The sequence below is a fragment of the Rosa rugosa genome, chromosome 6 (assembly GCF_958449725.1).
Source record: "Rosa rugosa chromosome 6, drRosRugo1.1, whole genome shotgun sequence".
Lineage (NCBI taxonomy): Eukaryota > Viridiplantae > Streptophyta > Magnoliopsida > Rosales > Rosaceae > Rosa > Rosa rugosa.
This window is the reverse complement of record NC_084825.1, coordinates 46,590,546-46,647,220: the sequence shown is the minus strand read 5'-3', so window position 1 is coordinate 46,647,220 and position 56,675 is coordinate 46,590,546. Positions and strand designations below refer to the sequence as shown.

At 45.1% G+C, this 56,675-nt stretch overlaps 3 protein-coding genes, 2 long non-coding RNA genes and 1 pseudogene across 10 annotated transcripts; 3 read left to right on the top strand and 3 right to left on the bottom strand.

Annotated features, from left to right (window-relative positions):
* Positions 1 to 9,733: 9,733 nt before the first annotated feature.
* On the bottom strand, positions 9,734 to 11,506 carry LOC133718890 (UDP-glycosyltransferase 76F1-like; annotated as a pseudogene).
* A 443-nt stretch (positions 11,507 to 11,949) lies between these two features.
* LOC133718272 (uncharacterized) lies at positions 11,950 to 14,232 on the top strand. 6 transcript variants are annotated; one of them, XR_009850206.1, is made up of 5 exons: positions 11,950 to 12,124; positions 12,975 to 13,111; positions 13,367 to 13,433; positions 13,514 to 13,658; positions 14,032 to 14,232. It is a non-coding gene; the product is annotated as an uncharacterized LOC133718272 (long non-coding RNA). The 6 variants fall into 6 exon arrangements; XR_009850205.1 differs by having other exon boundaries at positions 11,951 to 12,124; positions 12,975 to 13,067; positions 13,537 to 13,658; XR_009850203.1 differs by having other exon boundaries at positions 11,951 to 12,124; positions 12,975 to 13,067.
* An 11,504-nt stretch (positions 14,233 to 25,736) lies between these two features.
* LOC133716883 (UDP-glycosyltransferase 76C1-like) lies at positions 25,737 to 40,293 on the bottom strand. Its single transcript, XM_062143527.1, has 2 exons — positions 40,004 to 40,293; positions 25,737 to 26,262 (listed from the first exon to the last, which is right to left on the bottom strand). The coding sequence occupies exons 1-2, from the start codon at positions 40,291 to 40,293 to the stop codon at positions 25,737 to 25,739; spliced, it is 816 nt and encodes a 271-aa protein (XP_061999511.1).
* A 3,700-nt stretch (positions 40,294 to 43,993) lies between these two features.
* On the bottom strand, positions 43,994 to 45,057 carry LOC133716882 (UDP-glycosyltransferase 76F1-like). Its single transcript, XM_062143526.1, has 2 exons — positions 44,521 to 45,057; positions 43,994 to 44,391 (listed from the first exon to the last, which is right to left on the bottom strand). Exons 1-2 carry the CDS (start codon positions 45,011 to 45,013, stop codon positions 43,994 to 43,996), a joined length of 891 nt encoding a protein of 296 aa, XP_061999510.1. The 5' UTR covers positions 45,014 to 45,057.
* A 3,451-nt stretch (positions 45,058 to 48,508) lies between these two features.
* LOC133713616 (uncharacterized) lies at positions 48,509 to 51,272 on the top strand. Its single transcript, XR_009848153.1, has 3 exons — positions 48,509 to 48,887; positions 49,353 to 49,413; positions 50,459 to 51,272. It is a non-coding gene; the product is annotated as an uncharacterized LOC133713616 (long non-coding RNA).
* Positions 51,273 to 55,279: 4,007 nt separating this feature from the next.
* On the top strand, positions 55,280 to 56,051 carry LOC133713758 (17.8 kDa class I heat shock protein-like). The gene has a single exon (XM_062139788.1). The coding sequence runs from the start codon at positions 55,372 to 55,374 to the stop codon at positions 55,846 to 55,848; it is 477 nt and encodes a 158-aa protein (XP_061995772.1). The 5' UTR covers positions 55,280 to 55,371; the 3' UTR covers positions 55,849 to 56,051.
* Positions 56,052 to 56,675: the final 624 nt, after the last annotated feature.

Below are 56,675 nucleotides of genomic sequence, written 5' to 3'. Positions count from 1 at the left end.
AACAATAAATTGAAGAAGTGAAAGTGGGGTGAGACAAATGGTGAAGTAAAATGAGTTTATATAGAATTTTTTTTTTTTTTTGCCTAAACATAACCGTTGCATTTTTGAAAAAATAAAATAAAAAAATTCATTACAAAGCCGTTGTAAAACGGCAATTTTGTCAGTAAAGTTTTTTTTTTTTTTTTTTTTTTGTCAGTAAAGTTCAAAATCTTGCGTTTCTAAAAAAAAACATTTAAAACAAATTTATATATAATTGAATGAATTAAATTTTGGCCATTAGATTGAATTATACATTCAATCCTAACCCTTGGTTGCAAAGAAAAGTAGCCGTTGGTTTTTAAAATTGAGGGGCCCCACTCTCTTCTCATCCCATGTGCAATTGTATGCCGACAGTATGTATTAGAAATCCCATGTGGGTGGGACCCATCACATTTGGGTCCAAATTTTTTTAAGTCCTCCACTGGACCAGATTTGGTCTAACTTTTGAGTCTCCGACATATATGGGTCCAATACATTCCGATCCATTGCAGCCATAATCCATTACTTTTGTACTCAAAATTTGGTTTTGGACCCAAATTTGTGTCTCCACTGCAGATGCTCTTACAACACCATTTGTTTGAAGAAAAAAAGAACAAAGATTTGAACTTTACAAACTCATAAAGCTCTATTCTCATCTGGGTTTTATATAAAATGGAGATGGGTCTTATTGGATTTCTGGGACACTGCTTGTACATCTCCTTCATATGCTGAACTCATCTTCTTCCTACCTCATGTAAACCCATAAACAATTTTTCAGAATCTAGAAGAACCCTTCCCTGCAATCTACATCATGTCTCCTATTCTTCCTCCTCAATCTCTCATTGATGAGAGCCCTCTCCAGCTGCTCCACCCTCTGCGACAACGACCCCAGCAGCCGGATTTGTTTTTCCGGTGAACCAGCTCGGTCACCAGACCCACCATCCTCTCATTCTCCTCCACCATCTTCTCTAGTAGCTCCTCTTTCTTCTTGCTCTACGTTGAATCAGAGTTGAACCCAACTTTAAAACCGGCCAATGAGTAAACCCAATGACTTGCTCAAGAACTTGGCTTTGTCTGGGTTTTGGGAAATAGAAGTGATTGACATGGAAATCTTCTCAGGTTGTTTTCCTTTAACCACTTTGGTGGTGTTTTGGGTTGAAATTTTCTATGGGTGTTGTTAGAATCACAAAGCTTGGGGACGGGCTCATGTGGTTGTGGTTGTGGTGGTGGTGATGGTGGCTGATGGATGATGACTTTCCAAATATTTCTCCGCCGCCTCCTATCGAAGCCAGCCACTCCCGCCTCTCGAGCGACTCTACTGGAGTGCTGTTACGGTGATGGTGATGGTGGCTGATGGATGATTGCTCACTGACTCTGCAGGAGTGCTGTTGTGCTGCTGCGACGCCTTGAAATTGCTGGTGCCCGACCACGACTTGAACCTTCCCGCCACCGTCGCCTGAGCCCTTTCACTTTGGCATTCCCCCTTTAAAAAAAAAAAAAATTTCTTTTTTTATTATATGAGAAAAAAAAAAGGGTAAATTGGTCATTTAATGATCAAAATATGCCAGTTGTTAGTTTTTGAAACGGAGCTAACGGCACCGGGTACCGATCTTCGATCGGGATCGAAACCTCAGGTACCGTTATGATATTTTCTGAACGTGAGGTACTGAAGTTTAGAATGGGAAAAATATCAGGTACTGTACGGACGATTTTCCCTTACATGTACGTATTTATTATGAAGAAGGACCAAACCGTAGCACTAAATATAGCCTATAAATTTTTTATTTGTTCCGTCTCTCATAGTTTAATTTATGGTATTCCCAAAAATGTACTTGAGCTACCTACACTAAAGTTCAGATATCGCAATCAAGCTAAACAAACCTAGGCACGAACTAATTTTGTAACGAAAATCAAACCAAGACTTGAAGACGAAAAAAGAAGAAAAGAGAATTGAGATTGCAATGTGTACCTTCTAGACACACTAGCAAAGCAACGCACCAAAACAGACCCCTAGCCTCTTTTCTACTCTTATCAATAATCAAAACACACCTCCAAATAATCCAACATATTCTCGCTCTCCGGATCGATTAAGCCATCAGTCTTCACTCTGTAAAGTAGGAGGCGCAGAGTCTCTGTTTTTGGTTTATGCCGACTGTGTTTTGTGTTTAGGAGGGTTAAAAAGACCTAGAAGCAAACGGCGCCGTGTTATGGAAAAAAGAAGAAAAAAAAAATAGTCAAAACGACGTCGTTTTGACAGGGAAAAAAAAAATCTCGCGTCTTCTTCTTTCTCGTGCTCCGGCCTGATGCGCCGCCTCTGCAAAAAGCAGATGCTTCGTCTCCTGGGCTGCCGCTTTTCCAGCGGCACGTCCGAGTTTGGACTCATGAGGATTTTCCTGGTCGCCTCACACGGGAGCGCGCCCGGGGCTCGCCCCGGTGACACTTTTGAAAACACTAGTGAGTAGTGATGATGAGACTAAATCTATTCTAACATATGTGAGCTATCAAAACTTTCTAAGTTTGCTTGAGATAAATGATGAAAACATGACATATAAATGCACCTCAAAATGGTAGACCAGAGACAAATGATGTGGAGATAAAAGATGAGAATGCAGAGACAAGCCCAGCCTTGGGAAATTCAAGGCTCGGGGTAAAGAATAAAATTGGGCCGTTTATAAAAAAAAAAATTAAAAATGTTTCATATTGATGAAGAAAATATGATACAACCGCCGGGGGGGGGGGGGGGGGGGGGACATAAAACCAATACCCCGAAAAGTAAAGATTACATCGCTTTATATCAATCAAATCTCATCTAAAATGACTTCTTCTTGCATTTTTAGATGCAAAGTCATCAATTATGTGCACCTTTGTTTCTTCCATATTTTCTGTTTGATCATTTTCATGTTCGCCTATATCTTCAACTCCTTCGGTTACCTCATTTTCATTTTCACTTATATCTTCAACTCTTTCAGTTACCTCATTTTCGTTCTCACCTATATCTTGAACTTCTTCAATTACCTCATTTTCACCTTGATTTTCCGAAGAAACATATCTTTTCTTAAAAAACTTATCTAAAGAACCTCTTTGGGAGCTTTAATTTTCTTGCTGTTTTTTTTTTTCTTTTTCTTTTTTCACTACCAAAAGCATATTTCTTAGGAAACATTACTCTAATAAAAAACAAAAGGACAAATATCAATCGAACAATAGAACCTGCATATGAGAAATCTAATACGCTGTCTACGCAAACCTCCCTCCTTGAGTCCTTGAGTCTTTGTTCACAGTTTCACACCAATGACACCATAATGTTGTGATTGTTGTCCTCTACATAACATGAATAAGATAAAATCAGTAAAATATTACCAAGGAAACATGTCAAATGATTCGCAATTTCGCATAAAGCACAACAATTAACAATGGCAAGACTAAGTAAAGTGTGAAACTACCTAATTCTGCTATTTCTAATGTCTGCAATTTTGATGTATGTTCTACACTGCACAAAGAACTAGATTTCAGGATTTGTAGACCACCTAATCCAAAAATCCAAAATCCTAATTGGACGACGAGAACTGAACAACGCCCATGATTTGTGACCAAGCAAAACAACGAGATTAAGAGGTTGAGAGACGGAGATTGAGAGAAAGTCAGAGAGAGACGATGAAAAATTTAGAGGAATTGCTAGCCTATTTATAGACAGATTTTGGAGAAGATGAATTGTCTTCTCCATAAATTGGTAACGGGTATATTGCTCGATTTGCTCCATGATTAATGAGACTTGGGAGTTGTGAATTGAGAGGAATAAGAGAAAAATTAGAAGATGAAGAATCTGTCGAAGAGAAAGAGACTAAGAGAGATGCGCGACTTTAGAGATTTAGGTTTTTTTTTTCTCCATCTACTGCCTCAAAATTTGGGCCTTGGGCCATCCCCCTACCTGCCCTGGGCCAAGGCCGGGCCTGTGCAGAGAGTTCATCAGATTTTGATTTAACTTTGGTTTGTTCATCAGTTGATGGATGTTGTACCCCAATTGTATGTATCTTCTTCAATTCCCTTTCAACTTTGGTTTGTTCTTTCTATTTTAAGCTATCGAACCCATGAGCAGACATGCACACAAACATGTGGATGCATAAATACGTACATATGGGCTTCAGGAATTTGGAAGTTTGGGGAAGATGTAGCATTTTGATCTCAGTAGCTAGGTAATGAGAACCACGACTGCATGCAGTATTTTCTTGTTAGGTTAGGAAATCAATGGAGCATCAACTCAGTATCACTAACCAAGTAATCATACCATACTGGTTTTATGGCTTGTACTGTCTGTTTAGGACCAAAAACCTAGAACTCTTTTTTTTTTCTTTTTCTTCATCTCAAAAGAACAAGGGAATTGTATTCTTCGTTAGCGTGTATGGGTTTTGCTGGGTGTATGAGTTTTGCTGGATTTAATTAAAGAAAAGGGTATTATAGGAAAACTTGCAGGGTGTAGCTAGGAATTTTATAAGTTTGCTGGGTGTAAAAAATGAGAATTTCTATTGGGACCTCCAAATCTGCTCACTTGACCTCACTCTATTATGAATTATTAAATGACATATATAACCTACTATAAAATGACTATTAAGGACAATAATTATACCAAAAAAATATTATATTGTTTTAGAGAATCAGAAATAGAGAGAAAATCGCTGTGTATTCTCATTGATAATAGGGGCCTCTTTATATACAGGATTACAATACATAGAGTCTAAATCATACAAGGAAAGATAATCTCTAGATTCTTCTAATTAAACCCTATTACCACTAGGTCAAGTAACCTAGAGTTTGGGCTAAACACAAATTAGGGTTTTACTTGAACACTCCCCCTTGTGTTGCCCAAACGCGGTGCTTCTCTCGTTGCCTCGTTAAAAACCTTGCCGAGTAACAAAAACCCAGTGGGACAAAAATAACCTCGGTCGAAGGAGAAAAAGAGCACAACACACCCTTCACGTTTCGAGACCATACATGTAGACATCTCCCCCTGATGTCTGCATCTCCCCCTGATGACTACGGTCATGGGAGTTCGGGTAACTTCCGCAAACGATGCTACCAACATGTCTCTCGAAAGTGGAATTTGGGCAATGACTTAGTGAGCAAGTCTGCCACACTGTCCTCAGATCGAACCTAGTTCACTTTGATCTCGAGGAGAGTCTGTTGTTGCTGATTATGCTTGGTGTTGTCGCTTTTGATGTAGCTTTGCCTCATTTGTTCAAAACAAGCAGCATTATCCTAAATGCTTGTAGGCTCATCTGTGGTACACTTCAAACCACAATTATTCGAACATGCGTAATTATGGATCCAATCCATATACATTCACGAACCACTTTGTGAAGAGCATTAATCTCTGCATTGTTCGAAGATATAGCGACTAGGGTCTGTTCTGTAGACCTCCAAGATATCACGGTCTTTATCCATGGTTAACACTTAACCAGTTTGTGAAGGAACTTTGTGTAGGTCAGAGAGATACCCAACATCAGCAAAACCTTCCAAAACACTTATTGTTTTGGGATGGGGATAGAGGATGCAGGCCAGCGTTGGCGGCGTTCCTGGTGTGTGATGGGTCCGAATCCATCATCTTTCTGTAGGGATAAAGCATGCCCATATCAATCGTACATCTCCAGTATCGAAAGATATCTTTTACACCAATCTAATGGCATTGTGTTGGCGCAGAGCTATACCTCAGCTAACAAGTTCACAATATATGAGATGTCCGGTCTTGTGCATGGAGCTAAGTACAATAATGCGCCTATTGTACTTAACTAGGGCATTTCTGCCCCTAGCGCATCTTCGTCATCATCCTTCGAACGAAGAGGATCCTTTTCAGGATCAAGACTACGGACGATCATGGGGGTTCTTGAAGGCTTGACCTTGTCAAAACGCCTAAGCATCTCTCAACACGATGCTCAAGTTCCAAACTGAGATATAATCGTGTTCTCCCAAAATCCTTCATCTCAAAATCGGATTTCAAGTGTTCAGCGGTTTCCCTTAACTCTTTAAGGGCTTCTAATGAAGATCATGTCCAACATGAACCGCGTTAGAATCCGAAACTTGTTATGGAAACGCGTGGGCACATCCCAAGTCAAGTGGCTCTAGTCACTTTAGTGAGCGTTTCAACCTTATTGTAAACGCGTTCCCTGGTCTAGAGCCACTTGACTTGGGTAAAATGAAGTCCACCATGAACCTTCATGTATCTAGATCCCATTGAGATACGAAGTGACCACTTTTCTAAGCTGCATGATCAGTTATTCGGAAACTACCAAATTAACAGGGTAGTGGAGTGTAATGACATCCATTACGAGAGAATATGTCTCATCGTAGTCAATTCCAGGGCGTTTTGTGAGAAGCCTTGCGCCATAAGGCGAGATTACCATCTCTTTTTCTCATCACGCTTTCTAACGAAGACCCATTAGTCAATAGGTTTTATGTTAGGAGGTGTTGGCATCACTGGCTCAAAAACCTTCATCTTCGTTTAGAGAATCCAACTTAACCTGGATCGCATCTTTCCATTTAGGCCAAATTTCTCTACGTTGGCATTCATTCATCAACGGAGCATGCTTCGATATCATCAGACTCAACAAACTCATGCGCAACGAAATGCGCAACTACATCATCAATTATGATGGAGTTTCTATCCCACATCTCATGTACACTAGTGTAAGTTTCATAGAGCTCTATATTCTCAGGAATAGGTTCTGACGTTGAGACGTCCCCCAACGATAACCATAACACGGAAGATACTCATGAGACGGATTTTGAGTGTCGATGATCGAAGGATTGGTTTGTGCCAAGGTATCCTTCGAACCCACGGGCCTCCCACGCATCCTAGCTGGGGCCATGGCCTGTAACGCCAGAGTGCCACTCTCTTTGGCGTTGGCGCCATGCCTACCTCCGTGTAGGGTGGCGCTACGTCATCTCGTAGGGACGTCCTTCCTTGCAGGCATGTTTGCAGCATATTTGTGTGATCTCGTCACTTTAATAGGGATCGAGATGAGACATAGTGGGGACAAACCACGACAATTCCTGTCATTCCTGTTGAACATTCGTGTTCTTATCTCCCCCGAATGACGGGAAGACTGTCTCATCAAAGTGACATCCGCAAATCCAGTGGTAAGGAGATCGCCTTGCAAGGGCATTAAGTGGCGGACGATTGTTGGAGTCTCAAATCCAACTGAGTTGCCCATTCGTCTGTAAGGACCTATCATAGTGTGTTGTGGCGGCTCAATTGGCACATAAATGGCTCACTCAAATGTGCGTAAGTACAAAATACTTGTACCCAGTCACTAGCTGTAACGCAGAGATACATTGAGTGGCGGTAGGTCGTAGACGAATTAGCATAGCTGCATGCGATATTGCATCACCTCAAGCGGATATAAGGAGAGTGGTACGCATTACCAATGTCCAGACTATCATCGTAGTCGTTTCTGCGAGACCATTTGGGTGTGTACAGGGGAATGTGATGTCCAACATCAGTCCCATTGCAATAACCACCGAAAGTCTTCGATGTAAACTCTCTAGTATTGTCAAATCTAATTGACTGTATAAGATGATCCGAGGAGTGAGCCCGTTGTCATATGATATGTGCTAGGAGTGTAGTATAAGCAGCATTTACAGGTGGACAATGGCACCACACGTGACCAGCTTGTTTGCGTGTCAACCAACATCATGAGATATTTAAACGTCCGCAAGTTGGTTGAATCAGTCCACAGAATCCCCACGGATTCGATGTAAGAACAGAATGAGTATTTTCATATCCTTTGCGTAAGACGGTCTCAGTCCTAATTTCCCGAAGGAACAGGCTTTGCAAAATGAGCGAGAGGCCTTAAAAGCAACCAATGAGGATTTTGGTTGGGCCTGAGCGTCTGTAGCGCTATTAGAAGCAAAATGTGTGACTACATCTCCCATCATGGCGTTGGAGCCATGGAAATTAGCATGTATGGTGTCATGGCCACTAGGAGGAACAACCATGGCGTTATGCTCATGGTTGGCGCCATTTATGGCGTCATCAGATTCTTGCTTCATTTGGCTCAAAAGGATGGATGTCTGTGTGAAGTCTTCAGTAGACAGATCATCATGTCATGACTAGGATGATCTATCCTGTCGTGACAAAGTCAATATGTGTCTAAATCCAAGAGATCTTCTCTCATAACTTTATTGGATTTAATAGCTCGAATAGTGACATAGAGTCCACTAGAGAGACACATAAACTTCTCTAAGATGCGCCTTTGTTTGCAATCGTTAGAGGTATTGCAAAGGAACTCATCTCCGTTCTCTACATGCGTTTTCGTATGACAATTTGCCCTAATAGCGTAGAGAGTTTCTGTGACAGTAATCAAGGTGTCATTTGGCAATGGGAACTTGGGCTATTCCCTGTCCTTGAATTAATATTGATAGCCCAGCCATCGTAGTCACAAAGTAATATGCTCAGAATCAAAATTGAGTCATAATGAAAAGAACTAGGAATTTTATTCATAAGCCAACGGAGTACATCATTATCTCTTAACCATTAGGAGAATCTAATCCAAATGCTAGTTAATGCAAAACAAAGGTAGTCGTTTGACTTCTTTCGGTAACTCCAAAGTAAGTATGACCAGGTGAGTAGACAGATGTCGGTGGAGCAAAGCTCGCTTAAGTATCACTTATCTCAAAACCTTCCTAGACATCATACTCATTTTGGATGAACTTATGTGAAGAGAAACGAAACCAATGGCATTTACTACAAAGTATATGGCAATTGCCTACATCTCTTGGAAAAATAAAGACTTAAACAGAATTGGCGATCTATTGATCCCAGCCAGATTTGTAGTCTTCAACCCTTTGCTCTAGATCATCTTCTTGATCTTCTTGTTCCATATAGTAAGCTTCTCTTGCTTCACAATATGCTTTGTAGGCGGTGACAATTTCTTCACTAGCTCTACAAATGTGTGCCCAATGATCAGACACTCCACATCGAGAACATACATCTCTTTGCTCAAACTCCATTGATTGAGGCGCTTTAAATGCGTCATTTAGATGGCTTTTAGTGTTGGTGGCGCCACCAACATGGCCAGAGGCGTTGCCTCCCTCTCTCTTTCCACGTTGACCTCTTTGGTTCCATGTTCGCCTATTTTGGCGATTACCTTCCCAAGTAGAGCAATTATATGGACTAGGACATCCAGAAGTATCCCTAAGATTAGGGTTTCGCTCTTGGCGCCTTCTTTTAGGGGCGCGACTATAATTGGATTCCAGAACATGCTCTGTTCTTACGGATCTCGAATTATAGTTCTTCACAAGGATGTTGTCATGCTTTTCAGCGACATTCATAGCTCTAATAAGCTCATGAAACCTTGTGATCCGTCCTGCAGTAACATCGATTCGATAGTTCTTTGCAACCATCAAAGCAGAGACGGGGAAGGTAGAGAGAGTCCTCTCAATCAACATCGCATCTGTGATATCTTTTCCACAGAATTCCATTAAGGATTTAATGCGAAGTGCTTCCGAATTTTTAATTAAAACTCGCAAGCGCACGAATCGTTGTTAGTATAGTACAGATGTACTAGGTCACAAGGTTACTAGTATAGTACATATCTGCATTTAATAATTCATAATAGAATAGTGAGCAGATTTGGAGGTCCCAATAGAAACACTCATTTAGAAATACCCTAATACAAGATAACAGTCATATTTCATTTTGTAAATGATGTCCCGCACACACATTTCTAATCAATCACTGGCTTTCAATCAAGTTTTATAAACAAATGATTCTAATGATAAAATGTGATTAACCAAGTCATTCAAAGATTGGCATGAAGAGCCGCCTTGTCTCGGGCAAAGATTTGCCTCATCCTTTAGCTTTGACAGCCTCTCTCTCATCTGTTCCCCTTCTGTCTCCACCATTAGTTTTCTAATTGTTTTTTCAATGTCGCCTCTCTCAACCCCATGTTGTAACTGCAACCCGACCTTCCAAACATCACTTACATATCTTGCATTCATCATTTGATCAGAAGAACATGGCATACAAATCATAGGAACCCCCTCGCAGATACTCTCCAATGTAGAATTCCAGCCATTGTGAGTCCAAAACACACCAACTGCTTGATGGGCAAGCACTTCTTTTTGAGGTGCCCATTTAACAATGTGTCCCCTACCATTCAAGGTCTCAAGAAACCCACTAGGTAATGGTTCAAGCCAATCTGACCCATGGACTAATCTGGGTCGAACCACCCACAAGAAGGGTTGCTTGCTCTTGGCTAGTCCCCAGGCTATCTCCAAAAACTGAGCTTTGTTTATTGTGGCAATGCTTCCAAAACTAACATAGATAACAGATTTTGGTGCTTGAGTGTTTAGCCATGAAATGCAACTCCGGTCTTGTGATAATAAGCTACTTGTAGAAGTGGTTGCTGGGACACACTTGTGAAATGGGCCTATTGGGAAAATTGGAATGTGAAATTCCTCGCGAAGTGTGGCCAGGGCATGTTGCTCAAGGTCTTCATAAGTATTAATAATAAACCCATATGAGGCCTTGGTTTCATACGTAAGGTTGTGTACTAGTTTAAAAAATCTCTCTGGGTCAGAACTGTTGATCATCGGAAGATCTTTAACTCTGAGAGGTGAAAATTCTGTCACCGCCGGCTCTTTCAGTCGAGAATCTGTTGCCAAACAGAAATTAGGCAAATAAAAGTGCTGTCAAATGTGCTGCATTGAAAATAGCTAATACACAAGCTCAAGCTGCAAGTAATAACATGAAATGATATGTAGCTCATGTGATGAAGAGAGCAACAACTCAAATGCAAGATTATGTGATTTTGTTACTAGTGGTAGTGTAGCTCATGAAATAGTTATATTGTGGTGAGAAAAAAGTTTGGCTGGGAAGTCCGCTATCTTGGCTTGTTCCTCATATCCAATATGATGTCACAGAACCAAAATGAAGTTTTCTGCATGGTGATTAATCTCATATCCAATAAAGTGTAAATTTTAAATCTGCATTTGTCTTTTAGAAAGAAACTAACTGTACCTTGTTTTGGAACGTAACCCTTTTTCTGCAAGAGTGGAAATGCAGATATAAGAGCAGTGAAAGAGGCACTACCGGTCCTTAACAGAATGGTTGGGATCTTGAGGCTCTCTGCCACAGATTGAGTGAAATCAAAGACAGGGTCAGAGATCAAGCAAGCAACAGGCTCTTTTGAGACATCAGATACCAAGGTAGCCAAGCATTCCCTGAAAGGTTCACAACACTTTGTGTTAAGGTGAGAAAGAAGGAGGAGGAGATCCTTTTCAGCAGCCTCGCTCTCAGATAAGTTATCTGAGATCGAGTGGTAGGTAAAGTGAGGATGGGTTGAAGGGTTTAGAGAGTTGAAGTTGGTGTGAATGATGGTTATGGAGAAGCCTTTGAAGTACAGATGTTGGCCAGCTCAAGCATGGGGTTCATATGGCCTTGCAAGGGCAGTGGGAAGAGTATCAATCTCCGGCCTTTCCTCTGCTCCATTACAATTTCAGAGGGACGTTGGTACTCTGTTTGCTTGAGGCTTTAGCCTTTAGGTCTCTTTGGTTTCTTTAATCTCACCGTCCCCGTAGCCTATATATATATGATGATATTGTATTGCATCGTATTTAATTTGCAGCTCTGTTAGGTTAGGCAGCTGCACAGTATACATCTTATCAGTGATCTACAGGCAACCCTAGTTACCCAGCAACCTTTCTGATGAAACTCTTACTGATGGTTACGTGCAGTTACGTACTAATTAACGGTGAAGAACAGAAGAATTCTGATCTCTATTAATAAAGCGAAGAGGGTGTTACTGTTCATCTTTGGGGAAACTTTCGAACTTCCCAAATTGCCCATGGTGTGGGTGAGGTGGCAGACAACAAGGAGGGTTAGGAACGTAAATGCAGAAAGAATGGTGAGGTGGAAGATCATGGAGAGAGCAAGAGAAGAGACGGACGCCTGGCTTCTGCCGACACCGAGAAAAAAATGAGAGAGAAGAGAACAAGGAAGAAAGCAAGAAAACAGAAGAAAAGAAAAGAAAAGAAGAAGAAGAGGGAGACGGGAAGTCAGCACAGGTGCATGATGGTCGATTTGAACAGAAATCGAGTAAACTGATCATTCCAGGTAATCTACCATGGCTTCTAATTTATTTCATTTATTCTTTGTCAGTCTCTCAGCCTCTCCACTATCTGGGATCAGTTTATATCCATAAAAAAAAAAAAAAAAACAATCTCAGATAAAGCAGTATAAATCACCGGCCGTTTTGATTTTTTCCTGTTGAAGAACCAATCCAAGTAGTCAGATTCCAGTAAATTTGAGATCTAATTTCTTACTAATTAAGGTTGTTTCAAGAAGTTCCCAGCTTTTGTTCATTCTGTTTATTGGGTTGCTGAATTTCGAGTTTGCTATGATTCAGTCTATAAGGTACAAGCAAGGATGTGGTTAATTTAGTTTAGAATTGGAATTGCATGTTGCATTAGTTTTAGTTGCTTTTGCTATTGACTTCGTGTAAATAACAGCGACATTTAGATCATTATTAGATTTATCCTTAAGCTTGAAGTGATTTTTGGCTCTCTGTATTGTTGTTTTTAACTTTTCCTTTGGGTATATCTCTATTTTGCTATTAGTGGCTGTTAACTCAATTCTTTTATTTGATCCGGGTTTATTGTTGGACCATTAGGTGCCTTTTTTGTTTGCCTGTTTAATAATATGAATCAGCTTATGCATAAAACAAGGACCTTTTGTTTTTGTTCATATTTTTGGTTTACAGCTTTTTGATTAATCATGTTTCTGACCTTCTTCTTAAAGTTCCTGCAAATTAAACCGTCCTTTTTCCCTATCAGTTTTCATTTTGTTCTGTTGCGGTTATAATGCAATTTAAAGTGAAGATTTTAACCTACTTTATATTTGGTAACTTTTTATTTCTTCTGAAATTTTAGATTCTGATGCTGTAGAAGCTTTCACCTTTGTGTAGAATCGGCAACAAGATGGAGCTATTAGGACAAAAGTAAGCTCTTGGTTAGATGATACCCACAATTGTGCATTCGACCAACTGCGAGTTGTCAAAGTAAGCGACTTTTCCGGCATGAAAGCTGAACTAGCACTCATCAGGTTTCTGCTTTTAAATTCAGTTGTGCTTGAGAAGATGTTTGCTGATGATTGGTTTGGTACCTTACTTGATGCAAAAACTTCTCTGTTACATGAACTTTTTTGACAATTTAATATTGAGATCTCTTCTATTGTCCAAAATCATGACCAGTTTTTTACTTGATGTTTTAGAAGGGTAGGTAGGATGCACAAGTGAACGCAGAAAAAAATGAAACCTTGGATGAGTTTTTGTTAAATTAGTTTATCTTCTATTTGCAGAAACAACGATGCAGACATTCAAGATTATGACATGAAAGTCAGTTGGTAATATACTATGTTAATTAGGGTACTGCTATCACAAAGAATTGAATTTTGCTTCCTCATCTCCTATAATTTTAAAGCATCTGTTTGAGCTGCTTAGTGCAGTGTTATTTCTTTGATATTGACAGGTGATGTCTTCTGTGGAGTTGGTCCAATAGCTATCTCTGCAGCATAGATTGTAGGACGAGTTTATGCTGCTAAATATCTGCAAGGAAATAGTGGTCTCAACAACCTCGATAGGAAGATTAAGGTATGAAAGCAATTATTGCAGCAACATATAATCACAATGCTTTTTCCTATTTTTGATTTAGAGAGGAATCAGGGGAATTGAGAAGTAGAAAACTTATAACACCTTTATCTAACCAAAATGGATTACAAAGGCTAAAGTAAAAACGTAACACACTATTAATTATGGCAGTGCTTTTGAATTGAATTATAAATATGTTTTATTGCACATTCCCATGAAATAGGTTCAGTTTATCATTTCCTCATGTTCTTGATAACTGATATTTACCTCTTTACTGTTTCATTACAACAGCATCTATTTGAGAAATTATTTGATAAGTTTAACCAGAGTAATATTGGCCGACTTTTGCCTTACTAATTTGCAATGATCTCTTCAGGTACATGCAAGATTATCTTCCCTGTCAGTGCTTCTACTCCTGCTGAATTGTAAATGAAAGAATATCTCCATTTGTAAATGAAAGATCAGTTTGTGTTTTCACTTCCATTTGTAATATCTTCTGTATATACAATAAAATCCTTTTTCATTTACAAGATTTGTTACAATATAAAATAATCATAATAAATCAAACATAAATTAATCGCCGCACTTCCGCACGCGCTTGCGCGCGTGCAGGAAGGCTAGTGATATGAAGTAGAAGATGGACCATAATTTATTATGCATATAATGCAAAACAACCACATACGGGGTCGGTTCAGAGCCATCAGTTTTGCAGTACAGGCATTCACTGCTACAAGTATGAGTCATAGCCACGTATAACATGTGACAAAATTGGGCCAAAAGCCACATATGTGTGTCCAAGACCCATGGTCACACTACAACCACGTTTGTTGGGTCTGTGACTTGTAGGCCTGTTGCTTTCCCTAGAAATTAAGGCCACATTTACTGATGGGCCAATGTGGGATTCTGACAATTGTAGGCCATCTTTTATATACCCAGGAAACTAATGTGTCCAGCTCTTTTTTGATTTTTTTTTTTTTTTTTTTTTGAGAAGAACACAGCTCTTTTTTTATTTTAATCATACCATTAGTTAAAATGGTGGGTCCCCTTATTTTAATTGCCATCTTTTTTGTCATATAAACGATTCCTTTCTAGACACGAACCTTGATTGTCCGTGACTTTCACCTTCAAAAATTTAAAAAAAAAATTTATTTACTGCATCTTTAATTACAGAAATATAAATGCTTCTTTTCAAATTTATATATTTCTAAATCATTTCCATTACAATCAGCTAGCTGCCTTATATTCATTCCATTTTAATGGAAATAAAATTACTGGACTAATATATTGAATCCATCAGTTAACTGATGATATAAACTAGTTAATCAGGTTTTGTATATGGTACAAATGATATTGAGTTTCTAGATTTGAATTTCATAACCTCCTAGCTACCGTTGATGAAGTTAAAAAGAAAATGCAGATGCTCAACATGATTATGCAGAAGGTTAGATTGGAATCAACCTTGATCTATTAGAGGAGCCTAAAACATATCCGAAATAAAGCAGTGAACTAAATGATAAATTTGTAGAAAAGCAATCACCAGCTTTAGTCACTTTAAAATAAAGCAGAAAATTTATAAACATCAAAGAAAGTCTTCAAATTGAGGACAATTTGATGTAATGTAATCGAAAAACAGGTATCCCAAATCGTTAACTAGAAAGTAATCTTCATGAAGTCTTCATTTTAGTGGTCCACATTAGAAGTTTTCCCTATAAAGCAGTCATCCAAGGACAATTTTAAGAAATCCCAAACAAAAAAAAGTAATATTAATATTAATACTCTAGAAACAATTGTTTTTAGATCTGTGAGTACAACAACTTATTCCAAACTTCTTAGTCCTCACCTAACCGATCTAAATGAAAAGACGACCTAGCAGGACGCTCTGCTAGGGTTTGTGGTGCGGCGGCCCTTCTGGTTCGTCGTGACCTATACCTACTCCATTCATGGAGAAAATTTCAGGCTTTTGCCTCTTCATCTTCGTCTTCGTTGTATTCGGAGGCAGTGCGTCTGTTGAGCAGAGTTTGGGCGCTGCTGGGGCTGTGTCGGTGGGCCACGTTACTATTGGTACACCATCAGGGAAGCAGCCCTGGTGGTCTCAGGGGTTTAGGGCGAGGTCTCGCTGCAGATGCGATGGTGATTGGTACTTGGCCAGATCGATGGTTGAAGGATAAGGGCGGTGGGAACCCGGTTTCGTCTTCTGCCGGTGGGTTTGGTTCTTCATCTACTTTGGAGGGGATCGGTGGTATCTCTCTACAATACCTGGACTACGACGTTATCAGGACGGGGCTGAAGAACGTCGGATCCTGGTGCGAGGTGAGGGGATTGGGTTCTGGTGGCGATGGTCGAGAGGTGGTGTCGGCTTGTTGGGACTTCGATGGCGGCAATTTGTTGGTCGGCGATGGCTATAGCAGTTTGGCAGTCTCCTCCATTGCAGGTCTACGGACGTGTCCCACAGCGCTGCTGTCCAAATCGTTGGCATCAAGATCCGGATCTGGGATCCAGGTGGGCTTGGCAAATGGAGCCGGATTTGGGATCCGGGTGAAGTTTGGTTTTGGCCTACGGCCCACAATCTTTGTTGGGCTTTTTATGATTCGCTAGAATGGATTGGGGCTCCTGTGATTTACTGGTATTGGATCCAGGACCCAGTTCTATGGTATTTGTTCGTGAAAGATCGTCTGCCAACATGGCCATGTTCTGACACCCTTGGCCGGCTTCGATCTTTAGGTGGGAGAGTGCCTTCATTCCAATGCCAAGTTGATTGTTGTCAATTTGTGCATTGGAGTTCGATGGGTAGTCAAACCACCGACTACTCAATTCACTACACGGCTGCAATCCGTAGTGTAAAATCAGCGGTGCGTCTCGACGTTGCTGCTCTTGCGTTATTAAGTTCTTATATTTCATATGTACTTTTCTTTTCGTACTGTTTTATTCCCTTCTTGATGTCTTTTGGCATCGTATCGTTGTAATCTTTCAATTTCAATAAATGGCTTACCTCATTCGATTCAAAAAACAACTTATTCCAGGAAAAATAGTGTGAAACCTATTAATTGTAATGAGCAGTATCAGAATCATAGATTATCCAAAAAACTATATCCAGATCTTTGTAAATAACAAATTTATGAGCATATGCAGTAATAGGAGGGCCAAAACCGATTGCTATAAACTCATAAAAATTAGATCTTGAAAAATATTGAGAATCTACTAAATATCCACCAAATTCTAAATTCTACAAATTCAATTTTATTCAGGTTTAATTATTTGTTCAATTGAATTTTCATCTCAAATAGCAGTGAAATAAGATTAAATAACAATAATTCCATAAAATAAAATCAATAAATAAAAAAACAAATATTACTAGACCTGAGACTTTTCAACCAAAAAATACTGAAAGTGTTCAAGTAAAACCCTAATTTGTGTTTGGCCCAAACTCTAGGTTACTTGACCTAGTGGTAATATGGTTTAATTAGAAGAATCTAGAGATTATCTTTCCTTGTATGATTCAGACTCTATGCATTGTAATCCTCTATATAAAGAGGCCCCTATTATCAATGAGAATACACAGTGATTTCCTCTCAATTCCAGTTTCTCTAAAACACGTTATCAGCACGAAGCCCTAACCCTGAAATAAATAGCCAAACCCTGATTCAATAAGCTAAAAACCTTGAATCCGAATACAAAACCTTGAAGCCTTTTCTGCCTCCACCTCACACCTTGAAGAACTCAATTCCAGGAGTCCAGAACCGGCGGCGGTACCCCAAGAACCGGCCGGAAACCTACCGAACCGGCCACCGGAAGCTTCATACAACCCGCAGCAAATATTCCACCGGTTCACCATCTTATGGACCTCCAATTTCCACAAAATTTTGTCTACAGAAGTCCCTAGATCTGCGGATTCAGGAACCGGAAGAAATCTTACAAGAACCGGCCTAAAAAGATGTGAACCGGCCACCTGAGCGTCAGAACTCTTGAACCGGCAGAAACAGAAAAGAAAAGAAAAAGAAAAGAAGAAGAAAGAACAAGCCCAGCCCAGAAGGAAGAAGTCAAAGCCCAGAGAAAAGGTCAAAGCCCAACCCACTGCCAGAAGCCCACTGACATCAGTGCCACATCATCAGCCACGTCAGCGCAACACGTCATCACAAAGGGCCACGTCATCGCGACACGTCAGCACCGGTAGCAACAGTCAACCTTCGGTCAATTCTCGGTCAACGATGGTCAACGACGGTCAACCTTCCGGTCAACGACTTTCCGGCGACTTCCGGCCATTTTCCGACCACTTTTTCCGGCCAAAATTTCCGGCGACCTATTTCAAGGTATTTTTTACTAAACGTTCCCGTTTTTTAGAGTTTTTAAATTCAATTTCTCTTCTTTTTCGGGGACTTGCAACCTCCCTTCTTCTACCCTCCTTTCTTTATTATAGGGGAGACCAAATTAAGCCGAACTGTGGGGGTTCGTGCTCACTCCAAGCTTGGAGTTTGTAGAGCCCTCCAAACTTGGAGTTTGTTGATATGAAACGATCGACCGCAAACATCATTGTTTCGATCTAATCCAACCCCTCTTGGAATCGAATTTCTTGGAAGCGACTACGCTCAGAAATTTTATATGTTTTCGTGGTAGCCTTTTACGCTCCGAAACTAACCCTAATGTCTTGTTCTCTTTCAGGATGAGTAACCTGAACAAATTGGACTTTGCTCCATTGGGAACAACTGGCTCTGAATATCACAGGTGGGTTCGTGATATCCGCCAGCATCTCAAGGCCAATGGAATTCTGGATACGATTCTCGAGCCTTGCCAGGACGTGCATATGTTGAGTAAGCTCAAGCTTTGGAAGCAAATAGAGCAGCCTTAGAGGCAAATAAGGCGAAAGCCATCATCCTAATGACTCGTCATAAGGATGATTCGCTCCAGTACGAGTGTATGAATGAAGAAGACCCCAGAAGGCTGTGGGTCTCACTCGAAGAAAGATTTGGCAACGTCCGTGACTCCCTGCTTCCTGACCTAGAAGTGAGATGGCATAGCCTCCCCTTCTGTGATTTCAAGTCAGTTTTTGACTACAACTCGGAAGCACTTCGCATTAAAGCCTTAATGGAATTCTGTGGTAAAGAGATCACAAATGTGATGTTGATTGAGAAGACTCTCCCTACCTTCCCCGTCTCTGCATTGATGGTTGCTAAGAACTATCGAATTGATGTTACTGCAGGACGGATCACAAGGTTTCATGAGCTCATTGGAGCTATGAATGTCGCTGAAAATCATGACAACATCCTTGTGAAGAACTATAATTCGAGATCCGTGGAAATAGAGCATATTCCGGAATCCAATTATAGTCACGCCCCTAAGAGAAGGCGCCAAGAGCAAACCCTAACCTTAGGGATACTTCTGGATGTTCTGGTCCATATAATCGCTCTACTTGGGAAGGTAACCGCCAATATAGGCGAACACGGAACCGAAGAGGTCAACGTGGAAAGAGAGAGGGAGGCAACGCCTCTGGCCATGTTGGTGGCGCCACCAACACTAAGAGCCATCTAAATGACGCTTTCAAAGCACCTCAATCAATGGAGTTTGAGCAAAGAGATGTATGTTCTCGATGTGGAGTGTCTGATCATTGGGCACACATTTGTAGAGCTCGTGAAGAAATCGTCACCGCCTACAAAGCATATTGTGAAGCAAGAGAAGCTCACTATATGGAACAAGAAGATCAAGAAGATGATCTAGAGTGAAGGGTTGAAGACTACAAATCTGGCTGGGATCAATAGATCGCCAATTCTGTTTAAGTCTTTATTTTTCCAAGAGATGTAATAGGCAATTGCCATATACTTCGTAGTAAATGCCAATGGTTTAAGTCTTTCTTCAAAGCAGGCTCACCCAAAATAAGTGTGATGTCTAGGAAGGTTCTGAGATTAGTGGTACTTAAGCGAGCCTTGCTCCACCGACATCTCTCTACTCACCTGGTCACATTTATTTTGGAATTACCGAAAGAAGTTAGACGACTACCATTGTTTTGCATTAGCTAGCATTTTGGATTAGATTTTCTTTGGTCAAAGAGACAATGATGTAACTCCGTTGGCTTATGAATAAAATTTCGAGTTCTTCTCATGATGACTCAATTTTGATTCTGAGCATATTACTTTTGTGACTACGATGGCTGGGTCATCAATATTAAATCAAGGACATGGAATAGCCCCAGTTCCCCCTGCCAAATGGCACCTTGATTACTGTCGCAAAAACTCTCTACGCTCCTAGGGCAAATCGCACCTATGAATTGCGAACGGATTCCATGCGAAAACGCATGTAGAGAACGGAAATGTGTTCCTTTGCAATACCTCTAATGATTGCGAACAAAGGCGCATCTTAGAGAAGTTTATGTGTCTCTCTAGTGGACTTTATGTCACTATTCGAGCTATTAAATCCAATAAAGTTATGAGAGAATGTCTCTTGGATTTAGATACATAGTGGCTTTGTCACGACAAGATAGATCATCCTAGTCATGATATGATGATCCGTCTACAACAGACTTCACATGGACATCTTTTCTATCAAGCGAAATGAAGCATGAATCAAAAGTTGATTTCTGGATTAAGTGTGACCGACGCTGCTGCCTAGGGCACCGCCTCCGTCCACCACCAGCCTAGGGCTGGCATAGTCCATATCCATGACGCCATGGATGGCGTCCATCATGGTGATGGCGCCTCAGGTGATGATGCAATCACCAACTTTGCTTCAAATAGCGTTTCAGACGCTCAGGCCCAACCAAAATCTTCATTGGTTACTTCTAAAGCCTTTCGCTCGTTTTACAAAACCAGTTCCTTATGGAAACTAGGACTGAGACCGTCCTATGCAAAGGATATGAAAATACTCATTATGTTCTTACATAGAATCCGTAGGGATTCTGTGGACTGATTCAACCAACTTGCGGACGTTTAAATATCTCATGATGTTGGTTGACATGCAAACACGCTGGTCACGTGTTGTGCCATTGTCCACTTGTAATGCTGCTTATGAAACACTCCTAGCACACATCATATGACAACGGGCTCACTCCCCGAATCATCCTATTCAGTCAATTGGATTTGACTATGCTAGTGAGTTTACATCGAAGACTTTCGATGGTTATTGCAATGGGACTGATGTTGGACATCATATTCCCATGAACACACCCAAATGGTCTCGCGGAAACGACTACGATGGTAGTCCGGACGTTGGTAATGCGCACCAACCTCCTTATATCCGCTTGGGGTGATGCAATATCACATGCAGCTATGCTAATTCTTCTACGACCCACCGCCACTCAATCTACCTCTGCGTTACAGCTAGTGACTGGGTACAAGTATCGTACTTACGCATATTTGAGTGTGCTATTTATGTGCCAATTGCGTCGCCACAACGTACTATGATGGGTCCTTACAGACGAATGAGCAACTCAATTGGATTTGAGACTCCAACAATCGTCCGCCACTTAATGCCCTTGCATGGCGATCTCCTTACCGCTAGATTTGTGGATGTCACTTTGATGAGACAGTCTTCCCGTCGTTTGGGGGAGATAAGAACATAGATGTTCAGCAGGAACGACAGGAATTGTCGTGGCCTGTCCCCACTATGTCTCATCTCGATCCCTACTAAAGTGACGAGATCACACATCTGCTACAAATATGCCTGCAAGGAAGTACGTCCCTACTAGAGGACGTAGCGCCACCCTACACGGAGGTAGGCATGGCGCCAACGCCAAAGAGAGTGGCACTCTGGCGTTACAGGCCATGGCCCCAGCTAGGATGAGTGGGAGGCCCGTGGGTTCGAAGGATACCTTGGCACAAACCAATCCTTGGATCATCGACACTCAAAATCCGTCTCATGAGTATCTTCCGGGTTATGGTTATCGTTGGGGGACGTCTCAATGTTAGAACCTATTCCTGAGAATATAGAGCTCTATGAAACTTACACTAGTGTACATGAGATGTGGGATAGAAACTCCATCATAATTGATGATGTAGTTGCGCATTTCGTTGCGCATGAGTTTGTTGAGTCTGATAATATCGAAGCACGCTCCGTTGATGAATGAATGCCAACGTAGAGAGATTTGGCCTAAATGGAAAGATGCGATCCAGGTTAAGATGGATTCTCTAACGAAGTGGAAGGTTTTCTGAGCCAGTAATGCCAACAGCTCCTGACATAAAACCTATTGACTAATGGGTCTTCGTTAGAAAGCGTGATGAGAAAAAGAGATGGCAATCTCGCCTTATGGGGCAAGGCTTCTCACAAAACGCCCTGGAATCGACTACGATGAGACATATTCTCTCGTAATGGATGTCATTGCACTCCACTACCCTGTCAGTTTGGTAGTTTCCGAATAACTGAACATGCAGCTTACAAATGTGATCACTACATATCTCTATAGGGATCTAGATACGGAATATACATGAAGGTTCATGGTGAACTTCATTTACCCAAGTCAAGTGGCTCTAGACCACAGAGCGCGTTTCCAAAGAGGTTGAAACGCTCACTAAAGTGACTAATTGATTGGGAAGGGATATGCCCACGCGTTTCCATAACAAGTTTCGGATTCTATCGCGGTTCATGTTGGACATGATCTTCATTGGAAGCCCTTAAAGAGTTAAGGAAAACCACTGAACACTTGAAATCCGATTTTGAGATGAAGGATTATGGGAGAACACGATTATGTCTCGGTTTGGAACTTGAGCATCGTGTTGATAGATGCTTAGGCATTTTGACAAGGTCTAGCCTTCAAGCACCCCCATGATCGTCCGTAGTCTTGATCCTGAAAAGGATCCTCTTCGTTCGAAGGATGATGACGAAGATGAGCTAGGGGCAGAAATGCCCTAGTTAAGTACAATAGGCGCATTATTGTACCTAGCTCAATGCACAAGACCGGAAATCTCATTTGCCATGAACTTGTTAGCTAAGGTATAGCTCTGCGCCAACGCGACGCCATTAGGATTGGTGTAAAAGATATTTTTCGGTACTTGAGATGTACGATTGATATGGGCTTGTTCTATCCCTACAGAGATGATGGATTCGGACCCATCACACACCAGGAACGCCGCCAACACTGGCCTGCGTCCATTATCCCCATCCCAAAACAACATGTGTTTTGGAAGGTTTTGCTGATATTGGGTATCTCTCTGACCCATACAAAGGTCATTCTCAAAATGGTTAAGTGTTCACCATGGGTAAAGACCATGATATCTTGGAGGTCTACAGAACAGACTCTAGTCGCTATGTCTTCGAACAATGCAGAGATCATTGCTCTTCACGAAGAGGTTCGTGAATGTATGTGGATTAGATCCATAATTACGCATGTTCGAACAATTGTGGTTTGAAGTCTACCATAGATGAGCCTACGAGCATTTAGGATAATGCTGCTTGTTTTGTATAAATGAAGCAAGGCTACATCAAAAGCGACAGCACCAAGGATAATCAGCAACAACAGACTCTCCTCAAGATCAAAGTGAACTAGGTTCAATCTGAGGACAGTGTGGCAGGCTTGCTCACTAAGTCATTGCCTCAATTCCACTTTCGAGAAACATGTTGGTAGCATCGTTTGCGGAAGTTATCCGAACTCCCATGACTGTTGTCATCAGGGGGAGATGCAGACATCAGGGGGAGATGTTTACATGTATGGTCTCGAAACGTGAAGGGTGTGTTGTGCCACTGGGTTTTTGTTACTTGGCAAGATTTTTAATGAGGCAACGAGAGAAGCACCGCGTTTGGGCAACACAAGGGGGAGTGTTCAAGTAAAACCCTAATTTGTGTTTGGCCCAAACTCTAGGTTACTTGACCTAGTGGTAATAGGGTTTAATTAGAAGAATCTAGAGATTATCTTTCCTTGTATGATTCAGACTCTATGCATTGTAATCCTCTATATAAAGATGGCCCTATTATCAATGAGATTACACAGTGATTTCCTCTCAATTTCAGTTTCTCTAAAACAGAAAGCTAGTTTATCAAATAAGGAAAAGGAAAAGATTCGGCTAATTACCTCATCCTCTTCCTCGCTGTCATTGTTGTTGGAATCATCGTCACCTCCCTTGCCAAGAAAAAAGGAAACTTAATCATATAATTCCAAGCCATGCACAATCTTAATATCAATACTAACTCGCTAAGTTTAGAGAAGAGGAATCATATTGAGTTTTGGGCAATACCAAATAAATCATTCGTAGGGATGGAGAATAATTCTCTAAATCAAAATACATCCTTTATTCATTTAAAAATGTTTAGATTTTTTTTTTTGAATAGAAGTTGATTGTTATTCAATAAATCAACAGCCAATTGGCCATAGCTTACAAAACTAACATAAGCAGTCCGGCAAGAAAATCCGGAAAACCTATCCAAGCTAAAGCAAACTAATTAAAATCAATGGGAAGCTCACATTTAAGCAAGTCTGCCCAAGCATAAGAAAGTTTCGCCTCCTACGGAAAGAAATCATTCAACTAGCCCTCACTTGCCAGTCACGCAATTGTGGTACAAGCAAGAAACTAGAAACGTCATAGAAGACTCATAGAAACCTAATCACACTCAAATAGGCTTAAGACCCCAATCAAAGCAATTAAACAATAGCCAGCTCCTTCCCTGGCGAGTTGGAGCTGATAGTTGCACCATCATTGTTACCTTCATCTTTCTCATTCCTCTAAGTATGCTTATTCCTTCGTCCAACAGGACGGCCTTTTTTCCTTGGAGCTGTCCCTAACGAAATCGGAACCTCCACCAACTCACCAAGGTGAAATTCCGGAGGTATGAAAGCCAACCTAGGCTTAAAACTCTTCTTTTTCACACCCAAGGTAAAATGTTTTTCTGAATTTACCCCAACAGCAAGGCCATTTATATTGGCCCCATCAGCAAAGTAGTCTGGCCCAGTCCCATGCAGCCCCGGCCCAATCCCATGCAGCCCCGACCCAAGGCCATGCTGAGCAATCCCAGTCAACCCACCGGTCAACCCTAATTCAAAATTAGGGTTTGCCGCCGAATTTTCCGGAACGCTTACAGAACTCCTCGCGACCGGCGAACCCGATCCCATCACCAATGTTCCAGCCACTTCCGCCACTCCAGAAACCTCTGGCGCACCTAGTCCCACCGTCACCAACATCTCTGACCCAGCAACCAACCCAGAAACCGCCGCTTCCGACGCCGCCAACCTACCTGGGTTTGCATCCACCACGCGGTCCGACACCGCTACCGCCAACCTCCGCCTCCAATCTGCCATCACATATACCCTCACCATGACCGAAAAAGCCACAAGCCGCACACAGCCCATGACATTTTTCATACTGGAGTTCCACCACCACCGAGACCGTCGAAGAGAATTGAAAGGTCCGCCGCGCCCAAATCCTCCGCCGAACGTCCTGTACCACACGGATCCTCTGAATCGGATCCTTCCGCTGCACCGCCCCCTGATCAACCCGAACGAAGGAACCCAACGCTCGTCCAATTAGGGTTAAGGCCTTCTCGTTGCGCATAGCAATGCGCAACCCCTTCACCGCCACCCAAACCTCCAGGAGATGCAATGGAGCCGCCCCGAGATCTGAAACGCCATCATAGTCTGCTAGCAGCAACATAGAGTTGTTGTAAAACCATGGACCGCTTGAGAGAATCCGATTCTTCACCTCACTATCCTTGAATTGGAAGACAAAGATATCCTCCTCCTCCTGCCGGATCAGAACTCTCTCCTTCAACCCCCAAACGTTGGAGATCGCCGCCGAGAATGACGGGATCACCACTGTCTTCTTGGATAAAAGCCGACCACAAAGGTAGAAGAATGAATCATGGATTGCATCCTCTCCTCCAACAAGGCTCACCATGGCCTCCTCAGAAAGTGCAGAAGGAGCCACCGTGTTCTCCTCCGCCATCGCGCCGCAACTCGATCAATGGTACGGCTAGGGCAGAGAAACCCTAGCAGAGCAAAGTCGACAAGATTTAAAAATGTTTAGATTGAAGCAGTTCTCAAATAATTTTATGTTATTTGCTCTTGTGCTAGGCTAGGCAGATGTACACCTTTAATTTGCAGCATGAATAAAGTTGCACAAAGCATACACATTTTATTTCGTAGATGATGCCCTGCATCCACATTTTAATCAATCACTGACTTGTAAGTTTTGTGATTAATGATTCTAGTGATAAGATATGATTAATCAAGCCATCCAAAGATTGGTATGAAGTGCCACCTTGTTTCAGGCAAAGATTTGCCATATCCTTCAGCTTTGACACCCTATCTCTTATCTCTTCCCCTTCTTTCTCCATCATAACTCTTCTAATTGCTCTTTCAATTTCTTCTCTCTTGATACCAAGCTCTAGCTGCAATCCTATTTTCCAAACATCGCTTACGTATCTTGCATTCACCATTTGATCAGCAAAAAATGGAATACAAATCATAGGGACTCCCTCACAGATGCTCTCCAATGTAGAATTCCAACCAGTGTGAGTCCAAAATACTCCAACAGCTTGATGGGCAAGCACCTCTTTTTGGGGTGCCCATTTCACAATGTGTCCCATTCCATTCAAGCTCTCAAGAAAACCACTAGGCAGTGGTTCTAGCCATTCCGAACCTTGAACTAACCCGGGTCGAACCACCCACAAAAAGGATTGCTTGCTGTTGGCTAGTCCCCTGTACATACATGTACATTTGCAAGCATAATTAGCTATAATGGGCCACGCTCATTCGACCGCCAAATGTACTAATTCCAACCAAAGGAATGACATGCAAACACACCGCCAGGCGGGCTACAACCTCGGCGGCGGATCACCCCCAGATCACCGCCAACGCGCCGCCACGCGCCGCGCCAAGGTAGCATCAGAAGCTCCCAGAGCTGGGGACTGAAGCACATCAGTCCCACATCGAAAACAAAGAGAAGATCAACCTCTTCCTCACCTATAAAAGGTTCTCTCCTCTCTCCTCATTAATTACGCATTCAATACTTACCTACTGTTACTTTGTCAACATAAATACATTGACTAACTTAGGCATCGGAGAGTTGAAGACCGCCCAGCGCGGTCTCCCTCTGACGCCCTTTGTATTTTACTTGACAGGTAGCGGAGGCTTTGAGAACGTCACAAGTATCGATCCGCCCTCCGGATCAGCGTTAACAAAGGTTCAGCTACCGCCGAACTTTTAGACATTAACATTGGCGCCGTCTGTGGGAATCCTTGAACAAAAGGTCATCCCACTACATCCACCATGACTAACGGTAGCGGAGGGAACGCTGAGGAGCGGGCGGACCAGTCCACCATCCCCCAACCCTCCGATCCAACGATAGGCGTTAACCGCGCACTATTTACAACACCGGTCAACCCCGGCGGCGAGGCAAACCCAAGCAGCAGCCGCCCGCCGGGCCAGGATCTCGTCGCTATGTAAGAGATAGCACTGGCGGATCTTCATAGGGCAAACAGAGAGCGTGAGGAGGAGCGCAAGGAGAAGGCTGAGGCCCAGGGACAGGTGGCTACGCTCTTGGCACGTTTTGAAGAGCTAAAGAGGACCCTGGAGCCTACCGCCCGCCCAGCACTGAGCGAGCAGTCACGCAGCACCAGACGTAGTCGACCCGGCACTGGCACATTGGCACCAGGGCCAGTCATACAGATGCAGGTACCGCTGAACCCACCTGAGTTGTCGGGAATGGGACCACCGCCCATCCCCCAACTAATGATTGAGCAAGAAGCGGAATCGGTGCCGCATACCAACCGTTCGGAGGCTAGGGCAAGGACTGAGGGCCATCCGCCTGCGCCAAGGCGCAGGCAGGTCCAGCGGAGTACCCGGGCTGACACCGCCAGCGATGCAACCGCCCAAATATTGGAAAGGATGCACCAACTGGAGCAAAGGCTGATCCGGGCGGAGTCGGGCGCCCCAGCGCCAACCCAGAATCCACTCTTCGCTTCCAGACCTGGGCCATTCACCGCTGAGATTCTGCAAGCTATCAGACCAGCGTCTGCAAAAACCCCAAAGATGGTGCATTACGGCGGATTGTCCGATCCCTTTGTCCACATGGACACCTTCAAGAAAGTCACCAACAACAAAGGATTCGATGACGCCACCTTGTGTCACTTGTTCAGTGAGACGTTAGACGGTGAGGCAATGAACTGGTTCTTTGAGTGTCCGCCGGGGTCTGTCAACTCATTCCATGCACTATCACATGCCTTCCTCTCCCGGTTCATCCTATTGTCCGCCAGACACCACAACACAAGTCAACTGTTCAGCGTCAAGCAGGCGGAGGACGAATCACTGAAGGCCTTTGTCACAAGGTGGCGGGCGGCAGCATCTCAGTGCCGTGACCTAGACAAAACAATGGCGTCAGCGGCCTTCAGGAAGGGACTGCTCAAGGGACCGTTCCTCTATCACCTCAACTACAATCATCCCAATGCGACGTATGACCACGTCATGAGTGAGGCGGTCATTCACGCCCAGGCGGAATTCGTCACATACGGAGAAACCCCACCGCCACCACTAACACCAAAATCAACACAGCCATCTTCCAGTCATCAGGAAACCGCTAGCAAGACCCCTTCAGCACCATCAACTGACAAGAAAAGGGAGTGGCAACAGGGCCACCACCAGAGCAAGCGGCAGAAGGACCAGCATTACCATAAGGGCAACCGCCCAACCCATGGGGATAACCGCAACAAGCAGGCGGAGTCCTCGCAGCGGTATGCAGTTTTCACGGTCCTGACTGCCTCATATGAAGACATCTACAATCAGTGCAAGGATCAGATCCCACCGCCACCCCCTCCAAAGTACCCAAAAACAGGCAAACCCAGGAACACCGGCAAGTGGTGCAAATACCACGAGGACAGCGGCCACAATACCAATAGCTGCAATGCTCTCAAAACGGCCATCGAGACCTTGTACCGTGACGGCAAGTTGGAGCAGTTCAAGGTGCGTCAACCACCACCGGTAATTGCCAACGTTGAGACCTTGGGCCGCATCAACACCATCGATGGCGGTGCTCCAATCACCAGCATGTCTCACAGGGCAAGGAAGCGCTATGCACACGCTAATCACCCAAAGGAAGTCTGCAACATCCGCTATGAAAGATCCGCCAAGCTCCCAAAATCAGGTTGGGAACCTATTACCTTTTCGGAGGAGGAGGAGCGCGGAGTCAATTTACCCCATGACGACCCATTCTTGGTCGACGCCATTCTTGGCAAATTCTCAGTGGGGAGAATCTTGGTGGACAGCGGCTCCGCTGTCAATGTCATTTTCAACGGCTGCTACAACAACCTCAAACGGAACAGGAAATTACTCCAGGATCACAAACCACTGCTCAGCTTCTCCGGCGACGTCACACAACCGCTGGGGTCTGATTACATGAGACTGGTTATTGGCACTAGTCCATGTATGGCGGAGGTGCATACGGAATTCATCATTGTCGATTGCTTCAGTTCGTATAACGCCATCATTGGGCGGCCGGCACTCAACAAGCTCAAGTGCATCATCGCCGGATACATGCTTCTCATGAAGTTCCCCACACCCAACGGCACGGGCTGTGTGAGAGGAAGTCAACAGTTGGCCCGGGAGTGCTACTCAACGACCATTGCGCGCTCGGCGCGCCGCCATGAGATCCTGACCGTGGGCAACCACGCACCGCCCTCGGATATTTTCGAGGATCCTCGAGACGAGGAGGAAAAATATGTAAGGAAAGAGCCGGTCAACCCGGACACGTCGTTGAGAGTTGTCTGCATCTCGGACGAGCACCCTGAGCGGACAGTCCGCATAGGCGCCCACCTAGACCCAGAGGTGGCGGCAGAGCTCACGCAGTTCCTGCGTGATAATGCCGCAGTATTTGCATGGTCCTATGCAGACATGCCAGGTATCTCCCCTGAAATTATCACTCATAAGCTGACCATCAAACCATCCTTTTACCCTATCAAGCAGAAGCGGAGAGCCTTTGATGAGGAAAAATACCGGGCAATAGGAGAGGAGGTCGCCAAGCTCCAGGGCATTGGATTCATCCGCCAGGTCATCTATCCCCAGTGGATCTCCAATCTGGTTATGGTCAAGAAGCCCAGCGGCAAGTGGCGAATGTGTGTCGACTTCAAAAATCTCAACAAGGCATGCCCAAAAGATAGTTTCCCGCTACCCCGTATCGATCAGCTGGTCGATGCAACCGCCGGACATGAGCTCCTCAGCATGATGGACGCTTTCTCCGGATATAACCAGATCAAGATGCATCCCGGCGATCAAGAATGCACCACCTTCACCACCGACAAAGGCCTCTACTGCTACAATGTCATGCCTTTCGGTCTGAAGAATGCCGGCGCAACTTATCAGCGGTTGATGAACGCCATGTTCGCCGAACATCTGGGAAAAATTATCGAGGTCTACGTGGACGACATGCTAGTTAAGAGCATAAAGGCCAGCGGACATGTGGCAAATCTCAGAATCATAATAACTATTCTCCTAGCCTACGGTATGCGCCTCAACCCATAAAAATGTTTCTTTGCGGTCACCGCCAGCAAATTTCTGGGTTACATCGTCAGCGAACGAGGCATCGAGGCTAACCCAGACAAGGTGCAGGCCATCCTCAGTCTGGCGGACCCCAAATATAAGGTAGACGTCCAGTGCCTCCAGGGCAAGTTAACCGCCCTTTCTCGATTCATCTCCAGACTCACCGACAAGTGTGCCCCATTCTTCAAGCTCCTCAAAACAACTCACAAGAAGGTCATCAACTGGAACCCAGAATGTCAGGCGGCGTTCCAAGGCCTGAAGGAATACTTGGCGGCAGTCCCTCTCCTTTCTGTCCCTGTGCAATGGGAGACACTATTCATATACCTAGCGGTCTCAACATCGGCAATAAGCTGCGCCATTGTCAGGCGGGAGGCTCAGGACGAGCTCCCAGTGTTCTACGCCGGTAGGGGCATGAACGGGGCAGAGACACGGTATCCTCCCTTGGAGCAGCTCGCCCTCGCACTCATAGTTGCCGCCAGACGCCTCCGCCAATACTTTCAGGCTCACACGATCCACGTGTTAACCAATCAACCGCTGAGGCAGGTTATGCATAACCCTGAACACTCAGGGCGCCTCAGCAAGTGGGCCATTGAGCTCAGCGAGTTTGACATAGAATACAAGCCAAGGACCGCCATGAAAGGTCAGGCGGTGGCGGACTTTATCGCCGAGCTCACCGAGCGTCAGCCAGAACCCGGCACCGGGGCGGAGCCTGGAACAGAAATGGTTACCGCGGAGGAGGCAGCTCCGCCACACTCAGACTGGAACCTGCATGTGGACGGCTCCGCCAGCGCCAAGGCCAGCGGCGCCGGAGTCATCTTAACAGGACCTAGGGGACTGAACGCGGAGTATGCGTTGAAATTCAACTTCAAAGCTTCAAACAATATGGCGGAGTACGAGGCCCTCATTGCCGGCTTGCTCCTCGCCATTGACTCAGGGGCTGACAGCGTCAACATATTCAGCGACTCTCAGTTAGTCGTTAACCAGGTCAACGACAGCTTCCAGGCCAAGGACCAGCAGTTATCGGCATATTTGGGGTACGTCAAAACGTTGCTCAAAAAGTTCAAATTTCACACCATCACACAAATCCCCAGGGAAAAGAACGCCAAGGCTGATTCACTGGCGAGACTGGCAACCGCCCAACCACATCAAAGTCCAGCGGACACAAGGGTGGAATGCCTTGACAAACCAAGTATCACAAAGACCCTGGCGGAGATCTTCAGCATTGAGATCAACCCCAGCTGGATGGATGAGATCATTGCATACAAGCGCAACGGCACAGTGCCGGAGGACAAGGTTCAGGCGCGGCAGCTCAAGCGGAGAGCAACCCGCTACAATATCCAGAATGGTAAACTTTACCGCCAAGGATTCACTCATCCCAACCTCCGCTGCCTAACCCCAGAGGAGGGAAAGGCCGTCCTAGCGGAAATCCATGGCGGAGAATGCGGAAACCACTCAGGCGCCAGATCCTTGGCCAACCGCACAATGCGGCAGGGCTACTTTTGGCCCACACTTGGCGATGACGCCAGGCGGATTTCGCGATCTTGCCACAAATGCCAACAATTTGCAGATCTCCCACATGCACCGGCAGAGCCGCTGTCAATTATCGTCGGCCCATGGATTCACTCCACGTGGGGCCTCGATTTGATGGGAAAGTTCCAAACCGCCAAGGGTCAGTTCAAGTACATCATCGTCGCCATCGACTACAACAGCAAGTGGATAGAGGCGGAACCACTCACGGCAATAACTACCGCCAAGGTAATTCGCTTCCTCTGGAAGAACACCTATTGCCGCTATGGTGTCCCACATACAATCATTACAGACAACGGCACACAGTTCAACAATTAGGAACTCATATCTTTCACCGCCAACCTTGGCACCAAGATGAATTTTGCGTCAGTCGCTCATCCCCAAACCAACGGCCAGGTCGAAGCGGCCAACAAGATAATCAAGAAGCTGCTCAAAAAGAAACTCGACGACGCCAAGGGTTTGTGGGCGGAGAAGTTACCAGAGGTTCTATGGGCCATCCGGACTACTTCAACTTCCGCCACCGGCGAGACACCCTTTTGTATGATGTTCGGAACAGAGGCTGTCCTACCTGTTGAAGTAACTCAGCCCACCGCTAGGGTCGAAGGCTACTGCCCGGAGACCAACAGCGACGGCATCAACCTGGACAGAGACCTCCTAGAAGAAAAAAGATACAAAGCCCATTTGCACAACTTGCAAAACAAACAACGGGTATCGCGTTTCTACAACGCCAGAGTCAAGGCCCGGAACCTCCAACTGGTAATGAAGGAAGTGATTCCACCGCCAACAAAGCTCCGCCCAACTTGGGAAGGTCCATACAAAATTGTGGAAGTCGTTAGCCCAGGCACCTTCTACTTAATGGACAAGGATGGCGTCACGACGACCCACCCTTGGAATACTGAACACCTTCGGTATTACTACAAATAGTCATACCGCTACCCAAGAGCATCTTGACTTAGCTAAATTCTTGCTCAATATTTAGCTAAGGGAAGCTACCCAACGGGTACTACCCCACTTTTGTACACGCTGATCAGTCAGCTATCAATGAAACGAGGAATTATTCAAACCATTGTTACCAAGTCTAGCACTGAGGGCAACTGGCAATGCCAGCAATCGTCAGCGGACCGCGTCCGCTACGTGGTGCACTTGGACCAATCCTAATTCCTTTAATGTTTCATTGACACAAAAAAAAAAATATATATATATATATATATACAAGTCAAGGTACTAGCGGTACAAACACATCATAACAAACGTCGAAACTTCATTCCATTTCAAAATTTCTGTTACAAGCTATTGTACCTCAACGGCTATATATATATAAAAAAAAAAAAAAACAAAGTTCAGGGGGGAATCTCTGGCGGTCCCGGCTGGCTTCAGGGGTGGCCCTCGGCACCTTCTGTTGCAGCAGGCGGCGGCACGATCGCTCGACTCGTTTGATCGGACCCTCGAGCTGTCGGGCTAGGGGTCTCTATTGTGCCATCCGCCCGGGTGTGCGCCGCCAGAAATCCGGCACGCGACACCTCCGACGGTGTGGGAGTGGGGGTCTGCTGGGACCCTTCCATCGGATGTGCACTGCTTTCCCCACTGCCTGAGCGGGCACCTCCCGCTGGGCCAGGCACGACCTCTTTGTCCGGCGGGGCACTCTTGGCCGGCGGCGCATCAGGCTTTGACGCTTTGGCGAAGTCGATGGCGCCCTTCCGCTTCAGCATTTCTATGTTTGCTAAAGCCCCGGCCTTCGCAGACTCGGTCATTGCCTTCGCATATTCCGCCGACCGCTTGAACGATTCCACAGCGGCGGCCGCGGCAGCATCCCCTTCAGCCGTCAGACGGGCAACCTGGCCTTCCAGCCGCTTCAGCTCCGTCGCCCTGGCGACCGACTCCCGCTGCACGATAATAAGTTTCTTATCCTTGGCAGCTATCCGCTCCTCCAGCAGGGAGTTATTCTCCTCCAGCTTAATCACGCGGTCATTTCTCTCCAAGTCCCGCTCAATCGCCACGTTGAGCTTACCGCGGACGTCGGCGAAGTCACTTTCAGCCTTGACAAGCCGCCTCTCTGTCTCCGCCAGCTTCTCCCTCGACTCCCCCAGCTCCTTCTGGAGACTTTGAATCTCCTCCCTCAGCTCCCCTTCGACCAGAGGCTGCTTCTTCGCCGCCTCAAACATGTCGTACAGCCCGGCTGATACCTGACCAAACGCCGAGCTGTAGGGAGATTGGTCAATCGCTGTCGGGCGTGAGATCCCCGCTAGGCCGCCAAACCCTAGCCTTTCGCACAGGTGGAAAAGGAATTCCCGCTCGCCACCTGTCATAAACTCCGCGTAGGCGGCAAATGAGTCCAGGTCGCTGGCGGTGGGCACCTCTCCCTCCACTACCGCAGCTTTCAGCGGAGCTTGGCGGGCCTTCTTCTGATGTCGAGCCCCAATCGTCTCCACATCTTCATCCTCTTCCTCGTTGGGGGAGTTTATCTGCCGGCGCTTCCTCTCAAGCACCCTGGTGTTAATGCTTTGGATCCGTGGGGATCTAATTAACGATAAGTAAGAGAGATAGAGAGAGAGAGAGAGAGTTGACACAAGATGTATAGTGGTTCACCTCCCGCCTTGGCGGGAGACTACATCCACTTGAAAGCTTATACTAGTGTGTGTCGAGCCTTGCGGCCTAACATGATTACAAGAGATGTTGTAATGGAGTTGGTTGTGGAATGAATGGTGTTTGAGTGGGAGGAGAGTTCCTTTTATAGGTGAAGGAGTGCTCTTCCTTTACATGGTTTTCGATGTGGGACAAGCAAAGGTAACTATTCTAGTGTAGAAACTATTCTAGTGTAGAAATGCCTAGTTTGTGGAGGCAACTTTGCAAGGGCGGGAAGGTGGCATCCCGGTGGCGGATTTGCGACTTCCGGATACCGTAGCGTAGCTTGAACATAGGGCTACACGATGCATGTCTCGGTTGGGCCTTGCCATGGCTTGTGGGTGTCCCAAAGAGGGTGTTACTTATGCTTGGTGATGTAGCAAATACTCCATATTGTTGGAGGTATGTACAAGTCCCCGAAGTCTCCAAGTAAGAGGAGCTTCTTGGTTGGGGAGTTATACACACGATGTCACCAAGCATAAGTAACCGGGCGGTACGGAGCCCCTACAAGTCCCCGAACTCCGTAAGCAAGAAGGGACTCGTTAACCTGCACAACAAAGACAAAAAAACAGGCATACGTAGGATGCTCGTTGCATTGGGCAACAAATGTGAGTTGCACCGATATGCGTTGGCATATATGAACGTATGGGGTGCGTGATACATGGTCGTGTGAGCATATGGATTGCATATGATAAATGTGTGACGCGCGCAAGGAGACGAACGAGGTCGATTTTGACGGGGTTACGCTCGTGAGGTGTAAGTTGCATGAGTGCGGCGAAGGTATGCATTTGTAACTCATGAACGATGACCGCGCGTATGGTTGTGTCTGTTTGGTTTTCGCTCGTGTTAATGGAACTCGAAAAGAATTTGATTTGTCGCGGTCGGTAAACGACAAATGGTAGAAAAATTCAATGTTCCATTAACGTGTGGTGTGTCGAGCAGACAGGAGCGTAAAGCTCGAGGATTGCCGGGAAGGCATGAGCGGAAAGCTCGTGAGCGGGAAACTCGGGGTTGCCGGGAAGGCATGAGCGGGAAGCTCAAGTGTTGCCGGGGAGGCATGAGCGGAAGCTCGTGGGTTGCCGGGAAGGCATGAGCGGAAGCTCGTGGGTTGCCGGGGAGGCATGAGCGGAAGCTCAAGGGTTGCCGGGGAGGCATGAGCGGGAAGCTCGGGGTGCCGGGAAGGCATGAGCGGAAGCTCGGGGTTGCCGGGGAGGCATGAGCGGAAGCTCGAGGGTTGCCGGGGAGGCATGAGCGGAAGCTCGTGGGTTGCCGGGAAGGCATGAGCGGGAAGCTCGTGGTGCCGGGAAGGCATGAGCGGAAGCTCGGGGTTGCCGGGGAGGCATGAGCGGGAAGCTCGTGGTGCCGGGGAGGCAAGAGCGGAAGCTCGGGGTTGCCGGGGAGGCATGAGCGGAAGCTCGAGGGTTGCCGGGGAGACATGAGCGGAAGCTCGTGGGTTGCCGGGAAGGCATGAGCGGGAAGCTCGTGGTGCCGGGAAGGCATGAGCGGGAAGCTCGTGGTGCCGGGAAGGCATGAGCGGAAGCTCGGGGTTGCCGGGGAGGCATGAGCGGAAGCTCAAGGGTTGCCGGGGAGGCATGAGCGGAAGCTCAAGGGTGCCGCGAAGGCATGAGCGGGAGCTCGCGGTGCCTGGAAGGCGTGAGCGGAAGCTCGAGGGTTGCCGGGGAGGCATGAGCGGAAGCTCGTGGGTTGCCGGGAAGGCATGAGCGGGAAGCTCGTGGTGCCGGGAAGGCATGAGCGGGAAGCTCGTGGTGCCTGGAAGGCATGAGCGGGAAGCTCGTGGTGCCGGGAAGGCATGAGCGGAAGCTCGGGGTTGCCGGGGAGGCATGAGCGGAAGCTCAAGGGTTGCCGGGGAGGCATGAGCGGAAGCTCAAGGGTGCCGCGAAGGCATGAGCGGGAAGCTCGTGAGCGGAAGCTCACGGGTGCCGCGAAGGCATGAGCGGGAAGCTCGTGAGCGGAAGCTCAAGGGTGCCGCGAAGGCATGAGCGGTAAGCTCGTGAGCGGAAGTTCAAGGGTGCCGCGAAGGCATGAGCGGGAAGCTCGTGAGTGGAAGCTCGCGGTGCCTGGAAGGAGTGAGCGGACAAAAGCTCGGCGGTGCCGCTGAGGCACGAGCGCGAAAAGCTTGGCGGTGCCGCTGAGTCACGCGCGCGAAAAGCGCGGAGGTGCCGCTGAGGCACGAGCACGAAAAGCTCGGCGGTGCCGCTGAGGCACGAGCGCGAAAACCTGGCGGTGCCGCTGAGGCACGAGCGCGAAAAGCGCGGCGGTGCCGCTGAGGCACGAGCGCGAAAAGCGCGGCGGTGCCGCTGAGGCACGAGCGCGAAAAGCTCGGTGGTGCCGCTGAGGCACGAGCGCGAAAAGCGCGGCGGTGCCGCTGAGGCACGAGCCCGGAGCCCTGTGTTGCCATGAGGCTTTAACGGGTAGCTCGATGGTGACGCCCTGAGGTATGAGCGTGGCCGTTGCTAATTATGCCGGGCTGTATGTATAAGTCCCCGAAGTCCCCAGTCAAGGAGGGTGTTCTTGCGGGTTGATACCAAAGCGTAGCTTTGTGCCGTATATCAAGCATAATTAGTGCGAGTGCGTCGTCCATCTAGAATTGGTTGGAGCGAACGCTTTTGCCCTTTCGGGTGGGCCCCTGCCAGGCCCTGCGAGGAGTCCCCCACTCCTGGCTATAGACCTCCGGATGGTCGGAAAACTGTTTGATGAGGGGAGCTGCACGGAGCAGAGGGTGTTGGGTAGCGAGCCCAATCTTTGGTACCCAAGCGTCGGGGTTAACTGCCGGATCAATGGCTGCCGTGGGCTGTGTTAACTAGTCCCTAGCTGTTTTCTCGAAGGAGAAAAGCTTGACTGTAATGTCGCGTAGCGGTCATTGTCATAATGAGGCGTTGCCTTACCGCTTGGCGGTTGAATGAAAAATGATAAACACATAGAGCAAGTAATAATATTTTGTTTGAGTGTCCCATGTTTATTAAATTGAGTTGCAATTAAATAGAAGCATGGCATATGTGTATAGCATGTACTTGTAATGTGGATTCTAATATCATTTTTGCATTTTGTAAGATATGCTAAAGGATCATTGAGATCGGTATGTGAAGCATGGCATATCTAGTATGTGAGATCTAGAAAGTGTTGCCAAATCTACGAAATGTTGTTGGCATGCTTAAAAGTTTATGGAAGCATGTAAAAGCATATCAAGTGTGATATATTTGTAGGCATGCTTAAAGTAGTAAAAGCATGTGGTTGGCATGGCACTAGCTCAAATTGAAAGAGCGTAAAAGAGAAGATAAAGTTACTTATCTTATGCCGATTTAGAGCGAGTTGGAGTTGGAATCACCGTAAGTACCCAAATCATGTTGGAGTTGTCCAAGCATGACGCTCCATTGCTTTGACGGATAAAGTGTTCCGATAATGTACATCCACTCGTAGTTGAGGTGAGGAGCTTGATAGAAATAGTTTAATTTCCTTGAAACAAAATAGATGATTAATATGTAGATTTGTCAAATCAACATAAATAATTTGCATATGTACTTTGATAAAATTTTTAAGCAAAGTGTATAAGCAAGTGTAGTATTACTTGATGACAAATAACATATCTGATTGTTCGTCTCTAATGTGAATTTCAAAGTGATAATGAAATGTCAAAGAGGCCTTGTACTAGGTTGACTAGATTGGTATGGGCCAATGTTTATGCTATTTTGAAACGTCACAAAGTGCCAGGTTGCCTGTGCAACAGACTTAATTAAGGCATGCATGCTAGTAAATGCCCATTTTGATAATGATAGAGGCAAAATAAACTAATCACCTATCAATCATGTACGTGTAGGCATGCATGCTACTAGAACATTAGAATTTAGAAAGTGTTGCTTCATGACAGGTGCTAGTTAGAAAGTATGCTAAGGCTCAGCATATATAAATCGTGGGCCCTTGAATTGACCGGGAGCATGGTAGACTAGCAGGGAACACATGTTAATTTAAAACTGTGCATGCTAGTATGCGTTGTGCGGTACATATGCCTTATGCTTGGTAAGCTGTCATGATGTATATATATGGAGAAGGAATAAGTTGGTATTATGGTATAATTAAGACCAAGAGGCTGAGAGTGCTTAGCTTTCCTTTAGTTGCTGCGTTCTCGACTTCATGCAGCTGCAAGCAAAGTAGGTGCAAGAGTGGAGTTGCAGGGAAGAGCCACCGAGAGGAATTTTCTGGGTGAAGCATGGGTGCGTAGAGCAAGCTATTGGGTGTCGAGAATGTTTGGGTATCCCAAGTGGATTTCGGCGGATGGCTCTTGGCGGGGTGATGGTCCGAGAAGTAGATGGGTGTCCATCCTCCAAGCTAGTCGACGAAGATGATCGCTGCATCGACAAAGATGGCCGCTAGTTTCGCTGAGTGGAGGTTGGCCGGCGGGGAAGCACAGTGGAGGATGCCCAGCGGTGCACCTCAGCGGTGACACCCAAGGTAGACGCTCGGCGGAGGTTTGGGCCAGCGGAGAAGCTCGGCGGAGCGGAGCTCGATTTGGTCGGCGGAGCTCGTCCGCTAAGCTTTGGTCAGCGGTGCTCTGTCCATGGCCGGCGGAGGCAGGCTAGCGGAGATAGTCCGGCGGAGCGGAGACAGTCCGGCGGAGCGTAGCTCGGTGCTCGGAGGAGAATGGCAGCGGGGCTTGCTAGCGGTTGAAAGTGACGGTGTACAGTGTGGCGGAATATCTTCCAGCGGAGGTTGCTAGCGGAGGGAGCAGCAGTTGGGTCCGGCGGAGCTGCAAAGTAGAGCTGAGGCTCCGAGCTCGAGTTCAGCGGAGATGCTCGGCGGAAGAACTCGGCGGTGACCTGGAGGTTGGCGGAGGAAGAGTTCGGCGGTGTCGCTGACTAAGTTCGGCGGAGCGGAGCCTGATGGAGACCACGAGTTCCAGGTCGAAGGTGGACGGAGCTGCAATTGGTAGTGACTGGCGGGAATTTTGAAAATTGAAGGGGTGCCCAGAGAAGTTTTCTGGGTGTCCAGAGAGTTTTTGCCGCCCGATTTTTTTTTTTTTTTTTTTGAAGTTCAGCGTTGACTTTTTTTTTTTTTTTTGAGTTGGGCGTTGACCAGCCATTGTCAGCGTTGACCAAAAGTTGATCAAGCCTTGATGGGCGTTGACCGAGCCCTAATTTGATGTTTACCGAAGTTCATGGTACGTGACGAAGCCATTGTGCTGGCTTCCCACAGACGGCGCCAATGTTAATGCTTTGGATCCGTGGGGATCTAATTAACGATAAGTAAGAGAGATAGAGAGAGAGAGAGAGAGTTGACACAAGATGTATAGTGGTTCACCTCCCGCCTTGGCGGGAGACTACATCCACTTGAAAGCTTATACTAGTGTGTGTCGAGCCTTGCGGCCTAACATGATTACAAGAGATGTTGTAATGGAGTTGGTTGTGGAATGAATGGTGTTTGAGTGGGAGGAGAGTTCCTTTTATAGGTGAAGGAGTGCTCTTCCTTTACATGGTTTTCGATGTGGGACAAGCAAAGGTAACTATTCTAGTGTAGAAACTATTCTAGTGTAGAAATGCCTAGTTTGTGGAGGCAACTTTGCAAGGGCGGGAAGGTGGCTTCCCGGTGGCGGATTTGCGACTTCCGGATACCGTAGCGTAGCTTGAACATAGGGCTACAAGATGCATGTCTCGGTTGGGCCTTGCCATGGCTTGTGGGTGTCCCAAAGAGGGTGTTACTTATGCTTGGTGATGTAGCAAATACTCCATATTGTTGGAGGTATGTACACCTGGTATTTCCGCCAGCAGCCCTCGTCACCCTCGGCGGCGGGTCCTCCCTTGGGGCGGTCACATTCCCTGCCGGCGGCACCGGCTTTTCTTTCTGAGCACCACGCCGGTTGGCGGGTACCCTCTCCTTCGTCGCAGCCGCTGTGGCGGCCCCTTGAACGGCGGGCAGCCCATCATCGCCAAGGTGCGAGTGCAGCGGCATCTGCAACAAGACGGGAACCTCTGACTGGCTTAGCGCCAGTGTCTCAGGGTCCACTACGGTCTGCTGGGCCACCATCCCCTCGGCGTACATCGTCTCCAGGAAATTATCAATCTCCGCGCGGTCCATGGCTTTTTCGAAAGCGTCCCGGCTCGATTTGTTACCTGGCGGCGTTTCTAAAAAAAAAAAAACTCAATCAGTCAGTTGGCTACTTTGCAAAAAAAAAAACAAACTAGGGCAACCTGACGGCAATTTCTTACCAACGGCCCGAGTTAATTTCTGAGCAACTAGCAACTCCCAGCCAGTCAGAAGTCGGAAGTCCAGCAAGTTGCGGTTCCGCCAACAACCTCTAATCCGCGCCACGCGACACTCCTCCTCGCGCGTTAAGTTGTACCGCAATCCCGCTGCACAAGCACAAACCAATTAGTCAAAATACATACAATACGGGCACCCGCCAGATGCAGTCAGCGGAACTTCGTTACCGACCTCGAATAGGTTGGAACTCCGACTTAATCCTAAACGCCGGCCCTCCCTCGTTCCCCACAGCCTGGTACTCCCACCCTTCTGTGGCGACGCAGAAGCTTCCCCGCCAATAGGACATGGAATCCCTTAGATTCTCAATCAACTTGGGCGCTCCCTGGCGGCGGCTCAGATTCACTTGCCCTCTACAACCCTGGCGCCTCACGTAGGTTAGCTCGAAGAAGTGCAGCACCTCCGCCACAGTAGGCCCCTCGCACCCGGACAACCGCCACAGCGAGTTCATCGCCAACATCAACCGCCACATGTTGGGGCAAATCTGACCAAAAGCAAGGCCAAACTCGCACACCAGGATTTGGAGAGTCGGCACCAGCGGGAGTGTCACTCCTTGGCGGAATATCGCCTCATGTACAGCCGCCCCGCCCTCTGGGAGAATCGACGCCTTCTCATCTACCGTCGGCGGGGGCAGCTTCACCGATCCCGGCAGCCGAAAGGCCTTCTTCATTCGGGTAACGGCGACGGCATTCATCCGCCCTCCTGCCTCATCAACAGCAGTGCATTCCGGGAAGAACCACGCTGACTCAACGTGCTCCCCCGCCGTTTCTTCTACCTCAGCGGAGCCGCTGGCGGCGCTATTGCTCACCAAACGCTCGTCGCACCTAGCTTTTGCAGCAGCGGCCTCGCCCGCCCTAGAGCTCTCTGGACGTGGACCACGACCCATGGCTACTTCCCAGAATATGGTCTGTAGCGGCTCAACCTCTAGCGGTTCTGGCAGTGAGGTTCCTGCATGGGCAGACGGACGCAACGAGTCAATAAAAGCCCTATCCGCCGCGCTGAATGACACGTCAGACCCGGAATCCTCACTGCTCGAAATCTCTATGACGTTAGCCATCCCAAACCCTAAAACCCACACCAGTTAGCAAAAACACAGATCTAGCCTATTCTTACATCAGTCACAGCCAAGAACATCAAGGGCAATTTACCCAGAAAATGCCAAAACAAGAACAAGCACACTCCACCCAGATTCGACCATCTAGCACATCCCTAGACACCAACTCTCTGCCAACCACAATAAACCACCCCCCCCCCCCCCCCCCAAATCTCACCTCACACCTCAGAACACGGAAAAGCACAGAAAAACTCCCAAAATCCACAAACACCAAAACCCAGAAAATAGCAGATTCAATAAAACAGGGACAGAAATCAAGAAACCAACCTTAGTGACGAAAGCTCCGGAGTAATGGTGAGCGAGAGCCTTCAGGGAGGAAAATCTTCGTTTTTCCGGAAACGATACCTCCAAACTCTGGCAGCCTCTCCCTTCGGTATCACACGAGCAAGGTAGGAAGACGACGACTGCGTTTGAAGCTTTTGCCAAAGTGTCAAATCTCGCTGAGTTTCCCCCCCTTTTATGTCAACATCAGCGCGTTCTCAGCCGTCCGCTAAAAACGACATCACGCACCGGCCGTACACGTGTCGCGATCTTCCACTTACTCTCCGGATTAACCGAGGCGTCGCCTCGGTTACGGAATCCATGATTACCATCATTAATGGCGAGAAGACGGCTAGGCTTAGGAGACAGACCTCCGCACGCTAACCCTCTACGGGTTGGACACATGTTAACCACCACCAGACGAAGCGTCTGGTGGAAGTAACCACTTGCGATGGATTCCCCAACCGTCCGAAGTCTCCGCTGAGCGAAACCCCGCCAGCGGAACTTCTCCCTTGTCATCTTCCAAGTGGCGAAGTCTCCGTTGAGCGACACCCCGCCAGCGGAACTTCTCCCTTGTCATCTTCCAAGTGGCGAAGTCTCCGCTGAGCGACACCCCGCCAGCGGAACTTCTCCCTTGTCATTTTCTAAGTGACGAAGTCTCCGCTGAGCGACACCCCGCCAGCGGAACTTCTCCCTTGTCATTTTCTAAGTGACGAAGTCTCCGCTGAGCGACACCCCGCCAGCGGAACTTCTCCCTTGTCATTTTCTAAGTGACGAAGTCTCCGCTGAGCGACACCCCGCCAGCGGAACTTCTCCCTTGTCATTTTCCAAATGACGAAGTCTCCGCTGAGCGACACCCCGCCAGCGGAACTTCTCCCTTGTCATTTTCCAAGTGACGAAGTCTCCGCTGAGCGACACCCCGCCAGCGGAACTTCTCCCTTGTCATTTTCCAAGTGACGAAGTCTCCGCTGAGCGAAACCCCGCCAGCGGAACTTCTCCCTTGACATCTTGCAAGCGGGGCATCTTCCGCTACACACCTCTAGCGGAGCCCCTTATCATCTTGCAGGCCGCGTACTTTGTTCAGCGCAGTATCGCTCAATAAAATACCGTCAGGCACGTCTACTGGACGCTGCTTCCTGCTCCAATCAGCGGGGGACTTCCGCCAGCGGCGGATCCCGAGGCCACGCCTCACTCTGACAACGACCGCCACGCGGCGTTACCGTCAGACGGTCCCTACGAGACACGGGGACTTGTGTCAACAGTCTACGACGGCCCTGATCAGGCACGTTGACCCCCGTCACTTGGGTGCTAAAGATTGGGCTCGCTACCCAACACCCTCTGCTCCGCGCAGCTCCCCCTCAACAAACAATTTACAGACCATCCGGAGGTCTATCTTAGCCGGGGAGTGGGGGACTCCCTGGGGGGCCTAGCAGAGGCCCACCCGAAAGGGTATAAAGCGTTTGCTCAGTAAAATCCATGGTTGACAACGCACTGACGCTAATTATGCTCTTGCAAGCCTAGCGGAAGAAAACGCTTCGAACCGCCGAACAACTCCCCAACCAAGATTGCCCTCCTTGACTGGGGAATTGGGGGACTTGTACATACTTGTACATTTGCAAGCATAATTAGCTATAATGGGCCACGCTCATTCGACCGCCAAAGGTACTAATTCCAACCAAAGGAATGACATGCAAACACACCGCCAGGCGGGCTACAACCTCGGCGGCGGATCACCCCCAGATCACCGCCAACGCGCCGCCACGCGCCGCGCCAAGGTAGCATCAGAAGCTCCCAGAGCTGGGGACTGAAGCACATCAGTCCCACATCGAAAACAAAGAGAAGATCAACCGCTTCCTCACCTATAAAAGGTTCTCTCCTCTCTCCTCATTAATTACGCATTCAATACTTACCTACTGTTACTTTGTCAACATAAATACATTGACTAACTTAGGCATCGGAGAGTTGAAGACCGCCCAGCGCGGTCTCCCTCTGACGCCCTTTGTATTTTACTTGACAGGTAGCGGAGGCTTTGAGAACGTCACAAGTATCGATCCGCCCTCCGGATCAGCGTTAACAAAGGTTCAGCTACCGCCGAACTTTTAGACATTAACATCCCCAGGCTATCTCCAAAAACTGAGCTTCGTTTATTGCGGCAATGCTCCCGAAACTAACATAGATAACAGATTTTGGTGCTTGAGTGTTTAGCCATGAAATGCAGCTCCGGTCTTGTGATAATAAGCTATTTGCAGAAGTGGTTGCTGGGACACACTTGTGAAATGGACCTATTGGGAAAACTGGAATGTGAAATTTCTTGCGAATTGTGGCCAGTGCATCTTGTTCAAGGTCTTCAAAAGTGTTAAAGATATATCCATATGAGTCCTTGGTTTCATATGTAATGAAGCGTACTAGTTTATAAAATCTCTCTGGGTCGGAACTGTGGATCATCGGAAGATCTTTAACTTTGACAGGTGAAAGCTCTGTCACCGTCTCTTCCAGTCGAGAGTCTAGTGTCAAAAATAGAAATTAGGAAATCATAAGGATTCCTAAGTAAGCGGTAGACAAGCTCAAGCAATATAATGGAAAGATTTTTAATCTACATTTTGCCCTTTTAACAAGAAACTTGAAACCTGTACCTTGCTTTGGAATGTAACCCTTTTCCCGCAGGAGTGGAAATGCAGAATAGACAGCAATGGAAGAAGCACCACTGGTCCTTAGCAGAATCCATGGGAGCATAAGGCTCTCAGCAACAGACTGAGTGAAGTCAAAGAGTGGGTCACAGATCAAGCAAGCAACAGGCTCCTCCGTTACACTAGACAACAAGGTGGCCAAGCATTCCCGGAAAGGTTCACTGCACTTTGCGTTGAGATGAGAAAGAAGAAGGAGAAGATCCTCTTCAGCAGCCTCGCTTTCAGATAAGTCATCTGAGATTGAGTGGAAGGTGAACTGTGGATGGGTTGAAGGGTTGAGAGAGTTGAAGTTTGTATGGATGATTGTTATGGAGAAGCCTTTGAAGTGTAGAATGTTGGCCAGCTCAAGCATAGGGTTTATATGGCCTTGCAAGGGAAATGGGAAGAGTATCAACCTTCGGCCTTTCCTCTGCTCCATTCGAAGTTTACAAGGACTCATGGACTGTGTTTGCTTAATACTTTAGGCCTCTTTGGTCTCTAGCCTATATAGTTTATTGTATTGTATCTAATTTTGTGCCTGGTTAGGTTAGGAATCTTTATAGTATATACACTGTCATTTCTGAAGGGCAACCTAGCCAACAACCTTTCTGATGAATCTTGATCTTATTGTTGGTTACATGCAGTTATCACAAAAAAATAAAGTCGAAGATGGACCATCATTTATGAGGAACATAATGAAAGGCAACCATATACTAAGAAATTTTGCAGTGAAGGCATGCATGTTACAAAGAGAGAAGAAGGAATGTGCTATTGATTGGAATTGTACAGTCGGGTTGCATGTTCATAGCCAAACAATTGAGCAACCACTATTGGTTATTCACCAATCTTTTCGGTGTTTATCAGTTGAGCTAGCGCTTGCAGTCCCTCCCAGTCAATTTCATCCATCTATACGCGCGTTAAATGTGACTCACAATTCCAAGGTGAAGTTAATTCCGTTGAATCGACAACTTTATTGAGTTCGAAAGGTGAATGTTGGTTGGTGGGTGAAAGGATTTAGTTCCCCCTTCAGCAAGTTAGTTTGTTAAGCTATTGTTTTCAGCCTCGTCATTGAGCATTTGTGTTGTTCATGCTCTTACATATTTTACTGTTACTCAGTGAGTTATAAACTGCTGAGATGTTGTAGGGTCTATTTGGCTTCTGCATTCATAATTTCATACAATGCATTATTGATGGTGGCAACCAATCTAATTAATAAAATTCAGTATATAATATGACTTGAGATCGTAATTGATGGTTGTGGTACTACTGAACTAAGCTGTGGCTGTATCTTTGAGCTCTTGATCAGCTGCGTTCTTACAAAGTTGGTGAGAGGTGATAACATTTCTGCCATGAATCTATAAGCTTAAAGCTTGAGGAAGAAGAAGATGAACTCACCGAGAGAAAAGAGAGCTTCAGACAAAAATATCTGAGAGTTTTTCCAATTAATGAAGTGGTACTAATTATTACAATGCAAGAGCTATTTATAGTAGTAGAGAAATAAAAACGAAACAAAGAGAACTAGCTATTACAGCCTGTAAGTACACATCAGCAACAGGTCACCACTACATGTATTACAGCTGGACAGCATCTTATTGGCTAACTGATTCACGTTGACGTTTACGTTGACTTGCTTTGCTAACACCTCCCCTCAATCTCAGCGGGAGATAACACACTGAGATTGGTACAATGCTGCTTAAACGCAGGACTATGAAGATCTTTGGTGAAAACATCAGCAGTTTGGCTCTCTGTGGGTACATATTGGAGGAGAAGATCTTGCCTTTGAACTCTCTCTCAGACAAAATGAAAATCATTATCAAGATGTTTAATCCTTGAGTGGAAGACTGGATTTGAGCATAGAGCAAGAGCAGAAAGGTTGTCACATTTCAACAAAGGTGGAGCAGGAATCCTGATTTGCAGATCACATAGAATGTGTCTCATCCATGAAATCTCTGCAGCAGTATTAGCAAGAGCTCTGTACTCAGCCTCAGTTGAGCTTCTAGAGACAGATCCTTGTTTCTTGGATTGCCATGAGACAGGACAATGTCCAAGATAAACAATAAAGCCTGTAGTTGATCTTCTCTGATTAATGTCCCCAGCCCAATCAGCATCACAAAAGGCATTGATATAAGCAACACTATTACCATACTTGTAAAATAGCCCTTTAGTCAAGGTGCCTTGCAAATATCTCAAGATTCTCTTAACAGAAGCATAATGCACATCAGTTGGAGAAGACATGAATTGACACACAGTGTTTACAGCATAAGCTATATCTGGCCTGGTAAATGTCAAGTATTGTAATGCACCAACAATGCTCCTCTAGAGAGTAGGGTTTGACAGAGGTGTACCTTCATTTTTGAAAAGCTGCAGATGAGGCAAACATGGAGTGTTACATTCTCTGCAAGTTTCTAAACCAGCTTTGGCTATCAACTCCTTTGCATATTTCTCCTGTGACAAGAAGATACCCTTGTCATTGTACTGAATATTGATTCCCAGAAAATAAGACAAAGGCCCAAGATCTTTCATGTCAAACACATCATTGAGCTCAGATACAACAGTTGATACACCATTTTTGTCAGAACCAGTAATAACAATGTCATCAACATAGAGTAACAATGCAATTATTCCATTACTCGTGATCTTAACAAATAAGCTCGGATCAGAATGAGAAAACTTGAATCCCAAGGCAGGAAGAAAATTAGTGAATTTCTCATTCCAAGCTCTTGGTGCCTGCTTCAAACCATATAGAGATTTCTTGAACAAACACACATGGTTGGGATGAACTGGATCAACAAAACCCTGAGGCTGATGCATGTATACTTCTTCTTTAAGATCACCATGCAGAAAGGCATTCTTAACATCAAGTTGCCTTAATTCCCAGTTATACATTGCAGCTAGAGAAATAATAATTCTTACTGTACTATGCCTTACAACTGGACTAAAGGTTTCATCATAGTCCAGACCTTTTTCTTGACTGTATCCCTGAGCAACCAATCTTGCTTTATATCGTGAAACACTTCCATCAGGATTTTTCTTGATTTTATACACCCATTTACTCCCAACAATATTTTTATCTTCTGGGAATGGAACCAGTTGCCATGTACCTTGTTTATTCAATGCATCCATCTCTTCATTCATAGCAATATTCCATTCAGGCCTGCCAACAGCAGCTTTAAAGCTTTTTGGCTCAACAGGATCATGAATGTCCATAACAGCACTGAGGCCACTAAAGTAAGACAATTCATCAAGTAAATTGTGTTGAACAACACAGGAATAAGCACAAAACTCATCAAACGATTTCTTCTTGACTATTCCATTCTTGGCCCTAGTCATCATGGAATGATTGTTGTATGCAAGTGCAGGATCAACAATAAACTGCAACTCTTGAGAAAACACTTGACCACTATCTTGTACAGCATCATTTTCAACAGACTGAGATGAATCACTAAAAATACCCTCTTCAGAGCTATCATTTCTATTCCCATCACTGGTACCACTGTCATTGTCATTCATATCACCTCCATTGTCACCTCCATTGTCAACCACAATATCACTACGAGAAGAAGAAGATGAACCAGATATAGGTATAGTAGTCTGAACCCCCTCATCAGCCAAGGCTAGGATACCAGCAGTGTTACGTCCCGAACCCAAATTTACCCGTTTACTAGTCATTTGGACGGTAAACGACAACTACTTTCACTTTTATTGTCGTTTCGGTACTTTTAGGGGGCCCTAAAAGTTGACTTTTTATTCGGGTCAAAATTTGAGAAAATGTTCTTCATGAAAGTTGTAGGGGACGTTAAACCGAGCGCGTGCATACGTGGTACGTAAAAATCGGAGTTCGTATGCGAAAGTTATAAGCGAAAAGGTAAAAGTTACTGTTCATGGTAAGTAGTAAAAATTTGAAAAGTTACTGTGGAGGCCGGTAATTTTTCTTTTTTCTCCCTCTCTCCTCCTCCCCGCGTTTTTCTCTCTCTCTCCTCGTCGCTCTGCAACTTCGGCCACTTTCCTTTTCCGGCCACCTGGCCGTGCACGGAGGGTACCGGCGGACTCGTCTCCGCTCCCTCTAGGCGCCTGTGGTGGTGTTTTGCGGTGGCTCGGCCCGAGGAGCTTGGATTTGAGCCGTGAAGTTCACTGTAGCAATTTGGAGTTTCGTCGATTTCCGGCGATTCCGGCCGTCTCCGGCCACCAAACCGGCGTCGAAGGTTCGGTTTTTGCCAAGGATCATTTTCCCCCTAACCTTGAGCCATGATTTGCAGTGTAGAGGAAGAATCGACGATTGGAAGATTACGGTCACTATTCACAATTTGAGTTCAAGCTTCTCCTTAATTGTTGAGGTACTTCCGCTCATTTTCTGACTTGGTCACAGTTGAAAGAATTATTGGGTCCGTTGAGTAGGTGCTGCTGCCAAAGTTTGGTGGCCATCGGAGCTGGTGGCGGTGGCGGCGGCGCCGCCACTGTGGGCGGCGGTAGCGGCGGCTAGGGTAGCTTTTTAATTTCATTTTCTGGCTAGTTAAATTCTATAATTATCATAGAGCTTGTATGTGAAGTTTGGTGAATTTTGGAGGAGTTTGGAATTGTTTGTGAATTTCCGAAGTTTGAAGTTTTGTGATGGAATTGTGGGAAATCCGGCCGTTGGATTTCCCTCGTTTTCATTGTGGAATATGTAGATTGAGGAATTGGTGTTGTGGAAGAGATTTGGGTGGAATTTGAGAAGTATTGGAGATAGAGATTTTCGGGTTTCGTTTAGGTTCGTATTTATTTTATCAGATTGCCGTTTACGGAAATATAATTGTGTACAGGGCAATGTTGCGAGCTACGGCTAGATGAAGGGACTCGTTTGCGTGGTCGCCAACTAGTACTGTGAGTGGACGTTTGTTTTTAAATAATGATGCATGCGTTTATTTTCTTGAATTAATGCTTTACCTAATTAATATATTACTTTCGAGCATACGAATGGATTTCGGAAATTTATTTCGATTTATCACGTGGATTTGCTTTCAATAATGATTTTCATGAAGTAATTATGATTTATTCCGGTTATGAATTTCGGTTATTAATTTGTTATGCTCGGATTCGAATTTATAATTGATGTTGAATTTCGACGAATTATTTTTCCGAGGTGATTTCCGGAATTAATTATATTTCTATTCGTGGTTTTGAGATTTCTGGAAAGCTTTTCGAAATGGGATTTCGATGCAGTTATTCCTTATTTATCTATCGACTTTCGGTTTTGGCATTGGGAATGCCTTGTTGATGATCTAATTATTTTCTTAGCGTGTGGGACACGCTGTCGATTTATACGACGTTTTACGAGAATTTCCGGGTACGGTTGGGAATCGTACCCGCGTTTTTCTTTATTTGTGGGACATGGGGAAGCCTTATGGATTTATTGGTTTTGAATAGTTTTTACCCACCATACCTGGGTCGTCATATTTATTGCTAGCTAGCCTATTAGTACTCCTCCCTGCTTACTATGTGTTTGTGGGTGAGTAAGAGCAGAGCATGGGATGCTCCAGAGTGTGGGACACTCCGACCCGAGCCTGGGAGGCTCCCTTCTTTCGTATGGTGAAACTTCTTCCCCATATTTTATCGTTGCTTGACTAGCGGGGCTAGTCTGATTTTCACTGTAGCCAGCGGGGCTGGTCTTATCTTTTTGAGAAACGAGATTTCGGTTTTACGATATAGTTTTCGAATGTCGTGACTAGCGAGGCTAGTTGATTTATCGTTCTGGAATTCTTGGATTTAAAGCTAAATGTGTTTTTCTAATTGCTGCATGCATCGGTTTTTATTGAAATAAATGTGGGAAAGTATGAAATCCTTTTTCTTTTAAATTGTTTATTTTTGTCCACTCACGCTAACGTTTTTCGTCTACTTTCCCCTGGGCCTTTCGGTTTCTAATGCCCAGTTTGCAGGAGTTATTAGTTGAGGTCGGGCGTACATGGATCGAGGCATAGTTGACGAATAGCTTCCGCACTTCTTTGTTTGGCTCTGATCTATTGTGGGTTACTATTTTGGGTGTCCACTTTAGGGGTGACTCGACCAGTTCTCGGTAGAGTTATCTCTAAGGTGGGCCCCGCAGGGCCACCTCGGATTTCAGGGTGAAATTCGGGGCGAGTCCTGTCAAGCAGAAGGCTGAGAGACAAATGGAAGAACAACTTGGAGCTGATCAGAAGAGAGGACAGGCATCATATGTGGGGAAAGATGGGAAGAACTAACAGGGACAGAGGACACAGGAAAAGAACAAGAGGAAGAATGGGATGGTGAGGCAGGAGAAGGAGAAGGAAGTACACTAGAAGAGTGAAATGGAAACACTGACTCACATGAATAACATGTCTACACATCCAAAGCTTGTTTTTGTCAATGCTGTAGCAGAAAACACCCTTGTATCCCAAGGCATATCCCAAAAATACACATCTAGTTGTCCGAGAATCAAGCTTGTCATTGCAGTATGGTCTAAGAAAAGGATAACATGCAGAACCAAAAATCCTGAGATGACCAAGATCAGGTGCAGAACCAAAGAGTTGGATATATGGAGAGGACATATGCAAAGAGACACAGGGCATTCTATTAATGAGAAATGCAGAATGAGCAACAGCATGAAACCAGAATTGTTTAGGCAGGTGAGCTGCAGACATAAGAGTAATACAAGTCTCAACAATGTGTCGATTCTTTCTTTCTGCTACCCCATTTTGTTGGGGGGTATGAGGACAAGTGATAAAGTGTACAATGCCTTTATGATCAAGAAAATTCTTAACGGCTTTACTGTTATATTCACCCCCACCATCAGTTTGCAGAGAAATAATATTGTGCTTGAACTGAGTAAACACAAAACTGTAGAACTTGACAAATGTGGCAAAAGTATCAGATTTATTGATCAGTGGATAAATCCACACAAATCTGGTACAATCATCTATGAAGGTTACATAGTATTTGAAACCCTCAATAGACAAACAATGAGCAGGACCCCAAAGATCTGAGTGTACCTTTTGAAAAGGAGTAACTGACTTTGAGATAGACTCAGTGAAAGGTAATCTATGCATTTTGCCACTAAGACAATGAGAACACATATGAGAAGTTCTGTCATTATTAAACTTGACTTGAGACAAAGACAACATTTTAGACACTACATCTAAAGAAGGATGCCCAAGCCTGTGATGCCAAAGAGAGCATTTGACAGCAGCTCCAACAAATGCAGTATGAACAGATTGAGATGGTGGTGTGAGCTTTGCTGTTTTGAAAAGGAAAAGACCTTCCCCATTACTCTTTCCTCTGTAAAGGAGAGCTTTTGATGCCTTGTCCTGCACACAGATGTCAATATCATCCATGGTAATGAAGCAATGATTATCCTTGCATAGCTTATTAAAAGAAAGCAGATTAACTGCTAAACTAGGAACATGAAGCACAGTGTTTAGCTGAAAAGTATGCTTTGCAGGTGTAATTTGGCCAGAGCCAATATGCTTAACATACAGACCTTCTCCATTACCAATTGTAATGGTGTTGTTGGAGGCAAAAGGATGAGCAATAGATAGGTTTCTCAAGTCAGATGTCATGTGATGAGTTGCACCAGTATCACCAATCCACACCTCAGCATTGTTAGAGCTAGATGAGTTTGAAGAACTTGCACCAGTACAACCAGTGTGAGCAGTCATAGCAGTGAGGGAAGCTGGAGGTTCAGAGCCTTGATAGGCATAGTTGCTTCGGTGATGGCAGTTAAGTGCAACATGTCCCTTCAGTCCACAAAATTGACACACCACCACAGATAGAGAAGGATGATCAGGTGGGATATCCCCTCTATAGAAACAGTTAATAGCAGTGTGTCCCTTCTTGCTGCAAATTTGACATTCTGGAGAAGCACCAACATTGGTTCTATACTCAAATCCTTGAGTATTAGCAAGATTCTGAAAGCATTTGCTAGAAATGTGACCCTTTTTGTGACAAATGTGACACTCAATTTTCTGATAGCAGTTACTCTCAGTATGTCCTCTCTTTCCACAAATTTGACACTCAACTCCACTATAATTCTTGAATCCTCCACCACTTGGATTGTTGTGTTGAGAGAATGTGCCATTGTTGTTCCAGGTCTGAGACTTAGAATTGTTATCACTCCACAGTGCTTTTCCCTTGTCTCCATTGTAAGAACCTGATGCTCCAGAAAAGTGTGAGCTATTGTTGCTTCTATAGGATGACCCTTTTGCAGACATAGATATATGAGGCACAAGCTGTGACTCAATATCTCTTTCAGCAGCCAGTAATTGAGCTCTGAAATCTTTCAGTGAAATTGGAGTGTCTCTTGCCCTGATGACAGTCTTTATCATTGCATATTCATCTGACAGACCATTCAGTGTAACAACCACAATATCCTCATCAACAAGTGTTACTCCAACAGAGCTCAGTTGATCTCTTGCATGCTTAATGCGTTGAAGATACTTGTCAATAGTATCTGCTCCTTTCTTGATAGTTTGAAGATCAGTTTTGAGCTGTATGATGTTAGCTCTAGAAACAGTAGAGAACCTCTCAAGTAATGCAAGCCAAGCCTCATGTGAGGACTTACTGCCAACAATAATTTCCATGATATCATCATCAAGAGTAGCCATTAGAAGACCAAGAAGAGCTTTAGAGCAACTCCAACAGCTTCCCCATATTTTGATTTTTCTCTACTTTAGGGAAAAATGAGCATCTTTTGCTCCAACAGATTCCCTATAAATATCCCTATTTTAAGGAAAGTGAGGAAAGAGAAAACCAAATTCCCTATATTTACAGCAATCTCTAAAAATTTAAGAAGGAATATGGAGATTTTAGAGATTGCTGTAAAATAGGGAATCTGTTGGAGTTGGAGAAGAAAAAGATGCTAAAGCTTTGACTTTTGCTTCCCTATTATACAAAAATTATAGGGAAGCTGTTGGAGTTGCTCTTATCTGTTTTCTTCCACAGTTTATAGGCCATAGTAATCTCACTAGTGATTTCACCTTCCTCAGTGAGAGCAAAATGAGGAGGACAAGGGTATGAGCCATCAAAGTATCCAAAAAGATCATTACCCTCAAGCACAGCTTGAAACTGAAAGCTCCACTTCACAAAATTGTTTTCACTCAATCGAACAGTTATTGTGCTAAGCAGAGAGTTGATCTCAGATTGTGACATGGCCATAGCTTCAGAGATTATTCCAAAATAACAGGTTATACAACTTTTATCAAAGATTTTGCTCACAATAACACGGTTATGTTATCACTCTATTATGCTATCACAGATCTTCAACAAACTTGAAGTTATTATCATCAATTCCACAGTTCAAGAGGATCATCAACATCTCAACAGATTATATACTATTATCAACAATTTTCCACAGATCGAAGTAGTGAATAGCTATAATCAGCTTCAGATCTCAACCAAACATTAACATATTGAGAGTCACAAAATTAGAGAAAGGAATAAGCTCACCAGTAGGTGCCATTACTAAGAACAAGTAGCTGATGAAGTATGAAAGCTTGAAACGTAGAAACAACGTAGAAATCACAGATCTAGGGTTTCACCTGACGAAGCACACATGAGCTTAAATGCGGAAGCGAGAAGAGGATCGATTACAACTACTGGTATAGAATAACATGTAGAATCAAGAGCCAAAGCTTTGATACCATGATAACATTTCTGCCATGAATCTATAAGCTTAAAGCTTGAGGAAGAAGAAGATGAACTCACCGAGAGAAAAGAGAGCTTCAGACAAAAATATCTGAGAGTTTTTCCAATTAATGAAGTGGTACTAATTATTACAATGCAAGAGCTATTTATAGTAGTAGAGAAATAAAAACGAAGCAAAGAGAACTAGCTATTACAGCCTGTAAGTACACATCAGCACATCAGCAACAGGTCACCACTACATGTATTACAGCTGGACAGCATCTTATTGGCTAACTGATTCACGTTGACGTTTACGTTGACTTGCTTTGCTAACAAGAGGAATCCCATTTTTACTTTTGAAAAGGGAAATTAGAATGAATTTTTGGTTTGTGTACAAATTAGGGATGAATTTCATCCTATTGTAGTCGAAATTTTCATTCATCGTCCAGTCTAGTTCATTTTACACAAAATTTCAAAATATTATTGATACTTTGTAGGTAGTTTGTTGCCCCAAAAGTGGGGCTGTTGACAGTTATTGGGTACTCTAATTAAGTTGGAGGACTCGGCCCATTGATGGGTTATAAAATGAGTTGGTACTCTAATAAATCGTGCCAGAACTAAATTAACGAGGTGGGTCATCGATCAGCATACTAGGAAAAAATGGATGCGTCTTTCAATTGCTTTTCTTTTTCAAGTATTTTATTTCTATCATTTAGTTAATTAGCATTCAAGGCGATCCGGCCCAAGATTTTGGATATAACGATCGTTTCTAATTGTCATGATTTCTATAGAAATTGGTAACTATCTTAAATTTAATAGCACCGGTTGAAATGTTTATAGATAATCAAAACCGTTTGAACCAATACAATAATATTAGTGTGCTATAGTATAATCCCCTCGCTCTTGGGCTTCTTTTCCTTTTGGGCTGCAGGCTTGAGCCTTGTTTAAGTAGTGCGCTCGCCTTCTTCATATTCGCGACTTTTCGAGAACCATCTCTCTGGAACCTCCTTGGCCAGACAAGACCAGACACTTCAGGAAGAGACGAAGAATCCTTGATTAATTAGGTCATTACGAAACTGCCCTCATCTTCTTCCTATATATATATATCTCCTCTCCTCACTCCCCAAAACCAAGAATCAAGTTTTCCAAAGCAATCACAAGTAGTACTACTACTCACAACTTACGCACAAAGCTGATATATACACAATGTCTCTCATTCCGGGAAGCTTTTTCGGCAACGGTCGACGGAGCAACATCTTCGACCCGTTCTCGCTCGACATCTGGGACCCGTTCCAGGACTTCCCCTTGATCAACTCCCGCTCAGCTCCACGCTCGGAGACGGCGGCGGTGGCGAACACGCGCATAGACTGGAAGGAGACGCCGGAGGCGCATGTGTTCAAGGCGGACCTGCCGGGGCTGAAAAAGGAGGAGGTGAAGGTGGAGGTGGATGAAGGGAAGGTGCTGCAGATCAGCGGCGAGAGGAAAGTGGAGAAGGAGGACAAGAGCGACAAGTGGCACAGGGTGGAGAGGAGCAGCGGTAAGTTCTTGAGGAGGTTCAGGCTGCCGGAGAATGCTAAGGTGGAGCAGGTGAAGGCGGCGATGGAGAATGGGGTGCTTACTGTCACTGTGCCAAAGGTGGAGGTCAAGAAGCCTGATGTGAAGGCCATTCAGATTTCTGACTAGACGACTAAGATGACCGGCTTTTTCAGAATGGGGTGAAATGGTTATGGAATAAAGGTTGAGGGGTGTGTGTGTGGTGTCTGTAAGAGGTTATGTAATGGAATTTGCTTACGTATAATGTAATGCTTTGTTGGGTTTTTGGTCGTTTGGATTTTTCAATGTATAATGTATTAACGCTAATAATATAAAATTCAGTTTTTAACAAATGTGATTGTTTCAACCAAAAGTTGAAGTTTTTTTTTCTTTTTTGAAAAAAAATAAATTAGAATTTTAAGCTCTTGGAAACAACCGAAGCTAAACAAAATTGTAAGCTCTTGAAGAAACTTTTCAAGGATTTAAGCAAAACAAAATTGATCTAATGTAACACAAAAGTAAAATAAGAATTTAACCATAAGGGTGTCATTGTAGTAGTCTTCCTAACTCCAACTAGAAAGTAGGAATGAGCGTGTGAAGAGTAGATCGCCTAATTCTAAAATAATGAATGATGTTAGCAAGCCACTTTTATTTAGATTAATCTAGCCTAGGCCACAAAACCTTAAAGCCCAAAATCTCCCCACCCCATCTGTAGAGGTTGCAATTTGCAAAGCACCTAACATCTTGATTGTAATCGACAACCGTCATGAAACAACGATAACTCCTCAATAAAGATGAAACATATTAAGATTTTACGATCAATTCTCAAAAATACTTACAATGCTACAATGTAGGAGAAACCACCACTTTGTTTCACCCCTGAAATCTATGAGAACCCATAGATTCCTCTAATTTTACTTGAATTTATGAATTATATTCAAATTGTTGGACAATGTGTCCAATTAATACAAATGGCA

Coding starts and splice junctions, on each gene's coding strand:
- LOC133716883 (XM_062143527.1), bottom strand. CDS start 40,293: ATGTACGCCGAGGGGATGGTGGCCCAGCAGACCGTAGTGGACCCTGAG. Junction 26,263..40,003: donor GCTGCTGGCGGAAATACCAG/GTGTACATACCT, acceptor ATGTATGTACAG/GGGACTAGCCAACAGCAAGC.
- LOC133716882 (XM_062143526.1), bottom strand. CDS start 45,013: ATGAGTCCTTGTAAACTTCGAATGGAGCAGAGGAAAGGCCGAAGGTTG. Junction 44,392..44,520: donor GGGTTACATTCCAAAGCAAG/GTACAGGTTTCA, acceptor TTTTGACACTAG/ACTCTCGACTGGAAGAGACG.
- LOC133713758 (XM_062139788.1), top strand. CDS start 55,372: ATGTCTCTCATTCCGGGAAGCTTTTTCGGCAACGGTCGACGGAGCAAC.